Source organism: Homo sapiens, chromosome 4 (assembly GCF_000001405.40).
Source record: "Homo sapiens chromosome 4, GRCh38.p14 Primary Assembly".
Taxonomy (NCBI): domain Eukaryota; kingdom Metazoa; phylum Chordata; class Mammalia; order Primates; family Hominidae; genus Homo; species Homo sapiens.
Genome location: NC_000004.12, coordinates 132,472,805 through 132,544,893, shown reverse-complemented (window position 1 = coordinate 132,544,893; position 72,089 = coordinate 132,472,805). Strand labels below are relative to the sequence as shown.

Sequence of the window (72,089 nt, the reverse complement as noted above, 5' to 3'; positions counted from 1 at the left end):
GGCCAGTGATGATGAGCATTTCTTCATGTGTTTTTTGGCTGCATAAATGTCTTCTTTTGAGAAGTGTCTGTTCATATCCTTTGCTCACTTTTTGATGGGGTTGTTTGTTTTTTTCTTATAAATTTGTTTGAGTTCATTGTAGATTCTGGATATTAGCCCTTTGTCAGATAAGTAGGTTGCAAAAATTTTCTCCCATTCTGTAGGTTGCCTGTTCACTCTGATGGTGGTTTCTTTTGCTGTGCAGAGCTATTTAGTTTAATTAGATCCCATTTGTCAATTTTGGCTTTTGTTGCCATTGCTTTTGGTGTTTTAGACATGAAGTCCTTGCCCATGCCTATGTCCTGAATGGTATTGCCCAGGTTTTCTTCTAGGGTTTTTATGGTTTTAGGTCTAACATTTAAGTCTTTAATCCATCTTGAATACAACTTCTTTAAGGACTTGGGCCCAGCCATGAGTTGGTGCCATCAAATACTTTTATGAGTTGTGTAAATCCTCTCTTATTGAGGTCACAAGATATCTTAGGGCTCCTGGGCCTATCAGAAAGTGACATCCTTTATCTACCGCAGGACAGGAACCCTGTACATTGTGTAGACAAAGTATGAGTCCAGTTTTCCCAAAGGTTTCTTTATTGGCTCTTTAAATCAAATTTGATTCCTTAAAGAAAAACAAGCCATTTTAGTCAAAGCCTAAGTAAATAATCAGTTTCTCCAACTGTAATCTGTTGCAAAAGAAAACAGATTCTTATTGCACTTATGCAAATAAGTGCATTGACATAAGTTAAAAATACTCACAAATAGTTTCAAAATTCTGGAGAAATCAGGTACAGAGAAACAAATATGCTCCAAATTTTCTTTATAGGAGTATACTTTACTCAGTTGTTAAAAGCTGGAACTAGAAGGACTGTTTCAGTCCTTTATTAGTGCAGTTCATGCAGATAACTCCTGTTCTGCTTGATATTCATGAACATTTTAGCTCTCCATGAGAGTTCTGAAAGTTTTTCCTTTGTTCTAATGTCAGTCTCTGAAGTCATTGGAAACCTGCATTTAAGAGCAGCTGTTACAGTTCTATAGCTGAATTATAAAACCACCTTCTAAAGAGGATGAAAAAATGATGACAATTGTCTGTGGGTGTCAAAACTTCTCAGGGCAGCCACAGTCAAAGGCACATTTGCCATGCAAATTTGTTACCTCTGTGGCACACAATAATTTAACATAACAAATATAATTATTATTGATAATGTATACTAAGTTATATCAGAATTATAGGAATTTCACATAATGTTGGAAGATGTACCAATAACACATTTATAAAGAGCAGATTAATGCTTTAATAAAACTCTGTTGTGCTTTTATTCCAATGTTCAATTTCTGGAAAAACTGAATAATTAAAACCACTTTAGCTAATATGATCACACACAGAATTTTGTTTACAAGATTAATTTTTCACAAACCATCCCCAACTAGCTTCAACCTTTAGCTTTATCCTAACTAATGTAAAACAATATTTTGACCCTTTAAACTAGGAAAAATAATCTACATTTTCATGCTTTCTTATAATCTTTCACCAAAAGCACATTCTACTTTACACACCTTGTATGTAAACATCCCTCTTTTTAAACAACCAGTCATTGTACTTTAGGACAAGAATTTACCATATAAGATCCTTTGTCATATAAAATCTTTTTTCTTTATGACCTTCATTACCAAAAATACCTCTTTACCTCTATAATCTTTGAATTAGACAAGTCATTTTCTGTTAGGAAGTTAAGGTTTGTATTGCATGTTGCTGTGTGAGTCATGCAAGCGGGGAGCAGATATGGAGGTTATCTATATACTGTAGAAGTTATCTTCCCCTTAAGATATTGCTCAGTTAAAGTTTTGCTAGGGCTTATTTGAATAAGTGTGGGCTATTTCTAAACCTATGAGGTAGGGCTGTCCAGGTTGAACTTAAATTTATTGGTTAAAGATTTAGGTAGATTTCTCAGGGTAAAAAGGGCTATGAGAGGGAATGATGAATTTAGAGATTGGGTAAATACTAAGCAGCCACCCTTCTTGGAAAGTATATTTTTGCTCACAAATGTGTGAATCTTTTCTTTTGGAGGGAGGGTGTGCCATTTAGTCACATTGCCTGACAGAATTTGGAGGACAGTTGCTTAGAGGAGATTAGCACAGAGTAGGCAGTTCTTGAACCCAAAAGGGAAATTGATAATTTTTTTTTGCCACCTCCAGAGTTGCTCTTGGCTTTGGCCTGTTGATGATGATGTCTGATTTAGAAGCCAGCCAGAGAGCCCCTTCAGCTCAAGGTCATCAGGGGTTGGAATTCTGTCCCACTTATCCTTCAGCCATCAGGGAAAGTCCCATTTACAATGGCTGAGCTTGTAGCAAAGTGGGTAAGCTGTGTGAGGCTACCTCCTGTTTGTCCCCTTAGGGCAGTTTGCCTTCCAGTGGCCTGGCTTCCCACACCAATGGCAGTTATCTGGAGGAATGTCCTTAGGGCAACCTGGAGAAGGCTTGAGAGCTTGCAGAGCAGCCAGTACTTAAGCATGCCTCTGGCTCCAGCATTTCTCTTTCCTTAGCCTTGACCTCTTTGTCCTGATTTCAGTTACAAAAACTGAGGAAGCTAATTTCAGGATTTCCTGCATAAGGGCACTGAATTCTAAGACTGACTTTCATAATTTTCTCCCAATTTATTTTTAGGCCAAACAGTATTACAAAGGAAAACTAGTTTTTTGTTGTTTTAAGGTTTGGGAGAATTAAATTTTACCCAGTTTTGGGGATTGCATCTGAGGAGCATGTCCTCTGGTATGGAGACATGACTACCCATCTGTGAAGAGAGAACAGAGGGAGAAAAAATAAAGTGAAGCATTCCCTCTTATTTTCCTATTATCTTGAATTGGGTGTTCCCCCATTCATCCTTAGGGTTCCAGAATAAACTGGTCTTACCTTGTACCTTTAACCTTGGTCCCATCTCATCACAATTACCCACCGGAGAACAGAGGACGTATCCGAGTGTACAAGAGGCCCCTGTTTATCCTTGGGTTTCTGGGTTGAACTGGTCTTCTCGCATACCCTTAACCTTGCCTTTATCTCTGTTCTAATGGTAATCTATTAGTCTGGGACCACGCTTCATCACTTGCACCTGCATCCTTAGGCTGGGCTATATTTGTGTCTCCATAAGCTTATAGAAACTCCGAGTATTCTAGCAAGAAAATAATTATCTATTTTCTCAGATTCCCGTTTCCCATGATCTTTAAGTAGGCAAGAAACCTGTTTTTCAGTTAACTGCCGCAAGGTGGCTGGACTTTCCTCTTTTTAAATATAACCTTGAAGGTCTTGATGCATATTGAGAAGGGTATGGAAGTGGAGGAGGAAATGGAGGCTGCAGGAGGAAGTGAAAGAAGCAAGAGGAATACTCACAGGAAGCCTTCATATGCTAGTGGAAACAGCAGCCCTTGGACTGAAGAGGGCAACGTTTATTTGCCCTCTTGACATAAAGGAGGAACCTCTGGAGGACTCAGGGCTTGGGGTAAGAACTCAAACATGGCAAAAGAAGAATTTCCCCTCCTCCCAAAGAGGTGCTAACCCAAAAATAAACAGTAGGTGAGGTGCTCAAAGGACCACAGAGTGAGACCCTATGTAGGCATGTTAACTTTTTCAAAAGCCACTGGAAAACTTGGCCCTGGATCATAACAGGGATAAAAAATGTATGGTTAGTCACAAAGAGCTGGCAGAGCCGGGGTTCCAGTTAGTGTCTGTCCTAGCAATGGGCAAACAGGCATCTGCAAAGGAGTCTGTTTCTTTGCTGCTGAGAAAATGCAGCAAGAGCTGTGGGCACATGAAAAACGGGGGGTGTATGTTTAAGACAGACTTGCTCTGAAGGCAAAGGATCCCGCAGGTGCAAAAGGCCATTTCACAATATGCACAGAGTAAACAGGAGAACAGGTGATGTGAGTTTTTGGGAAAGAGCCAATTGTAGATGGAAAAGCAGAGGAAACCCAAGATATTAAATGATCTCAGGCTTTAGCCCTACTACTCTCACGAGCTTCCAGTCCAGGAAAGCTATGAGTGTCTCTGACCTACTCTGTGCAGATTACAGGGTCCTTGACACCCTGATAAGTGTGTCAGGGTAACCTGAGAGATCAGCCAGGGAGAAGCAGAGACACTGTGACCCAGAATAATCATTCTGGGGGCTGATTATTAAGCAGGAGAGTGAAAGGGGAGAAGAAAATATACATGAGGTTGAATGCCTCCAGCTGAAGAAGGCAAGATATAGAGATATCTTACAAGTAGAGAATGTAACTGAGTTAAGTGGCACCAATGTATGTTAACAGGAGCAAATTTGTACAGGTCAGCAGCAACCTCAGTTCTTGCCTCCTCAGAAGAATTCAACTGAGAGGCATAAGGCCTGACATTCCTGATGGTGCTTGGGGGTGGGGTGGGGCTCTCTTGCCCTGCTTGACTCTCCTGCCCTGCCTGTGTTTGACTGATCGCCTACTGTAACAGTAGTTGCTGCAGTTTCAGTTATTTAGAAAAGCTGGACATGTGTAGAAGATGACAAGCTGGGACCCAAGGAGGTGTTGTTGTGCCTGGAACCTTATTTGACTGACTTATATAAGACTTCAAAATCTGGCATAAGCTTTTATGACTAATGCTACTTAGAAAAATGCAAGAAAGGGGATTCTGTGAAATGTATTCTTCAGTTTAACCAAAGTGACACAGCACAGTTGAAACCTTGGCAACTTGACATTCATACATCTTTTTTAACTGTATTTTTTTAACTCATATGCAGCACTCTAACTATATTTGGTATTCATAGGCATCTCTTTTAGATACATTTAGCTTTGAAATAAAAAAATAGCAAAATAATTATTTCTCCTAACATGATACAACTATCCCTCATACCTCCCATCACATGCTCTGCCCTCAAAACAGGGTATGTCCATTTATCCATCACTAGGTGATGCCAATTTCTTTTCTATCTGAGTCACATCCTTATTTATTTATTTAGAGACTGGATCTTGTTCTTTCACCCAGGCTGGAGTGCAGTGGTGTGATCAGAGCTCATTGCAGCCTTGACCTCCTGGGCTCAAGTGATCCTCCCACCTCAGCCTCCCAAGTGACTACAGGTGCATACCACCAAACCAGGATAATTTTTGTAGTTTTCATAGATATGAGATTTCACTATGTTGCCCAGGCTGATCTCAAACTCCTGGACTCAAGTAATCCACTCGCTTCCCCTACCAAAGTGTTGGGATTACAGGCATGGGCCACCATTCCTAGCTCACACTCCTCTTTGTTACTACCTAAATTAAGTACTGAGAGGCAAATTTACCTACTACTTATTACTTTGTATCCATGGAAAATAATTAGTTTTTACTAGGAACCTAGAGCAATCCAGAAGCTTTATTCAAAAAGATGATACCTGCAGGAGACAGAGAGTTTTGCTCCAAATTCTGAAGGCCTTCACTGTGATTAATCTAAAACGGTGATTGTAAGAGCTTCTCTTGAAACTACTACGTTTTTTCTTGTTTTGTGTTTTTACAACATTAGAAAATGCATTAGAGCTTTTTGTAAAAATTGTGAGCCCAAATCTAATTAATATTTATTGAATCATGGGTCCCATCACTCAATCATATGCCTTGAATTTTATGCATTGAGAAATTTAAGTATGCTGTCCAATTCTTCACTGTTCAAAATTATTATTATTTTTGTTATAGATTCCTTATTTTATAATAATGTTTTACTATTATCTAGTACGACTGGTAGATTAAAATAATTGTGACCATGTATTAAATGCTTTACTATGGAAGTAAATACTAATAATATTTCCATTTTATACATAAGGGTACTAAGGCATTGAAAAAGTAATTTATTTGACATAAATTTGATAAATAAAAATAACATTATACATTAACATATTAACATTGGGCATGCAAAACATGGAGAAAAAAGTGACATTTTATATACATCATATTTCACTTGAGTTGTGAGTAGATACATTGGCATGATTAAAAGTAGGAAATTATTCAATTATTTGATTTAAAACTAAATAAATATGATCAAAATAAGCCAGGACAATCATTGCGTTACTCATACTTAACATTTCTTCATCTGTCAAGCTGCATCTTTCTGAGATGCTCTTTGCTTGCTTGTCAATGTGCATCGCCTTTGCCAAATCTTCCCTGTATGAGGATTATTTGGAACATATGCCAGATGACTACTTTGCTCACCATCTTTTGATTTTTCAGTTTCTCTCTTTCAACTTCCCATAATTAGTCTGGAGAAGCTGAGATAAAGTTTATTGCCAGAAAGTGACTAAGATCAAAATCCCAATTACTGGCACTTTATTCCTTTGATAGAAATCGAAGCTGCCTTATCATTTATTATGGGAAAATGTATATAAATACATCAGAAAGATGGTTTATACACCTTCTCTTTTGGTAAATTTCATTTTGGGGCTCTAGCAATTTGATATTAAATAAATTGAAGTCAGTTAATATTTTATCTTATTCCATATGATTTACAGAAATGTCTTTGAGTGTAACTATATGTAAGTAAATAAATAAAATTACCTTGAATTGATACTATACAACTGCGAACTAGAAGCTGAGATTAATTTCTGCTTTAAGTTGTGGACCTTTGCGAACATATTATTTAGACAAGAAAGCAGAAACCACTATGTATGCCCTTTGAATTTTCACATATCCTAATTTTCTTTGACACAATCTGAATACCATTAACATATCCTGTGTATATACACTGATATATAGCAGTAAATATTTGTTGTTGTCCCTTAGAGTCATTGAAAGGAGCAAGGGCAATTTGTAATTTTTGTATAAAATATAATAATATACAGGCATATTTGGATAATTCTTATACTTTTCTACTTGGTGTTTATTTAGCATTATTTGTCTATTAGGAAAATTTTATGCAGTAAAAGAAAAAAATAAACTTTTGTACTATTTGTTTTCAGTACATAAATAAATTTCTGCTGAACAGAGAAAGATAAATTTCTTTTCACAGTAAACAAAAATCACTAATATTTCCAATGCTTAATTATTATTATTTCTACTCCAAAGCTATTTCATTAATGCTTTTATAACCACAAATTTCTCTTTCATTTAATGATGATTCAGGTAAAGTTTACAGATTACAATTGTTGCAAAAGAAAGTTCTTATTCTATTTAGTTTTAAATAAACATTTTCAAAATTTTCCAAAGAGAAAATTCAATTTTCTTCTAGTAGCACTCAAATTCAGTACATAAATGCTGTGTTTATATAAAGGAATGTATTATTCCCATTGTGCTAAAATGTTTATTATTTCAACTGTAGAAAATGGCATATCATGGAATTAATTTTCCTTCAACATAATACAGTTAATACAACAGGACCTGAAAGTGACTAAGATGGTTGGGAGAAATAAAGTTTATTGCTTGTACTGTAACTGTACCTGTAATAAAACTCAAAAACTTATTTTCCACACCAAAAGTCTTCAATTGAAAGAGAGTTTTAGGTGTGACTATTAGTAAACTGAGAAAAGTAATGGAAAGAAAATTATTAAACAACAATTGCATTATTTAATAAATACTTCTATTAATATCTGTGTATAAGTGGCTCCAGTGGCTCTGTCTAGGAAAAAAAACCTAATTTTTTCAAGAAATATTTTCAGCCTGAGAAATAACATTTACTTTTGTTGAACTCTGTGGTATGCATTTAGGAGGAAATTCTTTAAAAAGAAGGTACTATATGATACATGTACAAGCTTTTTAGAAAATTATATTTGTGTAAGATTTATCTTGCCCCAGCACTCGAATAAAGACAGAGTATTGTAACAATTATAAGCCTTAACCCTCCAATCAATTCAGTTTAGTCTTAATTCTGAACGTAGGAAAGAAAATGCTAAAAGACCAAGGGCATTTTCGATGTATGTGCCAATTGAGTTATCATTTTTATTGATTTACTATTGTGAAAAGAATAAGTAGAAGAGAGGAGAAGGAGAGGAGGAGGAGGAACAGAAGAAAGAAGAGTAATAAGAAGAAGGGGAGAAAGAATAGGATTGTAATTAAAATGAATGCAGAATTAGAAGAAAAGCAAAATGAATATATTACTCTTACAGCTAAATAAATTTTATCTGAAGACTTGCACTAGGAAGAAGTATTTTTATAAAAAATATCAAGATTACTAGGGAGAAATTTTGAAAGAATTATATGGTAAACTTCAATGCGTATACTTGTGAAAATAGAGAAAATTCAAAATATTCAAAATTTAAAATTCCAAGTTGCTATTAAAAACATTTTTACCAGATTATCAAGATATCATGATAGTATTACAAAAATAAATATTGTTAAAGATTACTGTTAAGTAATTTGTGTAAATTAACAAAAACTCTAATGTAATAAGATGGCCGGAGTAGAACAGATTACCAAAATAAAGGAATATAGCCCCTTTTATGAGGAAACCAAATTTTTCTATGGCTTAGATATTCTCCAAAAAAAATTCTCATAGATAGTAAATCATATATCTCATAACATCTCTCTCATTATTTTGACAAAGTGTAGAACAAAGTAGATTGTGTTTAAGTGGATTTCCATGTTATTCATGTAAACCTATTTTTAATAGATTAAATGGTTATGATGGGAAAAATAATTTCATGAAGATATTGCCAATTTAAAAATATTCTAGTGATACAAGTAACCAATCTTTCAGACATAAGACCTTTTAATCTGTCCTAATACCAAAAGGTAATTTAAATCTGTAAATGACATAGATGAAGTATGTTTAAAATGTCTCAGAAACTGTCTTAATCTGCATGCCTGGTTTTACGTTTCTGTGTGGGAGGAATAAATCTAGATCAGGGAGGCAAATGGAGTGGAGGAGATGTTCTAGAACTCAAGATTTAAAAAGAATATTCACAAAGGAAGCAGAAATTATTGGAAAGATAGAAATAAACTAAATAAAAGAAACTACTGGAGAGATAGGCTTATAAAATGGCTCCCCAAAATACTACAGGCCCTGCACAGTTCTTGAAATTGCAATTATAATGGATTTTACTCCCATAATCCAGTCAGCCATGCAGTGCTGGATCACTGGTTCATAGAACTCTGAGCTAATAAATGTGTGTCGTGTTGAATTGTTAAGCCTGTGAAATGAATAAAATGAATATATTAGGTGAACACAGTAGAGTAGGAGTGAAGCATAATAACAGTAAAAAGTATACTGTTCCACAATTTTCACATTGCAAATCATTCATTTATTCAACAAATATGTTTTGTACATATATTAGTTGTTCATGGTGGAGGTATGACTATTCACTCATGGAAATTAAAGTCAGATACTTCTGAAATCATCCAGTGTGATTTGTAATTTTAATAAATATTTAAGAAATAGCCTATTTACACTACTACTAATTTCTGGGTTGGAGTACACATTCAGTGGATCCCACAATTCTGATATTCAATCAGATAAATACAGATATTTTATCAAATCTACAGAAATAAGAATAAGTGTGGACTGTGAAACAATAGATAGATATTACAAAATGGGTCTTGAGTTTTGGGGATGGCAGTTTACAGTCTTTACACAGATAATGCCCTTTATTCCAGTATATTGTCAAAATGTATGAATGGAAATTACTGATATTCCATTAAGTAATATCTGTTGCATAGATTTTTTAAATCAGAGAGACTTCTGAGAATTAGGTTTGCTTCTGATTAATTGTAAGAGCTTGTCAAGTTATTTAATGTCTCTAGGCATGTTTTTTTCTAACTTTTATATAAATACCTTAACTATATATAATATTAAAATAACGACTACATAAGTTAGTCATAAAGATTAAATATGCTGATACCTGTAAGACATTTAGAAAAGTAGCCATAATATTGAAAAGCACTCAATAAATATTAGGTATTAATATTACATTATTATTTGTTATGTACTAATGAATTTCATTAATATTAATTAAATATGCATAGCAAGTAAATGCATAAATGGACATGTGAATGAATAAATGCCTATGCCCTCTCGAGTACACTATTTTTAGTTTCCCCATTAGAGCTGCAATTGATTCTTATTCTATACATTATTTTAGTAGTAATAGCTACCTACATTCTCTCTGCATTCTTATTGAATATTTCTAAACTATAATTTTTGTGAAATACAAATTGATAAGCAGTAAAAGTTGCCTGCTTTAAATCACTTTTAATAAATGATTATGGTCAGGTTAATATCCGTAACAAGTCACTTGGTTTGAAATTAATGTTAATGCATTAGCTTTCTACCCAGCCATCAGCCATTTTAATTCATTTGGGAAATAGGCAGCAAAAATAATAATCACAAATAAAGAAAAGTGAAAATCTATTAGATTAGGTATTTCTCATTTGGACTTTCTTTCCACCTATTTGAGCCAGTCATCACTTCACCTAATTTCAAGCTCTTCTTTGCCTAGATGATTTATTCCACAATGTCTCAAAAATCATGTAATATTCAAAGTCATAGAAATAAAACAAACTGTCATTCTAGGTCATAGAATGCCATGATTTATTAATTAAAATTACTGATCTTTCTCTGAGTTATATCTGTTGCATAGAGCAGGATGACCAATATGCATTCAGGTCCTAACAATAAATCTGTAGTATTAGAGTATACAATTGACCAGTAATTAGTGGAAAGAGAAAATATAATCATATAGTAGAATTGCAAAAATGCCAACTTGGGTAATGTTCTATGTCTTAAGATGGTATCAACAGAAGTGGTAAAACAATACACAAGTTCGGAATAAATGCTAGAGTTGATATCACAATGCTTGAGCCCAAAATCTAGGCACCTCTGATAGAGATCAAAGTTATAAAAAGCTTGGGAAAGTAAGTGGAAAGAGAACCTATGGAGAGAATTCAAAGGCAGCAGCTCTTGCCCTGTGGTGAAGAGCCTTGACATTCAGCCTGGGGATGGAGGTTTCCATAGTATATTTCTGCATATATGTTTGTCTGTATTGGGGAGTTAATGGACTCTCCACTAACCAAATCCTAAAATCTTTGGCATAGCCATACTCTAAAATGGGGAGCATAGAAAGGGTGGTTTAATGATCTACTTTAAATAGTAATTAAAATTAGAATTTATTTGTTCCCCATTTTTTTTTTGGACCTCACCTCTGCTGTACCATAGGTGGTTCACTTACTAAGCATTTTGGCAAATGTTAGAAATGAGTGACAAGGAAGACCATGAAGTTTCCTCCCAAAATAGCTAGCCAGACCATTAAGGCTGTATTTGAACCTTAAAGAAGCCATGGTACCCTTTATTACATAAAAATGATTAAAGAAGTCATGATAGTTGCTGTTTGTTTGTTTGTTTTTCTTTTTCTGGGCAGAGGAAAGTATTCCACTGATTAACAAGAGAATGAGAGATAAACATAGATTGTATTTTGTTTATGTCCTCTCGGTCATGCTTTCACAATGCAGCCATTAAATCCATAAGAGGAATGACAATTCAGAAACATAGTTTGAATTTTGTAGATTAATAATGTTATTATAGTACGATCAGTTTGTGAGATAACCTCTCCGGTAATTAGAAAAATGCAAGAGAAATAATACATTTTTCTGGCTTTTGTTCTTTTTTGTTAGAAATAAGAATTGTGAGAAAGTATAAAATGCATTGTGCTAAAGTTGTTGCAAGTGATTATAGAAAAAAGATCTCCATTGCTTATGAGTATATGTGAGATACATTTATCCTTAATATAAGCTTAATAATATTTATGTTTATTCAAAAAACAGTCATAGAACTAATCTTACTATTTCAACTTATGGAAAAATAACTTTCTTTTAAGAGGGATTATAAAACTATTTTGCTAATAACGTAATTTTCCCATTGAGATTCATGTTTTTATAATGTGGCTTTGATAATTTAAGGAAAAGCAATGGGCTATTGAAAAATAACAGGCTAAATTCCTTCATTGGTGACAATATAATAAAAATTCAATTCTGTGTTTTGTCTTGTCATTAAATGTAAATTATTTTCTAATGGGAAAATGAAGTGTGTAATATAATAAAAAAAGAACTTTGATTTTAGGCAGAGTTCTGCACATATTCAAAATTGCTGCAAAAATATTTGAGTACAAAGTCAATGTAATTCTGTGGCCAAAATACGTGTAAGTCTGGGTCAAAATACATTCTTTCTACAGTCCTTCTATATTGTGATGAAAAAATACACAATGTCATACCACACTTGTTCTTAACAGGATCAGTTTCAAAATTGGCATAATGCTGAGTGACAAATTTCTCTCTAGAAAAGGTCAGAGTTACAGTTAATTAATTTCAACTAAACCCAAGTATATGAATCCATGTTTAATGAAACATGAATTTATAGTTACTTTTCAATTTAAGGCTTAGAAAAATATGCCTGATAATTCTCTTATAGTGCTGTGTGGAAATTTTTCTACTTTCGTATAAAAACATATTTTAAATGTATTAATCCATATATGTATAGTTGTAACCAATCTGTTAATTTACAGTGTTAAGGAAAACTTTTTTTTTTCTATGTCAGAAGACAGTGTGGATGCCATCTGCTACTGGAAATCCTTATTCTTAAAAATAGATGGGTACTCCAAGTATAGAATCCTGATTTCATTTCTGTTTTGTGTAAACACAACATCTGTTACATCAAAAAGGCAGGCTCCCACAGTGTTTTTTTTTAAGGAAGTTATCTATTAAATGAAGGCATGCATTGTTTAGCAACATAATTACATAAAATATTTTTTCTCTCAGTAATTATGCTCTGAAAATAAATATCTGTGCACATTTTATGTCATCCAAAGTGAGGTGTAAAATGTCATTATGTATAGGGTATATTTCATGCATTTATTTATCAAAGTCTGCACAATCAGATACTACAGTCACCCTAATCAGAAGTGTCTTTGCTAATAATGGAGTACATTGGTAAAATAGGTAAGTAAAATTTGTTAAACAGGACTTGGGGAATTAATCTCACAGCAGGATAACTTTAAAGAAAATGAGGTCAAACTAGGATGGTCTTTTAAAATAACTAATTAACAGTGTCTTTAATATGTGGTATGATGGTAAATTCTTTTTCACATGCTTACCTGCCAAAGCACTTAGTTTGAAAATGATGTTTTGCCAAGAGCAGGTGTTCAGCCAGTGCAAAATCACTTTACTGACTATATATTTAGTATCACATGAAGAGTGACATGATTTAAAGCATTCTTAGCACAGGACCTCATGATTGTCTGCATACGTTTCTGTGGGCCCATCTCACTGGCAGTTTTAATTTTCCAGTGTTGAGTTCTGTATCTTATTTGGTGTTTACAGCCTCCTGGTATCAGTATACCATATATTATGTCCCTCCTCACACTGGTCTTGGGGTGATGCTGCAAACATTGTTGGGATACTGTGTAAATTGTACAATCGTTAATTAAATGACTATATGTAATTTGTGCTACTTAGTGGATAGGTGCAAACAAGAATGTATGTTTCTAGTTTTACTTTATAGAGGGTTTTCCTTAGACTTCTCCTGGTAAACATTTTTGCAAATGACTGATACTGAAAACAGAAAGTGGCTTCCTAAATTTGTGAGTGGGAGGAATAGCAAATACTTTGAGTGACAAAGTCAGAATCCAAAGTAAAGAGATTAGTAATTGCCTAACCAATATCTATTTTCCAATTTATTTTTATAAAAGACTTTTGTTAGAATAACTTTAAGAGCAGAATACCACCTACCATTTAAACTGTATCTTGCAGCAAGGGCTGAATTTGTGATGAACATTTGGCCAATTCGATTTGGAAAATACTTCATCTCCTAGCAACCTATAAACAACTATTCATCTCCTTAGTGACTACTTCATCTCCTTGGAAACTATAAACAACTATTTTTTAGGGTGTTGATATCTGATATCTTAACTAACTATAAACAGTAGTTGTTTACAGTTACGAAGTATTTGTATAGGTTGTAACACAAATAGATAACTAGAAGAGGATCTTAAAAGCATTGATTATGTCTTACTCATGTATTTATGTGTTTTCTGTGATACTAGTCATTATATCTCACATGGAGTAGGTATCTAAAAATAACTGTAAAATTATAATAACAGCTATGAAAATATCAATAAGTATTTTAATCAAATATTTTCTTTAACATTATTATTTTCAAATGATGTACATATATGCATATATAATCACATATATAAAATATAAATGTTAATAGATATATGTAAATGTCAATATATTTTAATATATAAATATATTTAAATATGTAAATTTCAAGTGTTTATATAAAAATACTATTTTTAACCAACATTTAATTAGTAATGCCCAGAAAACATGAAGCAACAATTAAAAACCTACTAAATGACATAAAACTATTCCATTATGTAAAATAAGCTTTTAATTTTACACTAATTGCTATTCTTTGGTTATTTTTAAAGACTAGAGCATAAGTTCTATTATTAAAAATATAGCAAATCCTTAACATAATATATATTCCCTTATTTAGCACACAGACCATCCTGAAATGTCCCTACCTTTAAATCTTAAATTATAGTCAGGTAAAATGATAAAGTACTTCTATACTATGTAAAGATATTTAAACTTTTTTAGTTTTTCTTTCATTTTTTCTAGAAGTCCTGTGTTTCCTACATTATTTTCTGAATGCCTGATTTTAGAACAAGGCATCATGGCAAGGACAGATGAATAGGAAATAACATAGCTAGTGTTACAGGAAGCAAGATAAGGGACAAAATAATGCTTCCTTCTTGTTGGCATTATATACAACTGAGGACCTTGATAACTGATTCCATGTAAAGTATAAGAAAAAGCAGGTGTCAAGAATGAATTACTGAAATGAAAGTAAGGGCGTTAGTAACAATATTAGAAAAAACAAAATGTAAAATAATAGAATAATATTAAAAATTTGATGTCAGCAGATAGACGCCCTAGGTGAAATATTAGAAACACACAAGCTACCAAAGTTGTCATAAGGTAAAAGAGAATATCTAAACAGACCTATAACAAGAGAGATACTGACTATGTAATCAATAAGCTTGAAATGATGATAGCTTTGTCTAATATCTCAGTTTTCATAAATACTGTAGGTACAATTGCTAAACATAACAAAAGTCAACGTAAAAAGCATAAATATTTATAAATGAACATTACATGTTATTTGAGGTTTTAAAGTTATGTTATATTGAATTAAGCAATTCATTTTATTTACATTCATTAAATGTCTGGATCATATCCAAATGAGATAAAAACATGAACAAATCACTGAATATAATATGTTTGTTCTTGGTTTCTAAAATTTTATGGAAAGACTAACTGCATTTAGATCTCTTAATACTCATAAAAATTATGTTATGGGAAGCTGTGTTTTAAAAAATTATAAAAAGATTCTCATCTATACAATGCTAATATGTGATGGACCACTCAAAATTGGTTGATAGAAATTAATGTTATTTAGAGTTAAAATTCTAATTATTTTATTCCAATATACATAATTTTTAATAGAAATTATACCAAAAAAAGATGTATTTTAATAAGAAAGACTATTAAAAGGCATAAAAATGTGTCCTTATTAAGAAAAAAAATTTTAATTCAGAGTTTATTTAAAAGTTGTTTCAAAATATAAATTGAGGAAGAAAATAAAAGGAAGATAGAAAGAAAACAGTAAGTAGGAGAGATGTATATAAAGTAAGTTATATTTATAAAGATTTATTTTTGGTTAAAAAGCTTAAAAATTATTTTATATTAGAAAAATCATAATTTTTCTACAATAAAATGGGTGGTTGTTTAAGAAATAAGTATAGAACAAAGCCTGAAGTTTAAGCATATTATCAAAGGTCAGAGTAGGTCATGAAAGGTTTTGTAAATAATACATTTAAGAAAGAAATTTTATATGTGATCAATTTGGCTATAATTCGAAAAACAACTATTTATGTTCCTCTAAACATTGAGCTTTGATGTTAAAAATACACTGATGCAAAACTAAATGTTTAGTCACCTCAGTCAGAAGAAGATTTTCTTGAAGCACTGATTTGCTCCTAGTAAAATTGTAGGAGGGTTTGATTATTAATTCTAAAATATGTTTCTTTAACAGCCATCTTCTAAATTGCAGACAGTTTCCATTTATGCCACGTTTCTTCCTGAGATCGATTTAATTTCTCAAGTTTCCGGGTGGCAACATTCTCATCTTCATTTAGAGTGTTAGTTTTATCCCTTAAGGTAGAGTTTTTCTCTTAACGCTTCTAAAATTTGTATCTCTGAAGTTCAACTTTTGCTGTATCTTGCAGCACTTGATTTGCAGATCATGCATCATTGCCTTTAGCTCTTTCTCTCCTTGAAGAAAACCTGAGATCATAATTGTCTCCAACTTTTTATATCAGCTCCTGTAACTATTTTTCCCTCCAGGTGTCACTCTACTGTTATGACCTGACACTGAAGTGTTTATTTTGAAGGCCTAAAAAAATCAATGTTTCTCCCCAGAATTATTTTATTCTCTACTCTTCTTGGCTTTTCTTGGCATGTCTGAATTGCTTCATGCAACCAGAAACTTTCTCCTGATTTTACTTTTTCTAACAGTCATGTATTCCTCTGCTCAATATACTAGTTTTCTTGTTAACATTCCTATGTAATTTGGGTATAATACAGACAGGCATTCTTCTGTGTCTGAATTCAAGTATTTTTTTTTTCTCTCATTTAACTTTTTTAATGGGTCTCAAAATTCTGTGACAAATTTTTGGTCAAGTTGTTTCCATTAAAAAGTACTGATTTTAAAAACTAATAACTTAAAACTGCCACATGCAAATTAGGCTTAACTTCCAGGTTTTCTAAATGACTTCCCATAAGGAGAAGAAATTATACTGTAGGAAGTTCTCTTTAGCTTTTTGGCAACCGGCCAAAATAATAATAATTATAAAACAAGTAATTTGCATTTTATCAAGATAATTTCCTCTGTTGTCTACATTAGTTTTTTGATTACTTATAAAAAATAAACTTTGTAAGGGTTAAGAATTTTATATTCATGTAACTTTCTGTATTGCTTTTGAGGTCTTTTGATTATCACTCTAGTTAAATACATGACTATTATTTTACAATCACCTGTGATTCTGTTTTGTTCAAGTGTTTTAAACCTTCTGACATCTTTGGCAATATTCCCCAGGATCAAAATTCTAAATTAATTTCTTTGACCTAGAGTCAACTTTGTAATTTTCCAGTTGATCCCCTGGAGACCCTCAAAAAATGTATTTCTCATTTTAGAGATATTAAATGATTACACGTATCTAATCTAATTAGACTTACCTAATTCTTGCAAAATTTGGAAACAAGTTGTGAATATTCTTATGGTAATATGGTTTTTGCATAAGCCCAATAAAAATCTGTTATCTCTTTATAACAGAATACATCTGAAAACACTGATTATATAACCAAGACTGGCTGAAATGTCGTATTTCAGAATGTGCATGGAATGCCTGTCTTCAAGGGTTCCTAGCCTTGCAGAGAGTAGACAAAAATAGTCACTTTCTGGCAGACACAGGAAACTTAATACTGCAAGTAAAAGCTAACTTCTGTCCTCAGGATAGAAGTTTTATTTGGCTTTCCATCCTCAGGAAAATTTTAATCTGTTATTTTTATATAATCAATATATGGAGAAAGTTATACTCCTAAAGAAAGTTATAATATACCCATTATTAAATTGTAGCTCAGTGTATTGTTTTCATGTTCTTATTATCTACCTATAGACTGCACTAGATCTTGAATTCTTCCCCATTCCTCCAATACAACTTTATTTTGTATTTTTTTGGAATTATTAAAAGTGGGAACTGTTCTGTTTCTGAAGCCCTATAAGCTGAAACTAAATAAATTTTAAGGAACAAGTTTTGTGTCTGATGTATGGGCCACACAGAAAGTTTACAAAACCACCCAATGCCATAACCAGAGACACTCAAACTGCAAACCAGGACAAGAAGTTGATGTTTTTGTGCTGTAAACAGCTTCTCCCGAGATGTCAGAACAAGTCTCAATATCATAATGAAATTTTTACCTGTCTTTATGTCTACCTTTCTCACTTGGCAGGATAATGGTGTAATTGAACTTTCACAGTCAGTAGCTCATGCTGGTGACTTGGCAGAACTTAACCTAAGAGATAGTTTAGCATCTATTGGTTAAATAAGGAAATGTCTGTACTATTGCTAATACTACATGATGTACTTGGAAAAATTGCTGTGGGATAGATGAGACCCATATATTCAAAATAAGGAAACAAGTCCCATGGTTACAACAGTTCTCATCTACTTCCCTATGGTCATATGATTTATTCAATTGATTGCCTTTTAAGCAACTGGGATTGTCATATTACTATTTATTTTACTTTGTATATTTTTCAAACTTTGTTATCTGTTACTTGTTAAATTTTTTCAGAAGTACACTTCTTCACAAAATAATGTGAATGTAGCACTTTTACATGATGGCAAAAGATGACAGAATGGAAAATATTGAATTTAATTAAGGACTCCAGCTAGACTTAGCCGAGAGTCACTTTTTTCATAACTCTCTTGTAGCTTGAATGTGGCTTAAAGAGTTTTGACAGTTACTCCTACCTGCTGTTCACTCCCTCCAATGTGGCACTAGACCTGGAATAGTAAACTGGGATTGGTCTTCCCGGCACCAAGGAACAATCAAAGACTAACTACAGGATAAATAGATTATGCTTTTGGAAAAAAAACTCTGATAAACAGAACCAGGAAAGGCCATGAAGAAAAGGGTTCTCATGGCTGATAACAAAAATTACACAAATAGCTCTGCAAAAACTGCAACTTTGCAAAAAGGCCATCACAACTTTACACAAAAATTAATTCTGTGGGAACATCTGCCCAGCAATTGCCTCTATAACCTCAGAGTGATTTTACCTGTTATTTATCCTTGTGGCTAAGGATAATACTCTCAAAACAATTATGTAATCCTTATCACACTTTCTTTAAAATATCTGTCTTTCTTTACCTCTGTGAATTCATACATAATTTACTATGGCATATGCATTCCCATTGCAGTCCCCTATTCCTGAATAAGTATTTTCTTTTAGAGAGCCTCTGCCTCTGTTTGTCACTTGTGCTGACAAGCCTTGTGGGTTAGAGTTGAGTGTCCAGCAATAAACTCATATATCCAAGGCCAACTGATGTTCAACAAGGGTGCCAAGATTATTCAGTGAGAAAAACACAGTCTCTTCAACAAATAGTAATGAAACAAGTGTTTACTGAATGCAAAAGATTAAGCTGAACTGTTACAACACAGTGTATAAAATAATTAAATTAAAATGAATCAATAGCAAATCTAAGAACTAAAACTATAAAACTCTCAGAGGAATGCGTAGAATGAATTAGCATAACTTTGTATTTGGCAATGGATTCTTAGACACCAAAAGTACAAGCAATAACAGCAACAAACAAAATAAATTAATAAACTTCCTCAATGAAAAATTTTTGTCCCTCAAATGACATTATCAAGAAAGTAAATGACAAAACACAGGATGAAAAAAATGCAAATGATGTATACAAAAAAGGTCTAATATCCAGAATAAATATACTGTAACAACTCAACAACAAAATGATAAACATCTAAATTCACAAATTGGCACAAGACTTGAATTAACATTTCTCTAAATATACACAAGTGGACAAAAATCACATGAAAAGATGTTAAACATTATTAGTCAATAGTGACATGTAAATTGTAACCACAAAATACAAGTTCATATTCACTAGGATTGGTATAATTTTTTAAAAGAAAATAACAAGTATTAGAGAGAATATGGAGAAACTGGAACCATTGAACATTGCTGTTGGAATGTAAAATGATGTAGTCACTGTGGAAAAACAAATTTCAGTTTTTAAGAAATTAAACATAGAACTACCCTATGTGTTAACAATTCCAGCCTTAGTTACATATCTAAAGAATAAAAAAAACACAAGTATTTAAACAAATGTGTATACATAAAAGATGATAGCATCTCTCTTCACAATATTCAAAAGATGCTATCTGCAAATGTGTATAACGTTACACTGGTAAAACTAATCAGATGATTATAAAATGAATAAAGGATTATTCTTATTTTAATTTTCTGTAATAGTAACTGCAGGTAAGTTATTGACCATCTGGACACTGCTTAAAAAGATTTAAAAACTTGTTAAAGAGATTTCACATATTCCATACTGAAATTCAATTCTTTGGGGAGGCTTCATTCTGATTTTTTCGCTTGTTTTTAATAATATCACAGAAAGCTAGATCAAATGTTAGTGTAATTTTGTATATTTTTCTTTAATGCCTATGAATCAAAATTTAATAACTAAATTTCACAGTATCAATATGTTAAATTTAATTAAAGTCACTGCTATTATTATCCTTGGCACTCTCTGGATTTATGCCAGTTTCTCAGATGAAAGAAAAAACAGTAATTTTGTAAGCCAATGTTGCAGTTGTCTCTATGTAATTGAATAGTAATATGTCCTATTTATACCAAATTTGAACAAGTATGCTTTTAATACAGATATTAATTACATATGTTAAGAACAAGACAATGTAATCCAAAAACACATTAAAGTGTAACTGAAAGCTACAAAAGCTTGAAAATATCCAAAACAGCTGTTAAATGTTTGCAAATTAATTTTTCTTGTTATCCAAAGAGTGTTATAAAAGTAGAGAGAAGTGTACAAATGTTGGGAGAAAAAAATCAGTAAAAATTCATAATAGGTAGGATTTATTTTCTTAATGCAAAATAGATTGATTTATGGAGGAACAGAGTGAAGGAGGAGAACATACGCTCATTATTGACATAAATAAGTCTATTTTGAAATATTAACTTTCATAAGAGGAATAATTTGTTACACACAATAGAAATAATTCCTAAAATAACTTTTTAAATCATTGACTTACACGAAGATGATTTCTAATGTAAAAATTCCATTACTTGTAATCACAAAAACAAATTTGACCGTAACAAAAAATTTAAGTAATTTTAAAGAGTAGAAAAGTAATTTCATTACAAATTAGCACATTTTAAGATTATTGAATTTTAATAGTTTAAAATTTCTTAACCTAGGGTATAGATAAACCAGTCTATTTGAAAATCGCTCTATAAGCCAAATGAAGCAGATAAATTAGTTTTAAGCCTTATGAAAGTGGTTACTGTAGGCTTCAACTAAAATAAGCAAAACTCTCTGGCAAAGAGACAAAAACGTCAGTTATCCAGTTTCATGAATTAGAAGAATGACAGACAAACCATATAAAAGCAATAGAATTCCACTTAATTTGCTTTCACTAGTACCTGATATTGCTCTACTCTCCAGCATTGTGCAACAATTTGCCTGTAAGATTAAATAATTTTGAAAATAATATCCTGTATTCTAAGACTTAGGAGAGAAAAATGTATTAATTCGTAGATAAGAATAATTTAAAGTAAGGTCTTAGAATACACGAAAACATTAATCTGTAAATCAAGATTTGCTCTTTGGAGAACACAGAACCCTATACAACTGGTGTGGATAAAGCCTGGGTAGAATGACGAGAAGAGTTAGCAAGATGAAAGTTATACCAGAAAAGCGTAGCCACATTAAAAAATAGTGCCAACCGAAAAATGAATATAATAGTCACATGTAACCATGAACATACTGATAGAACCAAAGGAGGCCGTGTAAGCAGTGAGAAAATGTAGTTTATGGATTCAGATTGTAAAGGGAACTGCAAACAAGGTAGTTTGAGATAAAGAAGTAAAGAGGTTAGTCCTGTAAATCTCACTATATTTTACTTATACTTTTAACCCAATAAAATAAAATATAAACAAAATCACATTATTTTCAGTAGCAGTACTTTGTCAAAAATTCAAAATATGGAATATAAGCATTGAATTCGAATATTTGAAATATTTGAGGTTCTCAATTGCTAAAATATGCTACTGATTTTATATAATACACACAAATATACTTACTAATATTTACACTTAAATACACTTATTTAAACATTTTGAATTTTTTCCCTGAGGCTCTTGCAATTATGCCGTCAATATTTTTTTCGTTGGTATTTGTGGTGGTCTATTTGGTGTGTAAACTTGGCTTGGCTACAGTCCTCAGTTATTCAATCAAACACTAATCTAGGTGTTGCTGCTAAGGTATTTTTTAGATGTGATTAAAGTCCATAATCAGTAGATTCTAAGGAAGTCAACTTGAATTAAGAAAGATATTCCAGCCGGGCGCAGTGGCTCACACCTGTAATCCCAGCACTTTGGGAGGCCAAGGAGGGCGGATAACGAGGCCAGGAGATCAAGACCATCCTGGCTAACACGATGAAACCCCGTCTCTACTAAAAATACAAAAAAAATAGCTGGGCATGGTGGCAGGCACCTGTAGTCCCAGAAACTCGGGAGGCTGAGGCAGGAGAATGGCGTGAACCCGGGAGGCGAAGCTTGAAGTGAGCCGAGATCACGCCACTGCACTCCAGTCTGGGTGACAGAGCAAGACTCCATCTCAAAAAAAAAAAAAAAAAAAAAAAGGAAAGAAAGAAAGAAAGATAGATATTTCTAGACATTCTGATAGTGTTCCCATCACCCGTTGGCTATTTCCAGTGGTAAAGAGGAAACTTGTAGTCCATGGAAACTTATGACAATAGAAATGCACAAAATACTGGTATTAGATAATTCTAACGAAATACCTATAGACAGCAAGGGTGAGGGTTACCACGTATTTTTTCCTCTAGAGTATTTTATCAAAATGAGTGTTAGCTGGCTGTTACTACACTGAGAATGTATGGAAAAAGAATGGGCTTAGGGTTTCAAATTTTACAGTCAGGGTCCACATAAATTATCTGAAATCATTGATACCTGGTCCTGAAATAAACCTTTTTTCTCCTCTAGCTGCAGGTCAAGGTCTCTGAAAAGCAAATCCAAATCTCATTTTTTAAGTATTAAATTACAAACACAAATTTCTACTTATGTGAGGGCATGATTGAGAGGGAATGGGACCTGTCCCTACCACTAGTCTTTGATTTTGGAACTGTATACTAGACTCATGTCCCCGCATGCCCCACAGGTTTGAGTCACAAAGTACAGTTTTTGATAAGGTATGCTACAGACCAAATGAACTGCATGACTTTTTCAATTTATACAGAAATCTGATAATACATGTGGGTATAAACTGTATGGGGATGGAATCATGGAATCATTTTTAATATGATATAAAGTTGAATCAGGATGAATTTTCTGGTATGAGCCCCATAAGCAGATATTCTGCATTCAGTGTTGCAACTTAAGGTGCTAAAAATGGCTCTGGCAGTTTGTTTTCTTGGTTTGCTGAAACATGAACTCAAATGTAGCCTTCAGCAAAAGAAGCTGAAGTGCCAAAATTGCCTTTATTTGTTGTAGGGGTGGTTATACAAAGGCTTATGGGTATTGAAATATATTGCATTATTACATAAGACTTGAATATCCACTTTGAGAAGGTCTAGAAAACACATCTTTTACCATGATTGTTAGAAATAAATGTGTGAAGTGAGTTTCATCATACTTGAAGAATGGTGTAGTTATTCTCTCGATTGGCCAGAAATTACAGTAGAAACTGCTACCACTGAAATGAGAAGCTAAATGCTGTGGGGACAATAAAAGTGGCATGGGCTAAGTGAAGACACGCAAGAAAGTGGAGTGGACCTCTACAAGCTATGAATCAAATCAGCTGGCACCTTGATCTGGGAGTTCCCAGACTCCATAAGCATGACAGATAAATTTGTATTGTTTATGCCACCCAGCCTGTGGTATTTCATTAAAGCAGACAGAGAAGACTAATACATCAATGACTGAAAGATCTGCTAGTTTTAAATAAAGTCCAGCAAAAGAAAAGGCTCTACAATAGGTACAGGCTGCTCTGCAAACTACTTTGCTACTAGGGCCATATGATCTAGCAGATTTGTTAGTGCTTAAAGTGTTAGTGGCCGACAGAAATGTCATTTAGTGCCTTCGGTTAGCTTGTATAGGTAAGATAACACAGATCCTTAGAATTTTGGATCAAAGCTATGCCATAGTCTGCATATGACTGCACACATTTTTAGAAAACCAGTGTTTGGCTTGCTATGAGGCCCTTATAAAGACTAAGCACGTAACCATAGGCAATCAAGTTACCATTGGAACTGAGCTGCCCATCAAAACATCATAAACTGGGTGTTGTCTGACCGCAAGTTTGGGCATGCACCTATATGACATTGGGCTATATGCAGAAGAGGCCTACATGACACTGGGCGTCAGCAGACTCTGAAGACAAAGTACATTGCGTAAGAAAGTGCCCAAATACACATAGCCCCTACTCCTTCTATACTACCAGGCCTACATCTATGGCTTCATGAGAAGTTCCCTACAACCAACTGACTAAGAATGAGAAAACACAGACCTCATTTAAAGATGACACTGCACAATATGCCTCTCCACCAAAAAGTGAACAGTGACAGCATGATAGCTGTTTTCTGGGACATTCCTGAAGAATAGTGGTGAAGGGAATCCTGCCAATGAACGGAACTTTGAGCAGTACACCTGATTGTTCCTGTTACCTCAGAGCTGAAATCGCCAGATGTAAGAGTCTGTATTTATTCACAGATAGTGGCCAATGGTTTGGTGGATGCTCAAAGAAGTAGAATGAACACAACTGTGAAATTGATGATAAGCAAGTCTAGGGAAGAGGTATGTGGAAAGACTTTTCTAAATGGGCAAATTATATTTGTATCCCAAATGATGACTTTAGCAGATGATTTTTAATAATCTAGGATAGTATGACTCAGTCTATGGATATCAGTCAACCTCTTTCCCCATCCACTCCTGTCATTGTTCTTTGGGTTTATGAAAAAGGTAATCATGATGGCATGAATGGAGGTTTTGCATAGGTTCAACAACCTGGACCTCAAGTTACCAAACCTGAACTGTCTATAGCTCTGCTGATTGCCCAATCTGCCAGCAGTGGAGAACGACAATGGATGCCTGATATGGCTCCATTTCCTGAGGTGATCAGCCAGCGACCTAGTTGCAAGTTGATTAGATAGAGCTCTTTCTCTCAGGGAAAAAGCAACACTTTGTTTACTGGAATAGATACTTCAAATATGGACTTATGCCAAAAGTATCATCCATGGGCTTAGTGAATGCTTTATCTACCATCATAGTATTCTACATATTATTGTTTCTAATCAAGTAATTTGGTTCACATCATATGATATGTGGCTTTGGGCCCATTAACATGGAATTCACTGGTCTGACCATGTTCTCTCCTCCTGATGTATCTATCTGTATTAAGGGTGAACTGGCATTTTGAAGTCTCACTTATAGCACTTGGTGGTAACAATACCTTGCACAACTGAAACACTGTCCTGCAGGTTACTCTATATCATCATCCACTATATGGTACTATTTCTTCTACAAAATAATTAGTTCAGGAATCAAAGTGGGGAGATAGGAGTGGCTCCCCTCACTGTTTTCCCTAGTAATGTAATATAAACATTTTTTGCTTCCTGTCCTTTTGACCTTAGACTCTGTTGGCCTAGAGGTCTTACTTCAAAAGAAAAGAAAACTTCCATCAAGAATTAGGTATCACCATGAATCACCACAATGAGTCCATTGAACTGGAAGTTGAAACTCTCATCTGGCCACTTTGAGCTTCCCATGCATCTGAATTGAGAGAAAAAAGAAAATGCGGTTAGTGTACAGGCCAAGGTAATTGATTCTGATTAACAATATAAAATTTGATTTCGACTACACAGTGAAGGTAAGAAAAAGTATGTTTGGAATATAGCAGATCCCATACAGTATCTCTTAGTAGTCCTACCATGTACTGTGATAAAAGTCAATGGAAAATATAAAAACTGATTTCAGAAAGGACTGCTGTTACTCCAGATCGTTTAAGAATTAAGATTTGGGTCGCTCCACTTGGACAAGTACCACAACTAGCTTAAGTACTTGCTCAGGGCAAAAGGAATACAGACAAGTGATGGGAGAAGGTATTATGACCATGTTACCAGCTGCAGATATGAGCACTGAAGATCTGTAATAGTTACAGGTATTTCTTGTTTGTTAGGAGTTTGTGTGTGAGACACACACACACTAAATTTTTGCTCTCTTCCTTCTCTTATACCCTTACCATCTAACATAAGGTTAATAATAAATTTATATAGCAGTATTTGATTTACAGAATATTAAATAAGAGTGAACATCACCCAAGGACCTTGTATCCTCTTCTGGGAAAAGGGTTAGAATATTTGCCATTGTGTGTACAGTTGTCCATTGAACAACAAGGGTTTGAACTGTGTGGGTTCACTTACTATATGCAGACTTTTTTCAATAAATACAGTGCGCCCTTCATTATAAGTTTCTCATCTGTAACCAAATGCAGATTAAAAATGCAGTTATTTATGGTATGCAAAACTTTTCCTATCCCTGAGTTCTGCAGGGCCAACTATGGGACTTGATTATGGGTGGGTTTTGATATCTGCAGGGGTTCCTGGAACTAATGTCCCATGTACATGAAGGAGTGACTATAGTTATATCATGTTAGATGGAAGTCTGACTTTGTTACTGTCTTTAGTTGGAGATTAGGTATGGTTTAAGAAGATATATTTGGAGGCCATATTTTATATGTTCATTCATATTTCTAAAAGACATATTTCTGGGTGAAACAAAAGTTTTAAAACTATATAACTATTAGCTTATATTATAAAATTATTAAGTTTATAATCAAATATAGCCACAGTAACATAATAAAATTTACTCTCACAGTCTCAAAATGTCTAGGTTTTAAATATGGCAAATTAGTGTTAAATTTACAATAACAACTAATATTAAACATGTCCTTAATTTGCACCTCTTCACAAAAGAGAGTTTCTCTATGTACAGCACTGTACAATACTGGTGGTAGTTAGTTCCTTCAGCCCACTGAAGCTATCATTTCACTGGTTTCCATTCTTTTGGTTGTTTAGCTAACTTCCTTGCCTTTGAAGCTAATTTGTCTTTTTTGCTGTTGTTCATGACTACTTTGCAAAACTTCTCTTATTTTTGGTATGTTTCTTTTTTCAAAACGATAAACTCATCTTTAACCACCTGTTGTGTTATGTTAAATATTGTACTAACATAGTATATATATATATGTGAACTCTCTCTAATCCACATTTTGTAAATGAAGAATTTGAGTTTTAATGATGTGGTTGCTTGTCCAAGGACACAAAGCTAGTAAGTTGCAGCCTGGATTCAAACCTAGATGGCCCTATTTCCAGAATCACTGATTTTAAATCACGACTTGACATTGCTTAATTTTTTTGTTGTTGTTGCCTTTTAAGTTATCCACTATCTTTCACTGCCTGTGGTAAACACATTCAGAAACACTTTCATCACTTTTGAAAAATTCTGTCATCTTCAAATATTACTGCAAACCAAATTTTGCTTTCCTTTCCTTCTAGAAATATGGTTAAATGTATTTTAGAATTTCTTATTTTGTCTTACATGTTAACATCTTGTTTTATGTTTTCCATCTTTCTTCCTCTCAGCACTGCTTTTTGAATAACCTTTTCTGTCATATTCACTTCATTAATCCTTTCTCCAGCTGTGTCTAATCTGTTGTTAAACTCCTTTATTGAATTGTAAGTTACATTTGTTCTATTCTGCTCTTATAGATTACTTTTTTTTAATTCCACTGAGTAACTTCTTTGGTTTTATGATCATTGCAGATATTTTCAAGCTAGTCTTTAGTTTCTTCAAACCTATTAAACAGCTTCAGAATGTCTGGAATTTAAATATAACTAATTAGTAACAGCATTCACTATTCTAGATATGTATAAATGACTCATAACTGGGATTTTTTTATTGCCTAAAATATTTGAAGGTTTATATCTAATGGTTAACACCTTAGAACCTAATCCCTTTGCATGCTTATGTTTGATTCTTTCATGTTCAATGCCCTTGAAAATATTCTTACAGGAATTTTTTAAATTTTATAAGGAATAATCTTTTCTCCACTGAAGGTTTGATTTGCTTCTGCCAGGAACATGAAAACACTAATATGCTGTGATCACTTTATACTAGAATTGTAGCTTGAAGGCTTTTGCCCAGCACCAGTCAACTATTTTTGTCATCTTCTAGATTTTGGATTTGCAGTAGGACAGTTCATTTTGACTTCCCTCTTTCCCTAATGGTATATTTCTTCCTAGCCCAAAATGTGCACTCTCTGTGTGTGTGTGTGTGTGTGTGTGTGTGCGTGTGTGTGTGTGTGTGTGTGAGTAGGCTTTCAGCTATAGGAAATCCTTGAAATCTGTGCTGTTTCTCTCATAAAGTTGGAGCAAATTCTCTCTTAGAGAAGATTCAATAGTAAGCTTAAATTGTATATGCTTTTAAAAAATAATTGCCTGGTATTTTCTTATTGTTTTGCAATTAATGTAGTTAAGCTTTAAAATTTATTTTGTTAAACATTTTCATAGATTTCTTTAGAAACATCATAGTAATAAATTATAAATGGCAAATTTTTACAGCCAAATAAACAGAATAGACAAACCAGTCATTTTGGACAATTTGACAGTCAAAATGACTTGTATTTCTTAAATCAGAAAATGCAGATATATGGTGTCATTTACTATACTTCAACAATAAATTATTGTTATTTTTGTGTGAAAGTTTTATATTCAGAGTAGATTGTATGGCCAGGTGAGAAAATGCAAATTAAGCAAAGAAAATAATTGGTTAATATAGGGAATTAATTTTACTCAGTAATAAGGAGAAGTTTGGAAGAATGGATGAGGAGGAAAATTTCTGGATTGTTTATATTAACTGATTTTGTCACTACATATTTGTTTGGTGTTTCACCTTAATCTATCTAGATCAATATCATTTGACACTGTGAAAAATTGATTTTAAGAAATCCTGGTCATATGCAGTTGCTCCCACATGTAACCCCAGAACTTTGGGAGGCCAAGGAGGTGGATTTCTTGAGCTTAGGAGTTCGAGACCAGCCTGGGCAACATGGTGAAACCCGTCTCTATGAAAATACAAAAGATTAGCTGAGCGTGCTGGCATGCTCCTGTAGTCTAAGCTACTTGAGGGGCGGAGGCTGGAATTTTGCTCAAGCCTAGGAGGTCCAGACTTCAGTTTGCTGAGATCACACCACTGCACTCCAACCAGGGTGACAAAGTGAGACCCTGTCTCAAAAAATAAATAAATAAAAGAAAAGAAAAGAAAAAAGAAAAAAAAAGAAATCCTATCTATTATTTAAAAGTTTACATGGTTAATCAGCCTCTTATACAATTGCACCATCATTTTGTCTTAAAGCAAACCTAAAAATGTGATACATTCTAAAGAACAGCCATCAAATATGTACATTAATTAGTTAATAGTGCATACCTTACCATTATCTAATAAAAATTATATACAGTTGTTCTATATGTGGAATTGACTTGCTAGGTAACATCCAATAAAATCATTATTTATTTTCAAAGGTGATGTTTACATGTGTATGTATAGATATATATAATATAGATATGTATATTTCCAGAATAAGTTTTTCTGCTTAATGTATTTATCTAGTCAATCTAGTATATGACAACTTCACTATAAACATATCTAATTTTTGATGACCAATAGTCACGTTGTTTTGCCAATTTAAAACTAGTTTATTATTTTATACTTATCAATGAATACTTGTTTCTGATTCATATCAAGTAAGCTCATGCTTAAAAAATGTATATGAAGTTGAAAACAACTTAGGCAAGTAAAATACCCTAAAAAAATCCGTTTAAAGTGTTTATCCTAATTAGTAAAAAGAGAGAGGTGGCTTTTAAAATTAAAATTAAAGTTTTATTTGTTGCCTCAGTTCTTGAGAAATGTCATATGTGATATAGCCCATTGGGTTGTATATTGTGTATTATCTTGTGCTAAGTCACAACAGATGATTAAGCTCTTTAAAAATTAGTATAAGAAGATAAATTAATTAAGACATAAACTTATTCTAAAGTTTTCTAATTAGCAACTTATTGGTTGTTACAGTACATATAGATAAAATATATTTTATCTGGAATTCTTAAAAGAATGGATGGTATATTGCTTTGCTTTAAAAATATTAGAAAAATCTTAATAGGCTTTGCCTGCAAGCAGTGAAATTGTATTACAGACTTCTCAAGTATCGGCAGTTTTTATGTTTGTTGCTGTTTTTTGTTTGTTTTGGTTTGGTTTTTTTTGAGAAAGTGTCTCCATAGGTCACCCATCGCCCAGACTGGAGTGCAGGATGTGATCATAGCTCAGTGTAGCCTCAAATTCCTGGACTTAAGTGATCCTCCCACCTCAGCTTCCCAAGCAGCTGGGACCACAGGTGTGCACCACTGCACCTGGCTAAATTTTAAAATTTTTTGTAGAGTTGGGATCTCACCATGTTTCCCAGGCTGGTCTCAATTTCTTGGGTTAAAGCAATTCTCCCACCTTTGCCTCCCAAAGTGCTGGGATTACAGGAGTGAGTCACCAGACTCGGCCATAGCAGTTCTTTTTAAGAAGGTATGTGACAATTGGTAAAGTGGGCAACTTGCAAGAAGTCGATAATAGGAAATATAATACAGTTAGCCATGGAAACTGGTACTGCTTTTTATACTACAGAAACAATATTTATGTATGCATGTCTGTGTGTGTATGTACATGTGTATATATATATACACACATACTAATTTTTATCATTAATATGAGTCAGTTCCTTACTAGGTCAGTTGCTTCTCTTTGTAGAATATATCTTTTTAAAAAATTTAACCAATTAGCTGCTTCTTTTAGAAGTTACCCACTGGAATTCATAAAAGAGATGAAAGAGAGCGAGAGAGAGAGAGAAAGAGAGAGAGATGACTATTAGCCAAGTACTTGAAATTACTAGGACAAAGGCATGGATAAAATAGAGCTCCTGCTTTCATGGAGCTTTACAATCAGCTAGTATATAAATTATATAGGGTATGTAGAAATTATATAAATTATGTCAGTGATAAACATCTGAAAAATGAAGAAAGATAAGTGTTTACAGCACAATGGTGTGGAGGTGATTGTGCTGGTATGCTGGTATTCTGGGTAATCACAGATGGTTTTTCTTAAGATACCTAAGTAGAAATTTGAAAGGAGTGAGGGAGTAAGGCAAGCATGTATCTGGCAGCTAGTCGTTCAGGTGAAAAAGAGACCAAATTCCAAGGCTGTGAGCTAGCTTGATGTGGTTGAGAATTACAAGGAGTTTAGTGCTGTCAGCAGTAAAACATATTGAGGCTACAGAAGATGAGGTAGGAAAGGCATTTAGAGCCAGGTTTTGTGGAAATTTTAGGGCCATGTAAAGACGTTGGATTTAACCTAGGTAAGTAGACAGGGTATTTAAAGATTTCAGCTGAGAATCTCTGGCTGATTTGCAGAGAAGATAGAAAATACCAGGAGGTCTTTCCTAGATAGTGAGTTGAAATTAAGTAATAGGTATGCAGGTGAGAAAAAAAGTAGTGAGTTTCCAAATAATTTATACAGCTTACTGATTACTTGAATCTGATGTTCAGAAGAAAACTTTCTCTTGCTCTTTCTACCCCTTTTAACCTCCTCTCTATCATCCTGCTTCCTTTCTTTCCTTTCTTCTTTCCTTCCTGACACCATTTCCATAATGTCAACTTTTTCATTCCTAGCAACTCATCAAAGACTCTTAAACTAGCCAAGGTTCAAAGTGTAAAAGATAATGCTACCTATACTATATGAAAAGAACAAAAGGAAATGGTATTATCAGCAAGTTGTTTTGTAAATTCCTTTCTCTACATTATCCTATTCCATTTGATGCTGATGAATATCTTCGTTATGTACATGTGTACATGAGTGAAATTATTCACTTAATCTAGCAGTACATAGTATGCAGAACACTTAGAGGAGAGGTAAATTTATGAAGAAAACATTCTGATACTTCAAAGACTGAACTATTATAATAGATTCAGTGACAGTCTCAACTTCTATCAATCCCCATACAATATCATAATAGCTATGTTGAAAATAATGTATCATTTAAATGAACAAAAACCTAGAATGATTCAAAAACAACTAAGTCAAGATACCTATCACTCTCAAACTTTGACTCTGAGATAGATGACTTAGCATCTATCTTAGAGCGAAAGTTTAAAACATAAGCACAAATGTTTTATGACTCACATTACAATAAACAAACACATGTGCAAGCCAAACATACCTTCTTCTTGGGTTCACAATTTCATTTATAATGGGGTCTGGAGTTTGGCAGCCAAGTTCCTACTTTTTCAGTAGTTGATATTTACTATAGTGATTTCACATTGGGCTTAGAGCCAAAGGTTGCTTTGACAGATTTACATAAGGGAGTATTGCTGTGGTTCTCCTGTTGTTTTTTGTTTTATCACCTGCTTATTGACGACAACTTAGAATCACTAAATTTGGCAGTACAACATGTGAGTGATAAAATTATTAATAATCGAAAGACATTATGAAACATATGCATTCTCTGAATACTTCTAACAATAACAGTTATTCTATCCTTAAGTATTACAACAATGTTTGAAGATCTTTTAAATGTACTTGTACAAGTTTTAAATGAAAAAATGTCTTTGAAATTGCCTCTTAACCCCTAAAATCTTTCTGAAATCTCCACACTTGTCTCCATCTCTATTGCGATGCACCTCACCTGACTCACTTGAGCCTGCACCATTGCCATAAACTAACAGCTAGCTGTGCTTTCTGGTTTCTTTTTTTTTTTTTTTTTTTTGAGACGGAGTCTTGCTCTGTCACCCAGGCTGGAGTGCAGCAGCGTGATCTCAGCTCACTGCAACCTCCGTCTCCTGGGTTCAAGCGATTCTCCTGCCTCAGCCTCCTGAGTAGCTGGGATTACAAGCACGCATCAGCCCGCCCAGCTAAGTTTTGTATTTTTAGTAGAGACGGGGGTTTCACCATGTTGGTCAGACTAGTCTCAAACTCCTGGCCTTGTGATCTGCCCACCTTGGACTCCCAAAGTGCTGGGATTACAGGCTTGAGCCACCTAGCCTGGTTTGTTTGTTTCAACCCCCACAGCGACACCTGACACCTCACTCCCACTCCCTTACTCCCCTGCTCCGGTTTCTGTTTTTTCTTCAGAAGACACAGTAATCTTTTAATCCTATTAGGGCACTACTAGCTTCATATTCTAAATGAATACCTAGGGTTCAAATCCAATTTTCTTAATCTGGTGTGTACAATATTATTTGAGAGCCCCTCTCTTTCCCTCTCCAACTTATTTCTTTTTCTTTTTGCTTATTGTAGTTCCAACTAGCTATCTATAGATGTTTTTTGTTGCCCGGATGCCAAACTGTTTGTTCCTTCTTTCAAGTCAATGCACCTGGTGCTACCTCAGTCTAAATGCTTATCATCCAGATATTCCCACCTGTTTTTCTAATTGTAAAGTGTCAGCTTCCACCTCCTCAGGGAAAACTTTCTTGATTATCCAATCATAAATTATAACCCCTACCCAGTCATGTCATATCAAAGCAACTTTTTCACGGTTACCTGCTATGCTCACGTTGATTTATTAATTTTACTATCTATAACCAGAACAAAACTTTATGAAAGTAATACATTTGCTAGATTTCAAATTTCCTTTTGCTTTTCTTTCTCCATTACTAAACCTGCAGTTTTAAGAATGCTATCTGGTATTTAATGGGTGAAGAGTACAGGCCAGTTATGTTGTGCTTCTTTGATCATTTCATAAGGTTAGATTTGGGATATGCACATTTGGTAGGAATAACACAGAAGTGATATTTCGCTCTTTTAAATGTATACTCAGGTGGTCACATGAGATTAATTTGTTTTTTTATTAATGATATGAACTTTGATCACCTTATTAATGTGGAATCTACAAGATTTCTCCATTGTAAAGCTACCACATTTCCCTATGTATTTAAAAAGTTTCTTACAGGAGTATACTTTGAGATTATCTCCATATCCTATTACTCCTTAACTTTTTTACCCCAACATTTTAGCATCCATTTATCGTTTCTATTTTTATGATTATAAAATTGTTATCTAGCTAAATTATCCCACTAAATTTATTCATTTTGTTAAGGTAGGATCAGCCATTTTTCCTAATCATATTTTTTCTTTTGTCATCCAGTATCTTTCATTTATCATCCAATATCTTCTGGAGAAATAGTTCTTATGATTCTTCAAGTATTTACGTACCAGTGTAGCATCCATCCATAAGTTTGATAGTTGCAAAATGATGGTTCCTAATTTAATAACTTCTTTTAAATGTATTTGGTGAAATTCTAATGTAAATTTGTCCTTCTTTTCTATTTATTTAATTATTTATTTATAACAATGCAGGCTTTTGGATTCTTTCTAAAGAGATGCTTTGTCTTTTAATGTTGTTATTTATTTTGTTGCTCACATTGTTTCAGATTTCGATGGTAGATCTCCTTCAAGCTGGCCTTTTTGCTCTACTGACATTTTTCATTCATTGCTTGAGTACTTCCTTATTTTCAGGTTTCTGCCAGAAAAGTGAGAGCTTTATTTGGGTCCCATCTGTGCTCCTTCCTGTTTGGGTGCCATTCCCTTTAGGAACTTTCCAGTGAACAAGCCAGGGAGTTGATGTATATATTTGTATATGTGCATGTATATAGATGTGTATACACATATCCTTCTGCATGTGTACAGATATACACATATTTATATACACAAATGCATATTATATATGTGTTTATCTCTCCATATCTTAAAATCATAAGGTGAATTCAAGCAGAGTTTTTAAATTCCATTTAAATACGACAGTTTCTTTTTTCTCCTTCCATATTTTTGTCAGCATAAAAAATGAATATGAATCTCTAAGTAAAAATGTTTTCTTTGGGAATAATATACAAGAAATAGGATTGTTATTTGGGATATACATACAGAGCAAGTGGCCTCCAATGTGTCTGGAGAATAAAAGAAAAAGTTAGGTTTTACTAGGGAAAGAAGAGTGGATTTGAAAGAAAGTTGCCAAAAAAGTTTATTGGCACTGGCTGCATCTTACAAGATTGGACGAGCTCTGATTGGTGCCTGTCAGTAGGTAGAACTTGTTCTAGGTAGAATTTGTAATCTTGGAATTAGGATTAGGCCCTTGCAGTTTTGGACTGGGTTTGAAAGACAATATGTCAGGCAAGTGTTCTTGTATAAGTAGCTGGCTGTCCTGCTGCTACTAGCTGTCCTTGTGTGACTCATGTAGTAAGCTGTGATTTGAAAAAAAAAAAATTATTTTGATAGTTTTTGTTACCAGGCAAATCATATATTAGAGCACTCTCTTTATAGCCTTTCCAGGCTCCATTTTACCATGTTATCTGGATGACTTTCACATTTGTAATCCATTTTCTGACAGTGGAAACTTTACATCTATCATCCACAACATATTTATTAATGTGCTAAGGTCTAAAATGCACAAAAATTAGTTCAGAATTGTCGATCTATGCCTTGGCAAAAAAGAAGACTTCTAACTATGGCTCAATATTTGTGTAAAGATTATTTATTCTCTATCCTTGATCCATAGCTTCCAAAAACTGTGTTCATGAGTTAACTGATACAGTTCTTTCTGTTCCTCTTCAGTGTGGTTATGTTTTTACATTGAAATATTGTAATTCATTTGTTTTATTTTGTAGTCCATTTTAGTTCCCCTGTCACTTGTGGATTTTATTTAGTTTTATTAGTCATTCTGTTGTAGTTTCCCTAGTTATCCACTTGTTTGAAGGAGGTTCTTCTCATAGTAGATATTAATGAATGGTTCATAGATGTAAAATATCCTAAACTCTTGGTATTTAAAACCATATCTATAGTCTCAATGAAGGAAGAACAGTTTTACTGGCTATAATACCTAGGTTAAAATGTTCTTGCCAGCCAGGCGCAGTGGCTCATGACTTTTAATCCCAGCACTTTGGGAGGCCAAGGCAGGTGGATCACAAGGTCAGGAGTTCAAGACCAGCCTGGCCAATATGGTGAAACCCTGTCTCTACTAAAAATACAAAAATTAGTCGAGCGTGGTGGCGTGCACCTGTAGTCCCAGCTACCCGGGAGGCTGATGCAGGAAAATCACTTGAACCTGGGAGGCAGAGGTTGCAGTGAGCCAAGATTGCACCATTGCACCCTAGCCTAGGTGACAGAGTGAGATTCATCTCAAAAAAAAAAAAAAAAAAAGTTCTTGCTGTAGCTCTGTTTTATTTTCTTTATGTGTTGTTTTTGAGAATCCTGATGCCAACCTAATTCTAATACATGTGTAAATCATTTAATCTTTCTTCCTGGAGGCACTGTGTATTTATTCCTTCTTAATAATTAATTGTTTTCTTAGAATATATCATGGGGTTGATCATTGTAAGTCAATTTTTACTAGTTCCCTTTTGAACAAATATGTATACATTTGAATCTGTAGGAATACATATAGGTAGATTCAAATATTATCGTATGTTCAGAAAGTGCTATGGTTTTATTTTATGCTTCAGAAAGTGCAATGATATGTAAATAACTTTGTCTTTCATTTCAATCAATTACTCTCTAACTCTTTTTATTGCTGTATTATATTCTCATTATATCTTGGTTGTTTTCCTCATTTCCTTCCATTTCTCTCATTATATTTTTAATAACATCTATTATTCCTCTAGCAGATTTTCCTTTAGTCTTTATGACTGTTATTAGTTTTGTTAATATTTCCTTTTGTTTCTTTTTCCTTCTTTTTCATTTATTTTTTTAATTTCTAATTTTTTCTCTAATTTTATTTATCCATTTTTGTCCATTCTGGTTTTACGTTTTAAATATTTAATTTAGACTTTTTGAGTTTTTTTTTTTAAATCTCAAATACTTGTTACAGGTAATTTAAGTTTGAAGAGTTATTACAACTTACTTTTCCGTTAGCATTTTTTTCTCAGGGTAGGTAAGGATTCAAGGAAGTTTTATCAGCTGTACTAGGTGGTTATCATTTTCACTCTTCTTTTTATAATCATTTTGTACTTACGCCAACTACATTTCTGAGAACATGGCTGGTGATTGGATGTTAAATACAAGATTTCAAATTCAAAAATACTCTCTTTTTCAGTGAAGAAAGTATGATTCATTTACTGAATATCTTTTTGGGGAAAGGCGTCAATTCTTTGATATATTTTGTCATAAAGGATTTAAAATCTCCCCTCTGCCTCTTTTGTTTTCATCATACAGTTTCCAATGTTTGCTTTTTCTTTCCCCTTAATCTTCTCTTCCACTGGAAGCATTACCTTTCCAAAGCTACCACCTTGTGTCCGGTTCCATTGTTAACTGTTTTCCTTGTAGTTCATTCGCTGATGTACCAGTATACCTTCTCAGTAGGTTTGCATTTTGCATGAGTGTTGCTAGCTGTGGTCTTCAATTAATTTTAGGATTTCAGCTAATTCCCTTTTTCTCCTTCATGCATAATATTTTTTGTTTGTTTTTATTTTGTTTTACAAAATGCATTCCCTGCTTGAGAAGTTTTAGGGTAGGGGAATGAAGTAGAATATTCTTCATTGAAATTTGGTACTCCTTTTTCTACTTCCAAGTAATTATAACTCTGAATGTTTTCTTTTTTGTTTTGCTCAGAGCATGAATTTATTTATTCATTTATTTACCTACTTATTTATTTTTATTTTATAGTTTTTCTTGGTCTTTGCTGTATGTTTTTAAAATATAGTATGTTATATGATATATATACAATATAATATATGACTCTATCACTAATATTTTAGATCAATGTTGTATAACACATGTATATTTGTATGTATAAATGTATATGTACTCATATATGCAAGATGTGTATTTATCTAGGCTTCTTATTAAGTGTGCTATTTTAATAAAAGTCTTTGAATTATTATATACTTAAACACACTATAATTTTTCATAGAGATCATTCTTCATTATAATTATTTTTCAAAAAGTTCTTAGGATTTTCCAGGTTATTATCAGGATAAATTTAGAATCATTTTACCAGTTCAATGTTTTTTTTTTTACCAGTTCAATTTTTATAAAATTAAAACAAAAATTAATTTTTAAAATAAAATGTATATCATTTTGATATTGAATGTTTTATTTGTAGGATATTTTTAGTCCTTATTTAAAATTGCTTACATATGCAAGATTCTATGTAAATAGCCAACTAGTTTTCTCTGATTGCATAATTACGTAGATCATTTCTAACTGTTATATTTGTTTCCAAATGTTTGTTGCTTGTATAATTTTTGTTTCTTGCTCATGTCTTCCAGAACCTTTCACTTCATAGTACATAGTATATGTAGTAAATAGTTTATATTCCGTTACTGTTATATCTAATGTCTGAATTCAATGCTGATCTGATTCTGATATCCGCTTTCTTCTGGAGAATCTCTATAATCATTTATTGTTCTGAAATCATATAAAAGATTATAAATCTTTATAATCATTTAATCTGAGCCAATGCTCATGATATTTTTCTATAGTAATTATTTAAGGCCTAAATAGAAGCTATGCTCCTCAGAGAGGATTTGCATTTGCTTTTTCAAATCACTGGAGGAATTATTTATATCAGACTACTACAGTTTAATGCCACGCTTTAAACCACACTGGTCATGTGAATATTCTATTTAATTTTACATGATGCTTAAACTGTGCTTTTGAATATTCAAGGTATGTGTGTGTGCGCATGTGTATGTGTATATGTGTGTGTTTACATTAGCCACAAATTAAAGACAGATAAATTTTCTTGCTGACCACTTCTGTGCAATAGGATTATATTTTGCTGTTCACCTTTTCCCTGAGGGTGTTCTCATTTAAAGTCAGCTTAATGGAATAAGTGTTTAACTGGATTTCTCATCATTGGAGAAGAACCTTAAACTTTAACTCCCATGTCTACACCTATCTAGTCATCTAAAAAATGGTTCAAGTTAACCAGTTTTTCCTGGTTGCCTTAAGTGTAAAGATGTTTAGGGTACTTGCTTACTTAAAAGAATTCCTACTTTCACTTGATTTGGGCTCTGGGATTCTATATTCCTATGTGAATGATTAACTTAAGTAATTTTATTACTTATTTCCAATTTTTAGCTTATTTTTTCCTCAATGAAAAAATGTAAATCAGTCAACAATGATGCTAGATATGGGAATCCCAGCATCCCTTTAAGTGATTTTGTGAATCTGGTAATTAGTAATTTTAATAAGTAATATTTTTTGCTGGACTGCATATAGATTTTCATTTTATTTATTTTTTGATATGTCTTAGACTTCTATATAGAAACAGTGCTTGCAAATGGACAAAGTGTATGGCTATTCTTAATTTTGGATAATACTTACACTCTCAAAATCTAGTAAGCATTTAGCTGTAGTTTATTGGGTTTAGGAATTTATTTTTCCACTTGTTTGTTTACTACTTAATGTAAGATAAAACACGTTCATCCTATATGCATTGATACCTTTATTTTACAATGGAAATAGAATATACAGGAATTTTAAGAGTTTGATGGGTTTTTATTATGAATAAATCCATCTATGTAGCAATTAGATATTTGTACAATCTGGCTTCTTTTCTCTCTGGGAGGAGAGGTAGTCAATGGGAGCCTACATAAAAACGAATACCATGTTGAACAATTAGTTCAGGATTTGTTTCATTTTAGATAGCCAAATATGTTGCTGTTGTTGTTTGTTTTAAAGTTGGCTCTATATTTATTATTACAAATAGGTTTATATTATAAATAATTTTTGTGTTTTACAATGAGTTTTCCTGTTTTTGTTTTCTTCATTGGAACTTCAGTGGAAAAGTGTTAAAGACTAAATCATATACCCATTGCTAAGTTATATTAGAGGTTGCAATTATATATTTCAGTAGTTGGCAAAGTTATCACTCTTCTGTTTGTTTCTCCATTGAATATGATATGTTTTACAATAGAAATTATTACAAAAGAGCCCAGGAAAGAACTTAGAAATCTTTCCAGTTTTCTTTTCTTTAATCTTACACTGTCTTGCTTAGTTCCCTAGCTTTTCTCTTTCAATTTTTTTCTGCCCTAAGTTTCAAAACATTTATTGTATTCTAATATTTGAAGCTTGGGGAGTATTTTTTTAAATATCATCAAAATAAGCACACTTTGTCATTTAGATATTTCCAAGGATGAGGGATGAGAATAAACTCAGAAGACACTTATCTGAATAAGTGTTGTATTAAAGCAAGTTTGAATGTTCTGTTGCCCTTCCACAGAAGGTGCATTAGTCACAGACCTCTGATGAATCAGAGTCCCATTTGATCTGCAAGATATTAGCAAAGGCACAGGGTAAGAGTGCATTTGAACAAACATGTAATTGTCAAGTGTCCATTCTGGTGGTTACAACAGATTGACATGAGGTTCGTTGAGATTCTGCTCTGCTTGCCTTTTGTAAATGTAAAATACTTCGGGTTGTAGCAAATGTCTATTGCATAAATAAACTGATAGATGAGGGCAGAAGGTTATTGACAGATGAGTATAGTTATTCTGTGGCCTCTTAGAAGTAACTATTGTGTTATAAAGATGATGCTTGGAGTAGTCTAGTCATGTTTATTTCAAAGGTGATATATATATGGTCAAAACTACTTTAACTGAGATCATGGAAAGAATAATAATCGAAATTACTTAAGCATCATAATAAATTAAAGTATCGTTATTGGAGCTATTGCTATCTGTATACTTGGAATCTTCTAACATAATTAGATGATCCTTGTACTCAAATATGAAATTATCCTATAGATGGGAAAATGTTATAAGATATATTTACCTTGCCCAAAATTTCTTATTGGAAATTATCTTCTATTTTTTCTTCCTTCTCCTTTGTCTTTATCTTAAACCACTATAAACAATCAAAACTAAACAAAAAAGTCAAAACTCACCGTCCAGCAATGCATTATCTATATACTGGTTTTATGGGTGTAGTTGTTATTGTTTTTATCATTAGCTTCCGTAGGCCCCATGCAACTCAAATCCACGAGATACAGGAACTTTACTCCAAACCACTTTCCCTTTCTTTTCTCATGGCACCATATTTTATTCTTATTACCTCAATTCATTTGGCATACTCACTACCACATATATGTATTTTTTGATGAAAGAGTAGAACTTTATTCATTATTTATTCTAAGAAACATTTATGAAATACCTAGTATGTTTCAGGTGTTTAATTTAATCTAATACAAGTTAGATGTAGAGTTAGATATAGGAAAGCTAAAATGCATCCACTTATAAAACACTGAACAATGAACACTTTCCCTAGAAGAGAGAAGCAAATTGTCTCTTCCATCTGGCTCAACTGGACTCAGTTGAATAAGTCCATTTTATATTTCTTCCATGTTGCTATTTGTACTATCAAATCCAGACATTGGTTTCTTACCCAAACCCTCTTTAGAGGCCAATTACCCATATTCCCTGACGAAGGAGTTGACCAAGTAGTACTGGATTTTTGTAGATTATCTTATTACCCTAACCACAAATGATTGTTCCATTGCTAAGATATACCACCAAGGAAGGACCAAATATGAAACACATTATTTCTTCTGTAAATTTGGTGTGAATGTGGAAACTAAGTCCATTCAATTACACTGGGGATTTGAGCTTTAATATTAGCGAGGCTGTGTTGGCTTGTATTAGTTCATATGCAATCCAAAATGACAGACTTCAAGAGATAGAAAAGAAATATTGAAAGATTAATCACATGAATCATAAGAAAAATGGAGATGGAAACTGATTATATGAACATATTCTAGTTTTTCTGAAATCTAATTCCTTATCTTTTTATATGAGAAATTTTAGCACATTTCTATTTCAAGCAGTTCAAAATTCACTCAGTAAACCTTGTCATGGCTATACTTACTAGCACTTCATCTTGTATTTTCTGTTTACATTCTTTACCACTTAAAAAGATAATTATTATTATTTTTATTTTCTTTGCACAGTTGTTTCAGTGGTGTTGCTTTAAATGAAATGTGTTCACTTTTTTCCCTGTAAATGTGAGTTTCACAAGAACAAGATTATCTCATTTACTATTTACTTTTTAATTATATCACTATAGAATAGCATTCTTTACACACATGTGCATGCACACACGTGCACACATACACACGTATAATAAAGGATTGGCCAAACATGAGTGTTTTAAAGAGGAAATGAAAAAGCTTTCCTTTAGGGCTGCTGCTTGCAAATATGTTGCCATATCTAAGGATTTGTTTGAAAGCACTATTTTAAATTTAATCTGTTACCGTGCTAAGAAGGGAGTATTTTTACTCTTAACCATATGCCTGAAACACATCAAAAGATGCAGCCTCATAGAAACGAAACACCTATTTTCACCCAAAGGTATTAAAAATATGTTAAGCCATATGTGAAGAGCACAGTTTGTGGTTAACTATGTATTTTTCTTGCTGATGATAGTATGCATCCTCCTAGGACATGACTCCTTTTGCAAAAGACACTTAAATTGAGATTACAGAATCACAAATGTGCAGGTAGCACTTAGTGAGAGAAAAACTGACTCATACTTTTCATATTTCTCTCTAAGGAGGCATCCCCACAATGGAACAGGACAAGCATATAATAGAATAGCACATCAGGTGAGTCACTAGCTTGAATGCTATTTTGCATTCTGAAATCTCATTTTGACTTGACTGTCCTTACAATTTGTTAGATGAACTATAATAAAGCCCCAAAATGGCATATGTCACCTTTGATGCATGCTGCATTTTACATAATGTAGAAATAACTTATGATCCTACAGGGTAATAGATAGCTCAGCAGAAGAAATTATGATATGCATGAAGCTCCTGAAATGAAGTTGTCTATCTTCCTGTTAGGAAGTGTTGAGTCAGACATCCACTTCTCAAATAGTACTCAGGGAAATGTCAAACGGCACAATGTTAAATTAACAGTTTTGTATTAACTAAAACTAACTGAGAAACCAAAGTGAAAATAACAAATTTTGGCTTCAAGTAATTTTGTGAAAGAATGAAAATAATCACCTTTGTGTGGTGCAGTTTTGTATTTTAGTATCCAAAAGAGAAAGATGTATGATTTTCAATATTTCATTATTGAAAAAAGTAAACAGCTAAATGTAAACTAGAATTTTAAAGAAAATATGTATAGACCTTAAAAATAAATGGTAAGATATTAAGATGACTTGCCATGATGTAAAATTTGAAAAGTATATATTTTATTTTTTCTGTAGTTTTTTTTCAAAAACATCAACATTTTAAAACATGGATTTTTCAGTACAAAGATAAATATATATTTACCCCAAACTCATGATTGAGAACAAAATGACTGTGATAATAATCTGTAAATTAGAATCACAGAAACATGATCCTTTATTCCTTTTAATAACTATCAAGTTTCCACAGTTTTTAAGATAATTATCCTCAAAATTTAATTTCTGAAAATGTTAGTAAGACGAATACTTGGTATAAATGCAAATATCTGCACTCCTATTCCAGAGGTCAGTGTATTTTTTCCTAGAGGGTTCATGTAAAATCCATTTACCTTTTTTATTTCTAGATTTCATAGTGAATTTCTATAATTTTATGTTTACTCAGCATCTGCCTTGAATGTAAGTTAGACTTTCTCATGGCAGAAGCAAGGCTTGCCTCCTCTCTTTGTATCACCTGAATAACACGCCTAAGATATTTTCTGGTCAAGGAACCTCTAGAGAATAACTGTCTTGGTAAGAATAAACTACACAGTTCACACAGGGCCTGCCATTATAAACAACTTTTCTGTGAGAGGCACACCTGGTTAGGGGTCGGGATGAGACACTTAGGCATTAGATTGTCCACCACATCCGTGACCAAATTCCTGAAGTCCAGTCAGGGGCGGGATATAATATATAGTTACTCTTATGAGAGAGACCTCAACTCTAAAAGAAATAATAATAATATTAATAACCTTTTATATTACTGCAAAAGTATAGTAGCCTCAGGATATCTCATCTGCAAAAGTCAGAGATGAGATTCACCAGCTCTAAAGCACGAGCTTTAGAACCTCAAGGATATCTTAGAATTTTCTAGAAACCACTCAGCTCTGGAAATGAATTTAGAAATAATTTTGCTGCAGTACTTACCATATAATATAACAAATGAACAGTGACAATTCTCATGTTTTAATTGTCAAACAGAAGAATTAATTTTAGAACTTGATAGGCCTTTTGAAATAACTCAGAAAAAAAAGAAAAGAATGAAATCCTGTGTGATATATGGGACTCCATAAAGTGACCCAGAGAGAGAAGAAATTGGCATAGATATAGAAAACCTATTTAGCACCATAATAGCTAAAACATGTCCAAGTCCTGCAAAAGATATAGACATCCAGATACAGGAAGCTCTAAGATCACCAAAATAGTACAACTCAAAATGTCTTCTCCAAGGCACATCATAGTCAAACTGCCAAAAGTCAAAAATCACAGATAATTCAGTTTAAGAATGGGAAAAAAATTGGAATAGACGTTTCTCAAAAAAAAAAAAGAAAGAAAGACATACAAATTACAAACAGGTATCTTAAAAAATGCTCAACATGCCTAATCACCAGGGAAATGAAAATCAAAACCGCAATGTAATATCCTCTTAACCAGTTAGTGTGGTTATTACCAAAAAGACAAAAGACAGCAAATGCTGGCAAGGATGTACAGAAAAAGGAAATCTTATATACTGCTGGTGGGAATATAAATTTAGTACAACCATTAAGAAAAACTATATGAAGGTTTCTCAAAAAACTAAAAACTATCATACAATTCAGCAATTCCTCTAGAGGTAATTTATTCAAAGGAAAGTAGATCAATATATTAAAGAAATACCTGTACCACCATGTTTGTTGAAGTGCTATTCATTCACAACAGACAAAATGTGCAATTAACCTATTTCTCAATCACTAGATGTATGGATAAGAAAATGTATGTGTGTGTATATATGTATGTATATGTGTATATATGTATGTGTATATGTGTATATGTATGTATATGTGTATATATGTGTACATATATATACACACACACACATACATTTTCTTATCCATACATCTAGTGATTGAGAAATAGGTTAATTCCACATTTTGGCTATTGTGAATGAATAGCACTTCAATAAACATGTATATATATATATGTATATATATACACACACACACATACACACACACAATATATATATATAATGCTTTCCAGCCATAAAAACACTAAATTCCTATCATTTGCAACATGAATGGCACTGAAGGTCATTATGTTAATTGAAATAAGCAAGGCACAGAAAGACAGGTATTATATGTGGGAGTTAACAACATTGATATGATGGAGGTAGAAAAGAGAGGGATATTAACAGTTACCAGACAGTGGGAAGAGTCAGCAGAGGCAGGGGTGAAGGGAGGTTGATCATTGAGTACAAATATCCAGTTAAATATGAGGAATAAATTCTAGTATCCAACAGCCCAGTAGAGTAACTACAGTTAACGACAATATGTTTTATATTTCATAATAGCTAGAAGAGAAGTTTTGGTATGTTTCCAATGCCAAGATGTCAAAGATTATTTGATCATTACACATTGTATATATGTAATCAAATATCATAAGATCCCCATAAATATGTACAATTATTATGTATCAATGGAAAGCTTTCAAAGGGAGATTTGTTGAGGTGTGTTTATTCTCAAATCCAATATAAAAGAAACTCCACTTCCAGAATTATTCTAGACATAAAAGGAATAATTGAGAAGGCTATAACATATTCTGGTATTAAAGAAGCAAGGTAAAGAGGAAGTCAGATCCCAGGCATGAGGTTGAAGCACTGGATGCACCATTGTTGATTTTGAAGACAGAGGAGCCATGTGTCAAGAAATGTTTGAGCATTTAGAGCTGAGAGAAGGCCCTGGTCACAAACAAAGAAATGAATTTTTCAGTCAGTGATCCCAAGGAATTGAATCTGACCAACAACCTCAATGAACTTGAAAAGAGATTCTTTTTCAGCTCCTTGGATAAGGCCCGAGGCACTGACACTTTGATTCAGGCCTTGTGTGATCCTAAGGGGAGAATCCAATAACTCCTCTCAGACTTCTGACCTATAGAACTGAAAGCTAATAAATAAATATTGTTTTAAACCTCAAAGTCAGTGGTAATTTTTTTACTGTAACTTAAAATTTAATATACTTTTATGACTACTCTTGGGCCGACTGAAGGCTATTGTCTCTATCACTGGACATCTGAAAACTAAACAACTTCTATTGTGAGGTAGTTATGAAAAACATCTTTTTTTTTTCCTTGATCTTTGAATACAATAAATGTTAAAATGCGGTCAGGATCTGGACTGCCATCTTAAAACTGCAACTAGAAAAATGAACACAGAATGATTACAATGTCCAGGATTTGGAGGATGTATTTAAAGAAGCAGAATATCTCCTTGTTAAGCTCATCTGATAGTGCCTGCAGCAGCAATCACTAAAGGAACCACCCACAATGGCACTAACAGTTTTACCTACTAGCTCTCAGTTTCACTCAACCCAAAGTAAAGGATTTTACTTGCCAGATTGAAAGAAGTAAAAGGTTTGAATGCAGAATACTACATTCAAAACTTTCACTTCTTCCCTATTTATAAATACCATAAATGTTTTATTTCTTCCTTGGTAGTAACAATCCAAATTAAAAGACTAGCAACCCACCTTCCCCGTTCTCCAAAAAGGGGAATAAAGAAGCATTGAAATGTTTTATAATTCTATTTATATTTTGTATATCAAATGAATGTATATTGCATAATAAATTATAATAATTTTATTACAACTTTCATTTAATTTTTAGGCTCTATATGAACCAAATGGATATAGCTGTTTATTTGACAATACAGAATGTAAAATAATAAACCATAAATGGTTAAAAGTCACAACAAAAACAACTAGCTTGACTTCCTCTATTAATCAGACAACAACAGCTAAACCAAAAAGATGTGCCCTTTCCAATTTAGGCAAGATGTTCTCTAGACAGTGAGAGTGACTTTGAAGCATAAAAAGTAGTTAACCTTCCTGGCATGATGCTGTAAAAGGTGTCTGCTTATATCTATCTGCTTCCAGAATCATTTGGATCAAAGAAAGGTGGCACTGGTCTGGTTTTCTCTTGTGATTCAGACTTCCATTTCAAGAGAAGTAGCAATGTGTTGCTTATTTTCAATCAATTAATCGTTTTTCCTGTTACCATAGAGTTGTGATCTTATTGTACTGTGAGGAAAGAAGCTTGAACAGTAGTTTCGGGACGATGCATCTTTTTAGGTCAAAGCAGCTACAGTCACATCTCTTCACTTTAGTAACACTTCCAGATTCTTCTTATTTTCTTTCATCACTAAAATGACAGCACTTCAAACATATTAGATAATGTTTGTTGTAGAAAATGTTTGTGTATGTTAAATGTGGAACTAATAGGACAGAGAAGGACCTATTGGTTGATTATCCGACCAAGGGCAAAAATAAAATTTAAGTAAGCACATTTGAGAACAATAGATAAAATACATAACTACATTTTTTTACTGATAATTTAGTACAGTATTAATATTAAATAGAATGGTGTGACGTCTGCAACAGACTGTATTCTCAGTAATAATATATATTAAAGAAACAGATACTTAACAATTGGCATGGCTCAGATAAGGGAGACACTAATTGCAAAAACTTGAAAATGTAGCTAAAATATTGTCTTAAATCGACTTCTTATTGATTGTCAAATGAGGTCCCTTCACCATGTTTGTCTCAGAGTGGAATAATTTGTTATATTCTTGCTTATGAGAACATTTTTAAAAAGTAGTAGCGGGAGAAAGCACTCTTGACATAAATGTTAGAGAGCAGTATGGAGAGAACAGAACACCAAAGAGAGGATATATGCTCTTATCAGCTGAAGTTTATGTGAACAGTGTTTGATTTGATATTTTATTTAAATCTAGCATGAGCTTTTAGCCACATTAGCAGTGACATGCTATAAAGATACAGAATTGTATACAGTAGTGAGATGGTGATCAAGGCAGACCCAAGGACTAGGTTGCAGAGGTGGAACATATGTCTGTTACAGTTCATAGCTAGCCAGCCATGAGCAGGGCAGGAAAGGGCCCCTCACCACCAGGAATGTCAGACAACCATCAGGTGATGGCCAGGTAGTTGTTAACTGTCCCTTTAAAATAACGATTGACCGCAGCCAATGCCAGGGAAAGGCAGTCTCCCTATAGATGGAAAAAAACTGAAACTGGTGATCAACAGCTTCCTGATAAGATCTCAGCAGTTGGGCAAGTGGGCTCATACATGCACACTAAGAGGCAAAAGGGTGGAGTTTAATTGTTATATGACCTTCTGGGGACATTCTACCAGTAAAGGGAAGAACGCCTCAAGTGAGCCTGTGTAGAACTCAAGTAAACACACTGCACATGCTCCTGTCCCAAGCTCCAGGAGGCCATTGTGCATGCGGACAGCCCACCCAAAGGAAGACTAAGGGGAGAAGGGATACAAGACCCTGGAAGTATACCAATGTATAAAACCCCAAAAGGTCAAACCGTGCCCTTGTCCTCCAAGATGTCCACCTGGCGCTTTTCCAAGTGTACTTTCCTTTCCTTTCATTCCTACTCTAAAGCTTTTTAATAAAATGTCACTCCTGCTCTAAAACTTGCCTTGGTCTCTTTTTCTGCTTTATGCGCATCAGCCAAATTCTTTCTTCTGAGGAGGCAAGAATTAAGGTTGCTGCAGATACATGTGGATTTGGGGCAGGTAACTCAGATACCTGCCGCAGCTAACATGGCAACAGAGCAGACAGTGAGGTTGAATGCAGTGGCTCACACCTGTAATCCCAGCACTTTGGGAGGCTGAGGCAGGTGGGTCACCTGAGGTCAGGAGTTTGAGACCATCCCAGCCAACATGGTGAAACCCCGTCTCTACTAAAAATACAAAAAATTACCCAGGTGTGGTGGGAGGAGCCTGTAATCTCAGCTACTGGGGAGGCTGAGGCAATAGAATTGTTTGAACCTGGGAGGTGGAGGTTGCAGTGAGCTGAAATCACACCACTGCACTCCAGCCTGGGCAAAAAGAGCTAAACTCCTCAAAAAAAAAAAACCCAGACATTGAGACAAAACAAGGTAATTAAGAGGAAACACAGACAATTAAAGAGATATGTTAATGGACTGTAGATCTAGGTACTCAGGACTTGTTTAGGAAAAGGCAGGTACCTACTTTCATGCGCGTCTGTGTGAAGAGACCACCAAACAGGCTTTGTGTGAGCAATAAAGCTTTTAATTACCTCGGTGCAGGTGGGCTGAGTCTGAAAAGAGAGTCAGCGAAGGGAGATAGGGGTGGGGCCGTTTTATAGGATTTGGGTAGGTAAAGGAAAAAGGGGGGTTGTTCTCTGGTAGGCAGGAGTCGGGGTCACAAGGTAACCAGTGGGGGAGCTTTTGAGCCAGGGGGAGCCAGGAAAAGGAATTTCACAAGACAATGTCATCAGTTAAGGCGGGGCAGGGCATATTCACTTCTTTTGTGATTCTTCAGTTACTTCAGGCCATCTGGGCGATATACCTGCAAGTCACAGGGGATGCGATGGCTTGGCTTGGGCTCAGAGGCCTGACACCTACTTCTAAGGCAAATAGCAAAGCTATACACAAGGCACTGTTTGTGACTTCCCTGATTTGTGAAAATCAAAATGTGTTGTAAAAATAATGTTGTAGTGCTGATAAGCTGACACTTTAATATACGATTGGTGAAAATATAAACTTTAAGTCACTATGGATAGTAATTTAAATGTTTATCAAAGTATAATATACACACAGTTTTACATAGCAATATAGGTTCTAGGTAATTTTCCTATAGATGTACTTACATATATGCAGAAAACAAAAGTGCAAGTGTAATTATTAATTTGTTTATAATAGCTAAATATTTGATGCAATATAAATGTCAAACAATATATGGCACATCAAATGATGCTCACATATCACAGTATGATTTGCAGTAATTTTAGAGTGAGACAATTCTATGAGGACTTATAGAAAACTCCAAGATATATGATGAATTAAAAAAATAAACTGCAAAAAAGCTTTGAAAACTATGGTATAGTTTGCAAATCTTTGGCCCCTTCTAATTTTTCTTGTCTGTAATCGGTAGACAGTGAGAACAGTAGGCATATTCTAAATGAAGCCAAACAGACAGAAAAAAAGTAACTGGCTTCCTGATGAAACCATTAAACCTCTGTACTTGTTCCAAAATTCTTATTGGGTAGAAAATATAATTGTATTTGTATTTACACTTCCACCAACCAAAAATTTTTCTTTAATTGCTACTGGTGCATATATTTATTACATTTTTAATTGTTAGTAAGTCATTACATGTTCACCTCTTTGGAAAGTATACATTAACATACTGTTAGTATTTTATTATGCTTCCTTTAAGGAATATAATAGGAGTAATAATAATATATGCATATATTTCCTTGAGGATTATAATAGAAATCTATGTATAATAATAAATAAATACATAAATAATATTATTAGGCATAAATTTTCATTATATTCCTTAAAGAAAAAATATTTATATACCTTTAAAGGAACAAAATAGCTTGTTAACATTAGGGAAAAAAAGACAGAAAACTGCTTTATGAGTTGGCTTAAAATATTTTAAGTTTATAACATTTTATGTAATAGATTAAAGAGTTTATAAGATTTATAAATTGTTTAGGGACTGTGGTGACTACATACTCATTAAGATCAATATTCATGTCAATGGTTGATTGTAAAAGCAAAAATTGGCTTATATTTGACATTTTTATTTTAACAATGACATATAATACTAGTATAAACATTCTTGGTACATGACAATGAGAATTAGAAAAACTTATAATTATATAAATTTTTATGTTAGTAGTTTTGAAGGTTTTATTGGTGTTTCTAAATTGGTGATTAAAAACAATTTTGCTGAAAGTAGTCTGCTTGATTATCACATATAGTATGGAGCTCACAATTTGCTGGAAGAAAATAACTACTATGTCCTTAAAATCATGTTTTGGCTAAAATTTTTGTGAAAATCCTATATTTTACTTAGAAGTTTAACTATGGTATTTTTGTTTTAACAGTTAAGATATGCATATATTTAACTTCTGGTAGAACTATATGTCCCTATTGTATCTTCTTTATAGAATTAAATATAGAGCTGACACAAGGAGGTGCTATAGGGATTATGATACTACAAAAACATATATTTCAATTTTCCACATGTATTTTACTAATATAATGTTTGAGATTATGAAAGACAAATTTTACCACAGTAAGGCTCTAAGAAAATAAATCTTGACAATTGGTGCAGCTGCAGCATAATTTCCTTCTTAGCAGGAGGTTTGCTTGTCAGACAGGTAATCCCCTGGGTAATCAGAATTGCAAAAGGCATTGATGATCATTTAGATAAAATAGTATAATACCTGAAATAAACCTGGGTGAGAAGTCCAGCTTATTCAACAAAAAAGTCCTGGACTTGAATCAGAAAGAGATTTATTTAAAATCCTCCCACAAAGAAGAACTATTTCATCAATAGCCTGAGTGTAAAACATATTTAATCTACCTTTTGATATAATTCTGGTCTTGAAACATTAAAAACACATCAAAAGTAAAATGATCAAAGATTAAATCAATATAGTAATTATTCCTTAATAAATACATTTTAATATTAAGATGTAAACATCCGTTTTGAAGGCACGTCAAGATAATTTGGTTTAAATGTTTTAATTTGTATTATTCTCTTGCATATGTAGGTGGATATATTCAATACAAAAATATAACAAAAGTATGTGACTCAGTAAAGCAGTTTAAATAGTAATACTCGCTGGGTGCAGTGGCTCACCCCTGTAATCCCAGCACTTTGGGAGGCTAAGGCGGGTGGATCACGACGTCAGGAGATCGAGACCATCCTGGCTAATATGGTGAAATCCCATCTCTACTAAAAATAGAAAAAAATTAGCTGGGCATGGTGGTAGGCGCCTGTAATCCCAGCTACTCCGGAGGCTGAGGCAGGGGATTTGCTTGAACCCGGGAGGCAGAGGTTGCAGTAAGCCAAGATTGCACCATTGCCCTCCAGCCTGGGTGACAGAGCAAGACTCCATCTCAAAAAAAAAAAAAAAAAAAAAAGTAATACTAATACAATAATGACAATCATTAATTGTTACTATGTGCCAGTATGTGCCAGGTAGCTATTCTTACTGTTATATGTAACTCATCTGATCTTTCACAGCACTTTTAATATATCGGCATTATATTACCTACATTTTCAGGAACTTAGTCTTGTATAGATGATATACATTTTTAAAAAATCATACAGGTAGTAGGTAGCAGAGCTAAAATTCTAATCTAGGAGATTTGGCTTTAGAACCAGTGCTGTTAATCCCTAAGTTGTCAATCAATAAGTAAAATATATATGCCATTTTTCATTCGCGTCCGTGTGAAGAAACCACCAAACAGGCTTTGTGTGAGCAATAAAGCTTTTAATCACCTAGGTGCAGGTGGGCTGAGTCCGAAAAGAGAGTCAAGGGAAGGGAGACAGGGGTGGGGCCGTTTTATAGGATTTGGGAAGGTAATGGAAAATTACAGTCAAAGGGGGTTGTTCTCTGGTGGGCAGGGGCGGGGGTCACAAGGTGCTCAGTGGGGGAGCTTCTGAGCCAGGAGAAGGAAATTCACAGGGTTAATCCCTCAGTTAAGGTGGGGCAGGAACAAATCACAATGGTGGAATGTCATCAGTTAAGGCCGGGCAGGGCCTTTTCACTTCTTTTGTGATTCTTCAGTTACTTCAGGCCATCTGGTCGTATACATGCAAGTCACAGGGGATGCGATGGCTTGGCTTGGGCTCAGAGGCCTGACACCATTTATATTAATATAATAAATTACATTGTAAATTCCCAAACAGCTTCTGTTGCTTCAAGCAGCTTTAAGACAAGTATGAATTATATCTGTTTAGTAGAATCTAGACCCAAATATTTTCTTCCAGTGCTATAGTTTTCAAGAAAAATCAGTTTGATTTAAAAATAAAAAGAATAAAAATATCTTTTCACTTAAATTATTACAAAGTTCTTTGGATCATGGTTTCTTGTAACCATGAGTAAAATAATCTCATCTCCATTTCTTGAGCTACTAATTACATGCAGCACATTAAATCAAGTCTACTTAGGGAAAGACTACATAATAAATTAATTTAATTAACAGTAAGACAGAGGAGAACATATGGTTATCATATGATAATCACTCCTTTGGGATATCTCTCTGGCACAAAGTTTTCCATATTTGAGTGGTAAAAAATAGCCACTTTTTATTAGCTTTATTAAGATGCACCTAGATCAAATCCTAAACACAAAGCATGAGATAATGTATTTGCACTTAGAATCAAATAAATTTTTATAGACCTAAAAAAACCTCTAAGTTTTAATTATTTTTGTATTTGTAAGTAAGGATTCATGATAAATACGGTTTATTTTCTGTCCTGGTGATTTGCTTCCAGGAAACATTTGTATAAGGTTGAATATGCATCTTATAACTACTCAAGTTCCAGCTTGAAGTTAATATTACCTGGAATGGATATTAGGGTCTGGAACAAAATACTGAGGTTTCATTTCTGTAAAGTTGCTACAAATCCAACTAAATAAGGTATTACTTGGACAATGGATGCCATAATACCTGACCTGCTTTAATTAGAGATTGGGTGGTATACTAGGGGTATATATCTGTTGGAACATATACAGAGCTAAATTAATTAATTTTTACTGTGGCAAAGTATACATTTCATAACGTTTACCATACTAACCCTGTTTAACTGTATAGTTCTGTGTACAGTTCTTAAGTGTACTCAGTGTCTTGAAAACATTGGCACTACCCATCTGTAGAACTTTTTCATATTTCCAAATTAAAATTTTGTATCCATGAAATAAAAATTTTCTCTTTCTACCCCTTGTCTCTGACAACCAACATTTGACTTTCTGTCTCTATGAATTTAACTACCCAAGATGTCTCACATAAATGGAATTATACAGCATTCGTCCTTGTGTGACTAGTTTATTTGACTTTGCATAATGTCTTCAGTTTCATTCATGTTGTAGCACATGTCAAAACTTCCTTCCTTTTTAAGGTAAATAACATTCCATTGTATGATTATTTCATGTTTTGTTCATCCATCCGTCTGTTCATAGACACTGAGGTTGCTTCCCTATTTTGACTATCGTGAATAATGCTAACATGCATATGGGTGTACAAATATGTGTTTCTCTGCTTTGAATGCTTTTAATTGCACCTCATGAATTGGAACTGTTGGATTATATGGTAATTCTGTTTTAATTTTCTTCATAGAACAGTCATACTGTTTTCCACAGCAGCTATACTATTTTACATTTCTACCAGCAATGCACAAGGGTTTCAGTTAATCTATATTCTCCTCTACCCCTCATATATTCTTTTTTGATTTTTAGTAACAGCCATCCTAACAGGTGTGAAGTGGCATCGCATCATGGTTTTGATTTGAATTTCCCTAATAATTGGTGAAACTGAACATCTTTTTATGTGCTTATTGGCCATTTGTGTATCTTTTTGGAAAAATGTATATTCAAGTTATTTGCTAATTTTAAAATTAAGTCATTTGTTTTTCTTATTTTGTTGTAAGACTTGGTTACATAATCTGGAAATTAGCTCCTTGTCAGATATATAATTTGCAAATATTTTCTCTTATTCTATGGATTGTCTTTTTATTTTATTCATAATGTCCTTTGATACACAAGATTTTTAATTTTGGTATAGCTAAATTTATCTATTTTTTTGTTACCTGTGCTTTGCTGTCATATCTAAAAAATTACTGCTACACTCAATGTCATGAAGCTTCTCCATTTTTCTTAGTCTCATGGTTTTAGCTCTTACAATTTGGTCTTTGATTTATTTTTACTCTAAGGTGTACTGTGAAGATCCAACTTTTATTTAAGGAGGGGGGGGATGTTGTAGACATTTCGTTTCCCTGCACCATTTGTTGAAAAGAGTGTTCTTATCTCATTAAATCAGCCTGGCACCCTTAAAAAAACATTTGAGCTGGGCACAGTAGCTCACACCTGTAATCCCAGTACTTTGGGAGGCCGAGGTGGGTGGATCACCTGAGGTCAGGGGTTTGAAACCAACCTGACCAACATGGTGACACCCCCTCTCTACTAAAAATACAAAAATTAGCTGGGCATGGTTGTTGGTGCCTGTAAACCCAGCTACTTGAAAGGCTGTGGCATGAGAATCACTTGAACCCATAAGGTGGAGGTTGCAGTGAGCCAAGATCGCACCACTGCACTCCACCTTGGGCAACAGAGTGAGACTCCATCTCAAGAAAAAAAAAAAAAAAGTCATTTGACCATATATACAAGTGTTTATTTCTGGAATCTCTGCTCTATTTCAGTGGTCTACATGTGTGTCTTCATACCAGTACCACATTGTTTTGATAATTGTAGCTTTGAGGTAAGTTTTGAAATCAGGTAGGATGAGAACTTGGAATTTATTCTCTTTCCTCAAGATTGCTCTGGCTGTTTTGGGTTTCTTGAGATTCCATATGAATCTTAGAATGGATTTTTGTCTTTCTGCAAAAAACATCATTGGGATTTTGATCAAGATTGCACTGAATTTGTAGCTCACTTTGTGCAGTATTGACTTTTTAACAGATTATTTTGTTTTATTTTACTTTTATTTAATTTTTGTATGTGTTCTATTATTGACATCTTAACAACATTAATTCCTCCAACTCATAAACACAGCATATCTTTTTCTTTATTCATGTCTTTAAAATGTTTCAGCAACATTTTATAGTTTTTTAGTATAAGATTTGCCTCCTTGGCTAAACTTATTTCTAAGGTTGTTTTTTTAGATGCTGTTGTGAATGGGATTTTTTCTTTAATTTTCTTCTCAGATTGTTCATTGTTAGTATAGAGAAATGCAACTTCAACTTTTTTTTGAGAGTTGATTTTATATCTTGCAACTTTCCTGAATATTTTTATTAGTCCTAACAGGCTGTCTGTGTGTGTTTACGTGAGTGTGTGTGTCTACTCTTTTGCATATTCTACACGTAAGACCATACCATTTGTGAAAAAGCCTTCTTTCTTTTCACTTTCAATGCATATTATTTCTTTTTCTTGCCTTATTGCTCTGGCTAGCATTTCCAGTCCTATGTTAAATAGAAATGAGAGATGTGGAAATCTTTGTCTTGCTCTTGATCCCAGAGCAAAAGCTTTCAGTCTTTTCCCATCGAGTTTGATGTTAGCTGTGTGTTTTTCATATATAGCCTTTATTATGTTGAAGTTGTTTCCTTCTATTTGTAGTTTGTAAAGTAATTTTTAATCATGAAAGGGTATTAAGGTTTGTCAAATTCTTTTTCTGGATCAATTGAGGTGACTATGTTTTCTTTTTCTTCACTCTGTTGATAATTGCATAATAAAACAGGCAAGTTTTATATATTGAAAGTATTATTAAAGGGGCATTTTATTTGATTTTGCCAAATTAAAAAAATAAGATAAGTTGCATTTAACTGAATAATATGTTAATGACTAAAGTAAATCTAAAATCCTCATTTGCCTGTTCTTTTTTTTTTTAAAAAGAAAGAAATACCCTTTCTGACTTTCTGAGATTATTACTATCCAGTTTAAGTAATTTGACTGATAATTATTGACAATAATCCACAATTAGCTACAAAATAAAGCCAAGTTTTCTTTGAATAGAACTCAAATAGCTTATCGAAACCTTTATCAATGTTAACATCTTTTTTATTTGAATACACATTCCAATCTTCCCACTTGTCAAAGTCTTCCAATTTATCCTTCAAAATATCGTTTCAATATTACATCTTCTAAGTTGCATCAATATATTTTACATCACTGTATCATTAAATATTGCTCTTTAATATAACTTTTTTCTCTTTCATAACAAACTGACAATTTTAAGAGCATTTTTGCATCTGAGAAAACTGGAATAAATGAGTTCTCAATATCTGTTTGCTGATGTAAGTGAGTAATAACTAATGAATTATTATTTCTAAACCTTAATATTCCCATTTTATTAAATTTAAATTTCCATTTGGGCTCTTTCTTTTATCTTATATATCATGTTCCTATTATTGTCCTCTATATTGAAAGCATCCTATGTATGAAAGTAGGGTCTTAACTTTATATCTACATCATCTAACACCCACATTTACTGAATTATAGATATTTATAATTTTCAGTTTATTCTTTAGTTATAAACCGTTTATTCGTCTAACCATAGTTAATTAAGACAATTAAAGCATAAGATGTTTTAAAATACATTTTGAATATAAATTAATTTAATAAGCATTATTTATTTATTTATTTATTTATTGCGACACAGTCTCACTCTGTCACTCAGGCTGAGCACAGTGGTGCAATTGCAGCTCACTGAAACCTCTCTCTCCTGTGTTAAAAGGATTCTCCCTCTTCAGCCTCCTGAATAGCTGTGACTATAGGCACATGCCATTATGCCCAACTAATTTCGATTTTTCATAGAGATGGGGATCTCACTATGCTTCCCAGGCTGGTCTTAAACTCCTGGACTCAAGCAATCCTCCTGCCTCAGTTTCCCAAAGTGTTGAGATTTACAGACATGAGCCACCCTGCCCAGCCATTATTTAAACTTTTTGAAACAATAGCAGGTATAAAAGACCTGGCTTTTTAGTCAAAAGTGGCTTTAGTATTCAGCAATAGAATACAATGGAGATTACTAGAAAGAACACAATGTATCTGAAGCTGTATATTGAAACTCAGATAACTTACTACTGAGTTTTGTGTGAAGATTCAATTTGATAATATTATTGGAACACTTTGAATTTAGGTTCAAACAGTTTCATTTGCAGTGTAACTGAAGTCTTCTCAATATGCATTTATACATAATAATAGATTTATTTATCCTCATGTATGTTTTACTGTGAAAGGACTTTAAATATGTATATTATAATCTAATCTAATTCAATAGTTCAAATCAATAAATAATTTATAATTGACATGTTAGTTTTTAGGGCAACAGTGAATTATCTGCAAGTTTTAATATTTAAATTTTCTGTTGATTTCTCTTCATAATTCCATAAATTCTGCTAGTATTCTTTACTTTGAAGAGTTACTTGATTAACCTAAATAGTATCACTTCAATTTAAGTGTATCCATCTGAAATTACAATTCAGAAACCAAATGTAATTTCTTATAATATTGTTAAAATGTATTTGTAGCCTGTGCTATGACCATAGCAGAAACTCAATCAAAATCTATTAAATGAATGATGGACTAAATGAATGAACCTGAAATGAAACTGCAATGATTTGAATATGCCCTTTCCAGAATTCTGGCATTGCCAATGTGACAGTATTAAGAGGTAGGACCTTTAAGAGATAATTAGTCCACCAGGGCCCCTGCGTTGTGAGTGGGATTAAGACCGTGCATAAAGAGGGTCTTAGGCTGGCTTGCCCTTCCACTTTCTATCACGTGAGAATGAAGCAAGAAGCTCCTCCTCAGGTACTCAATGCTGGTGAATTTGTTACCAGTGGAAGGTCTTGACTATGAGTTGTCCTGGTCCCTGGCGTTTTGAACAAATAATTAAACAAAATGTATAAAGTAGCAGAGGAATAAAATGCAGAGATGAAGCAGCGAAAGTAGAAATTTATTAAAGTGAGAAAGCACTCAGCAGAGTGGGAGTGGGCTGAGAAAGCAGCTCAAGGGCCTGGTTACAAAGTTTTCTGGGTTTTAAGAACTCTGTTTGAGGTTCTTTTTTTTTTTTTATACTTTAAGTTTTAGGGTACATGTGCACATTGTGCAGGTTAGTTACATATGTATACATGTGCCATGCTGGTGCGCTGCACCCACTAACTCATCATCTAGCATTAGGTATATCTCCCGATGCTATCCCTCCCCCCTCCCCCCACCCCACAACAGTCCCCAGAGTGTGATAGTCCCCTTCCTATGTCCATGTGTTCTCATTGTTCAGTTCCCAGCTATGAGTGAGAATATGTGGTGTTTGGTTTTTTGTTCTTGTGATAGTTTACTGAGAATGATGATTTCCAATTTCATCCATGTCCCTACAAAGGACATGAACTCATCATTTCTTATGGCTGCATAGTATTCCATGGTGTATATGTGCCACATTTTCTTAATCCAGTCTATCATTGATGGACATTTGGGTTGGTTCCAAGTCTTTGCTATTGTGAATAATGCTGCAATAAACATACGTGTGCATGTGTCTTTATAGCAGCATGATTTAGAGTCCTTTGGGTATATACCCAGTAATGGGATGGCTGGGTCAAATGGTATTTCTAGTTCTAGATCCCTGAGGAATCGCCACACTGACTTCCACAATGGTTGAACCAGTTTACAGTCCCACCAACAGTGTAAAAGTGTTCCTATTTCTCCACATCCTCTCCAGCACCTGTTGTTTCCTGACTTTTTAATGATTGCCATTCTAACTGGTGTGAGATAGTATCTCATTGTGGTTTTGATTTGCATTTCTCTGATGGCCAGTGATGATGAGCATTTTTTCATGTGTTTTCTGGCTGCATAAATGTCTTCTTTTGAGAAGCGTCTGTTCATGTCCTTCGCCCACTTTTTGATGGGGTTGTTTGTTTTTTTCTTGTAAATTTGTTTGAGTTCATTGTAGATTCTGGATATTAGCCCTTTGTCAGATGAGTAGGTTGGGAAAATTTTCTCCCATTTTGTAGGTTGCCTGTTCACTCTGATGGTAGTTTCTTCTGCTGTGCAGAAGCTCTTTAGTTTAATTAGATCCCATTTGTCAATTTTATCTTTTGTTGCCATTGCTTTTGGTGTTTTAGACATGAAGTCCTTGCCCATGCCTATGTCCTGAATGGTAATGCCTAGGTTTTCTTCTAGGGTTTTTATGGTTTTAGGTCTAACGTTTAAGTCTTTAATCCATCTTGAATTGATTTTTGTATAAGGTGTAAGGAAGGGATCCAGTTTCAGCTTTCTACATATGGCTAGCCAGTTTTCCCAGCACCATTTATTAAATAGGGAATCCTTTCCCCATTTCTTGTTTTTGTCAGGTTTGTCAAAGATCAGATAGTTGTAGATATGTGGCGTTATTTCTGAGGGCTCTGTTCTGTTCCATTGATCTATATCTCTGTTTTGGTACCAGTACCATGCTGTTTTGGTTACTGTAGCCTTGTAGTATAGTTTGAAGTCAGGTAGTGTGATGCCTCTAGCTTTGTTCTTTTGGCTTAGGATTGACTTGGCGATGTGGGCTCTTTTTTGGTTCCATATGAACTTTAAAGTAGTTTTATCCAATTCTGTGAAGAAAGTCATTGGTAGCTTGATGGGGATGGCATTGAATCTGTAAATTACCTTGGGCAGTATGGCCATTTTCACGATATTGATTCTTCCTACCCATGAGCATGGAATGTTCTTCCATTTGTTTGTATCCTCTTTTATTTTGTTGAGCAGTGGTTTGTAGTTGTCCTTGAAGAGGTCCTTCACATCCCTTGTAAGTTGGATTCCTAGGTATTTTATTCTCTTTGAAGCAATTGTGAATGGGAGTTCACTCATGATTTGGCTCTCTGTTTGTCTGTTGTTGGTGTATAAGAATGCTTGTGATTTTTGTACATTGATTTTGTATCCTGAGACTTTGCTGAAGTTGCTTATCAGCTTAAGGAGATTAGGTATTGATGGGACGTATTTCAAAATAATAAGAGCTATCTATGACAAACCACAGCCAATATCATACTGAATGGGCAAAAATTGGAAGCATTCCCTTTGAAAACTGGCACAAGACAGGGATGCCCTCTCTCACCACTCCTATTCAACATAGTGTTGGAAGTTCTGGCCAGGGCAATTAGGCAGGAGAAGGAAATAAAGGGTATTCAATTAGGAAAAGGGAAGTCAAATTGTCCCTGTTTGCAGACGACATGATTGTATATCTAGAAAACCCCATTGTCTCAGCTGTTTGAGGTTCTTATCTGGATAAAGGATTTGGTCTGTGGCTAATTAAAGGCTGGGTTTGGCTCTCTAAACGGACGGTCCCTGCTTGGCCCCTGGCAAATCCAAGGCACTCTCCCTTTCCATCTGAGACACGGTAGACACGAGAGGGTTATAGGGAAAGTGGCCTTTGATCCATTGTTACTTGGCATGGGGAGATGGGGTTTTTCCTTTTGTTTTAGCTTTAGGAAGTTTGCTTTAATTGGCCTTAGGTTCTCTGCCCTCAGCCCCATGTGTTTTCCTTTTGAACCAGCTTTGGGAAGTCAGCATGAATTGGCCTGCCCCCAGATTCCCTGCCCCCAGAACTTCGTGTTTTCCCTTGATTCAGAACAAATGGGCCTTATGTTCCCTGCCTGCAGACCCTACTTTTCTGCCTCAAATTGATCTTGAATTTCCCAGCCCCTCAGTTTGGAATAAATACATTTCTGTTCTTTATTAATTACCCAGTTTGTAGTATTTTTTTATAGCAGCATAAAATGGACTAAAACAGGAACATGGCTACATTTTAGGAGTATTCATTATACTTACTTGGTAAACAAAAACAATAGAATCCGTAGTTAGATCTGTGATATTTAAACAAGTCACATCTAATTTTCCCTTTTTTTCATATCAGGAATTGACGCCTGGAGACATGAAGTGATGTGCCCTGATCATAGTGAGGCCATGAAATCAGATATTAAAGCCAGGGTTTATTGAATGTGAATCCAAGGATTAAATGCTCTTTTCTGTCCACCTGCAGCTCCATGTTAGGGAAACTCTATTCCTGTTAAGTACTCTAGGTTAGAGTTATCAAGAAAACCAGGGTTTCTTCTCCCCTCCGCTTCCAGTCTAAAACTTCAGTTGCATCCCAATAGGGGCACATTACAATTTTCTCATCCCCCACAAGGCCTGTGCTTGAGAAGCTCTGTTTCATTCAGGTGCAGCTAAAATGACACAGGCTCCCATTCCTAACCCCAAATTACACCTATAGTAGAAGTTCTGCCCCAGGTGCAGCAGGTAAACATACTGGGAAATGATTGTCCCAGTCCACTCATGTAGCAGAGGTTCCACACTGAAAGGGCCAAACGTAGAAGCTACCACCTATCCTGAAGCTTGGTGGAAGACCCTGGATGTCACTCTTTGAGAAGCCATCTGCTCTCTCCAACCACAGTTGCTGGGAAGTGGCCTAGATATTCTACCAAATAAGAGAGGCAGGTCATAAGGAAAAGGAGCTCCTTAGCTCTACCTGAGGAGATTGACTTTATTTGGAGCACAGTTTGAAAAATTGCATGCCTGAGAACATTGTTGAAACAAACAAAGGTGTTGGTGGATAGCAATTAAGAAGGTTCTAGTGTTTTCAAGATATTTATAGCAACAAGAAAAACAATGGATAATCTAGAAGTTTAATAGAGACAACCTAAAAAAAGTGACTATTAAGGAGAACTCTCCTGGATTATGGTCAATCTTGGCTTTGGAATGCTGTGTATGCACTAAGCTGTGTTCCCTCAGAAGCAATTAGAGCAGGACATGGGAAAGACTTGAAAACATTTCCCAACCAGCTCACATATCCATCAAGAAAGGGCAGACACTTCATTAGCATGACGGACTTAAACAACACTTCTGACCAAATACTGGCTAGAAGTAAGCCAGATTGATCCAGGGGCAACTCCTAGGCAAACATTTAAAAATAAAATTAAATGCTTTCCTGACATGTGTCCCTAGCTCTATGCATGCCCAAGGCTGTATTCTGTCAGAAGCAGAGAAATTCTAAGCTACAAATCCTGGCTGAATGTGATCAAAAACATAAATGTTTGGAATTATGATAACAATCCCAGAGTCACAAACATACATCCAAATAAGGAAAGAAGCATGCAATGGATTCTGTGAAGACAATGATTCTACTTCAGACCCTTTTTCCAATAAGCCATTGATTACATTCTCTTCTCTTTCTATAAAAACTTTCAAAATACCTATAATGATGTGAAGCTCACCTATATGCTTCCTAACTTGAAAATTCAAAGTCTGTCTAGTTGGTATAGGCAACTCCAGGTGCAACACCCCTGGGTAGCATGCCATCCTTTTCAACATGGCAGAATAATGTTATTTACAGCAAGGAATTATTCATGCAATTTGATACTATTAAATGTAATACCTGCTCTGAAAAGCAAATATTTCAAATAAAAAGAGAAATTTAAAAATCACGTTAAAATTATTTGATAGTTACCAGATTCTTTTATTTCTAATTAATCTTGTAATAAATGAGATTTACATAACTTACATGTGATTAACTTGTCAAATTTTATTTCAAATAATTAAATTCCTCCATGATTTGATGAGCAGTATAGTGTAGTAGTTAAAATGGAGTGCGTTGTAATTCTATTACTTCAGTTCATACCTTAGCTCTTTCAGCTCTATCAATGTATACATGAGCAGGCTATGTAAATTCTGTCATGCCCTCTTCACCAGTAAAACTCAAATTATTCTGCCATATTTGGCTTTTGTACGAAATGACATGACATATATTAAAAAAAAACACTTAAAATACTACTTGGCATATACTAAAATCTCAATATTTATTAGCTTTTGTTAAAAGTAAAAATGTATTGATACTTCACTAAGTTGAGTGATGACAATGAAATAATAGTTATATTATACTGTATATAACCTGTCACCTAAATCTGGGCTTAGAATTACCAGGAGAAGTCTGACATATTTCTATAAGATTTACTGAATTCAAGGTTTCAATATAAGGTTTTATTTATTGTAGTGCTGAAAGTTTGATAGCTTAATATTTGAAAGGTGCTTACTGAAATAAAAGGAAATAAAGGTTAATATACACGTTCATATTCCATGACTCACAGTCACAAGCATATACCTATTTTTCTCAAATGCTCTTTAAGTTGTGTTTGATTATTTTTTATCATGAATATCTGCACTTCAAAACAAATGCAAGGATCTATAAAAGAATCAACCATTATGTAGACCAACAATTCAGATTGTCTAGTGTTATTTCAATATTCATTTCAGTTCCCTTGATACGATTTCACTTTCTTAACAAATGAATATAAATTCATTCTGTAAAATTAACACATAAAAAGTCTCTATTAATCACATTGAAAAGTTAAGGAAAATGTAAAGTTAGGGAGAATGAAATATAATGCCTATTTCACAGCAGCTGATGAAGTATACTCTTAAAACAAAACAAAACAAAAACAATACTCTTAGATTGATATAAACCCTGAATCCAGTTAGTCCATTGGAACAAACCTGTATGCAACTGCAATTTTCAACATCAGAGCATTTCCACATGTCAAGGAAGTGTTTCTTAAGTTATATAGTCTAAGTAAGATAAATAACATAATTCTTTCATTTACTTCATGCCTTTGCTTTTTATTCCCCCACCTTTTTTTTCTTCTTCTTTTTTTGAGCATATCAGAATGCAGTGATGTGCTGGCAAATGTTAATAGCTCTCTGTGAAAAATATACTCAGTTTATAAAATTTGCCATTTTCATGATGTAATTTCTCCCATGGTGGCTCCCTATCAAGGTGATGCCACTAAATACACAGCAGAGATATGCCAAACACCTCTGGTAAGCAGGGGACTGGAGCCAGCTCCAGCATATCACTGGTTTTCAGAGAATGCCTTTCTGGAAGTAGCAAAATGCAGGGAAGGAAGTAGCAAGGTGATTATTTTACTGATTCTGTCTGTGCTGCACATAAGATATATGTGGCTTATTGTATGTCATCTTTAATCGTCTCTGCTTTTATTGTAATCACAGCATTTTATTACATGTTCATATGACACTTCACATTTTTAAGAGAACATTTTTGACTCTTTTAGAAAGATGACCTATTCTAAGAAAGGAAGTATAGCTAATACAGTGGTTATTGCGCTAGCCTCCATGTACCGGGGTTCTATTGAGGTACTTCCAAGTAGCAAATAACTCCTACCTGTTTTATGTTTTGGTTTCCTTTCAAGATTTTTTTGGGCTAAAATAAAAGACTAGCACAATTAATAGAGCACAGAATTTGAAATCAGATGAATAATATTTTAAATTCCTGCTGTATAAAATATTGTGACCTCAACTGGTAAATCTGACCTTTCTGGATGATAGATATGAAGACTACAGAAATTGTTGGGAAAGTACCCACCACAGTGTAACAGGTTTTAGTTATACATTTTTGCTAGATGCTATGACTTTCAAGTGATTACTGAAGTATCAGGAGTTTCACTATCATGTTAATGTATAACAGTTGCTAAATGATTCAAATTTGATTTCCTTAACTCCAGAGCAATAGTTAAGACTTCCTATATGTGTATTTAATTGTCTGGAACTATTATAATAGTACCGAATTTCTCCTAGTCCTCCTCTACGAGGAAACTGCTTTATCTTTTACATTCTTAAATACAAGCTAAATTTTACATCCTTATACAAGCTGAAACAAAAGTCTTCTTATCCTATTATTTCTTTAAATTAGATGTCCTTTCTTATCACTGAGTTTCAAGAACTTTCTTGCTTTCTGATCTATTCTGTTCATCTTCTTTGACCTTAAAATTTCCATTTTCTCTTGCCAAATAATTTTGCTCTCCATCTATTTCATAAGCTGACAATTGGCTTACTTTGCCAAACTCAAACTCCATGTCAATACTTGTTTTTTTTTATTTCATTAACTCAACAACAAAATTGTAGGTTTTTATGAGTGTTACACGAGTTCAAATATGTGAAACAGAATATTGCCTGACCTAGAAAAGGCTTAATAAATTTTAGTTACTACCAATACATACTTACTGAGTTTCTACTATATTCTGTGCTCTGTGAAACGTGCTGGTGATAAAACAGTTAAGAAGATAGTTGTCTATTGCTCTTATAAATGCTGGTATTCTAAACTGAAATACAGAGAAGTATACAGAAAGTTGCTTAAAAGATACATGATAATGGCACAGAAAAAAGGGCTTTGAAGATAAAGGTAAGATTTCTTGGAAAAAGGGGAATCTAAGCTGGTATTATTAGTAAAAAATCAAGATTTTCATCAAGTCACATTACTCCTAAAATATGTCCTATGAAGACATTTACAGATTTAAAAATATAATATTACTTAGTTTTGTTTAAGATGGATGCAAACTAAAGTAACACCCAGTTCAACATTTTGTTGTACTGATAAGAAGAATTAGACTCAAAGAGACTAAATAGTGTGTCCATGGTTTCAGCTAAAATTTGAAATACTTTATTTTTGAAACACAACTGTACTTCAACCATTGAAAAAGAGAGTAAATCAACAAAAGAATTTTTTGGCCAAAAAAACCCCCAATATTCTTATGGTACGGCTATCCTATGAAAGAAAATAGCCAATGAATAAAATGAAAATCTTGGTCCATTCATGCAACAAATATTTTTTGAGTGCAAAAAATATGTGTAGTAGTTCAGGTAGTAAAAAGAAAATACAATGTACTTTGTTTCTGGCTGCTTCCATTCATATAGAAGAGAAAAATAAGCATATAACATTGAGAATAAATAGTAAGCCAGAGAGTGAGAAGTGCTCTGGAGAAAAGTAAGGTAGATAGGGGAGTCAGAGAATGCTTGAGTGGGGTTATTTATTTTTAATAATTTATTTTAATAATAATATTTTGACAATATATTTTTAATAATGTGATCACAGAAGGCCTCACTTTTACAGGTGACATATGATCAGATATCTGCAGTGGATGGGTGAACAAACTACTTGTATAACTGGGGAAAGAGGTTTCCGGGTAGAATGAAGATCAAGATCAAGATTGTTTGTAAGAGTCTTTGGTTTATTTGAATAACTGCGATTGTCCCATGATTGCTGTAATAAAGGGAAAAAAGAGGTAACTAGAGGAGATTATGGCAACTGGTAGAGGATTTAGTAATAAATGCTAATTACTGCCAATATAGACTTATTAATTTTCTACTATATCCTATGCTCTGGGAAAGGTTCTGATGATAAAAGTTAACAGGATAGATGTCTGTTGCTCCCAAAAATGCTGATATTTTAAACTGAGATAAAGAGAAGTTAATAGAAAATGTTTGGAGGATACATGATAATGGCAAAGAAAAAAAGGCTTTGAAGATAAAGGAAAGATTTCTTGGAAGAAGGGGAATCTAAACTAGTACAATTGATGAATATCAAGATTTTCATCAAGTCATATTACTCCCAAAATATGGTGAATGTGTAAATATTGAAATGAGCTCTCAGTAAAACTGAATGTCATTGTCAGGTTATGACCAAAATTTCAACACCATTTAACTTACCTTGACAAACAGTAATTGTGGCTGCTTGGGGGTGAATAGTCTATAAAAGCCCATGATGAAAAAAAAGTGGGGGGTAGAGGCTATGCCAATAATCAAAGTAAAAATTAAAGGTTGTAGCAATGGAGATGACAAGAAGTGAATAGAATCTGGATATAATTTGCTCCTAGATTCCATATAAGATAATGTAGTCAAATATGACTAAATAGAAGTTAGCTTGAAAGAATGAATAATGGAATCATAATTTACTGAGATTTGGAACACTGATAGTGATAAAGGTTTTGAAAAAGTAATTAGAGGTTTCACCTTGAACGTATTATGATTGGTATACCAATTGTATTTTTAAGAGAAAATTAATGTTGAAGTTAGAAAAAAAGTTGAGATATATTTTGGAGTTTTCACCATAAAAAGAAATTTAAAGCATAAGACTAGATGAGATCACCTAAAGAATGAGGAAGATAGAAAAGAGAGGTGATGATGGAGCCTTGGGTTTCTGTGATGTGTCCATTTGACTGGGTTAAGGATGCCCAGATAGATGCTAAGACATTTTTTTCTGGGTATATCCATGAGAGTATCCATGAGAGTACAAGACAGTATAAGAGAAGACAAATTTTAGACATTGACTATATATAATTATATATAAAAATATTAGCATTTGATTTCAGGTAGACTGATTAAAGAAGATCCACACTCACAAATGTGGGCAGACGTCATCATCTGCTGAGGGCTTGACACAACCAAAAAGTAGAGGAAGGGTGAGTTTACTATCTCTTCTTGAGTCAGGTCATTCATCTTTTCCTGCCCTCAGATATTTTAGATCCTAGTTATTGAGCCTTCAGACTCTGGGACTTATACCAGTGGCTATTCTGGTTCTCAATTCTTCAGACTCAGACTGAATTACACCACTGGCTTTCTTGGCTCTTCAGACTGGAGATGGCATGTCATAGGACTTTTCCCCCTCCATATCATCATGAGCCAATTCTCATAATAAATCCCTTCTTATATGTCCATATACATCTTAGTTCTGTTTCTCTGAAGAACACTGACTAATACGGCTCTCCTATTTTCATAAGTTAGGGAGGTAAGAAGCAGCTTTAAAAACTGAGTAGTAGAAACTAGAGGAATAATAGACATAGAAGAAGAATACAGAGAAAATATTTTAAAGAGAGAGTGATCAACTAAGATGTTTCTAGGTCAAATAAAACAATAACTGATAAATATTATATTAATCATGGGATTTAGCAAATGTGAAAATGGCATCAATATCTGACTGGAGTGAGTACGAGACAGTATAAGAGCAGACAAATTTTAGACATTGACTATATATAATTCTTTCTGATGAGTTATATGAAAGATAAAAAATGAAGTATATGCTAAGGGGAAATATATATATATAAAAAGGGATTTTGGGGGTTCAAGACATGAGTAATACACATAATTAACAGAAATTGCTGGGAAAGAACTGGGACAAAGCATAAATTGATAATCCTAATGCAATAGAGTGATGAGGAAAGCTGTTTGAGAAATATCTTCCTGGTTGTCCTTGGGTTGGGATCTGGCGAGGTTATTATCATTAATAAAGAGCTGAAGAAGAGTTTCAGAATAAGTACAAGGAAATGATATTTGATGGACCCTGGAATATGAACTGGAAAAGAAGAGAAGCAAGAGAGCCAGGCATGGTGGCTCATGCCTGTAATCTTAACTTTGGGAGGTTGAGGCAGGAGGATCCCTTGAGATCAGGAGTTGGAGACCAGCCTGAACAACATAGGGAGACTCTGTCTCTAATTAAAAAGAGAGAGAGAGAAGTGAGAGAAGTGAGTATCTGAGAGATTATTTTAGATTATTAGATTTTGAAATACACTAAATTTATCAGAGCAAGACATTTAAATATGAAGTACAGTGACAATATAGACATACACATGATGACTCTCAGTTCATAAATTAACTATTATATATTGTAATAAGTAGAGATTCTAGAAGAAAAGTATCAAAAAACTCTTCTACTAAATAAATAATATCTAGTTAAAGGGATGATCATTTCTGAACTAATAATATTTTAAACCAGATGTTCCCACTAGAGTTTGCATTTATAAGGTTAAAGCCCCATTATGTCAAAATTATTATGTTCTACAGATAAATTCCCATATAATAGAATATTAGAATAATGAAACTTGGTTTTTCAACTATTAAAACCTCAAATAATTTAGGCAAATTAAAAAAAATTGAGTTATTGAAAGTTTGAAATTAAAACCTTCAATCGTGATTGAACAGAGATAGGAAAACATTACCCATTAAATAAATAGGGAATTATACTGAGTTAATATATTGAATTAATTAGAACAAAAATATTTTCTAGCCTAGTGGATTGATTTTCAAGTATTAGTATTGAATGTTGCTGTTGAATTATTCCAATATGTTTTTATTTTAATGTTAAGGAATAGCAAAAGTCATCTTTTCAGGAGCTTTAAAATGTTTTGTGTTAAGTCCCATCTGTTTAGCTAGGTTTAATATGTGAGCATTTGATGATTAGTTTTATATTACTGGATGCCTGGGAGGAAATTAAAACAGATTATTTCACTTCCTTTGGCATATTTTATTTGAAAATAAATATTCTTTAATGATTGAATAAATTTGCATTTAAAATTATCAGAGAATTTTATTTTTTTCTATGTGTAGTATGATTTTGTTTAAGCTAATAAAAGAAACTGTCATTAATTAACATTTTAATCACTGTAGGTATTTCTGGTAATTGCATGTTTCAATGCTGTCATATTCACTTCCAAAAAGATTCTGATTCATAAATATTCAATCGCTTGGGTTCATTTTCATTATAAAAGCATCAATGCCAATGTTATTTATAGGAAAAGTAATATAATTACAGCTACTGCTTTAAAACATAAATGCCTTCAATTGCTGTTATTAGTGCATAAACGTATGACTAGATAGTTAACATAGAAAGAAGATACAAAGAGAACAAGTAAATATAAAAATGAAGTATAGATCATTTTATCAGGTTCATAGGAAATTTCCACTTAAATTGTGTACTGCTGCACAAATTTTTAAATGAGAAGCTTAACAATTGATGTATGAAAGTAATCATTACATAGTCAATAAAACATGCTATTCTTTACAAAATCTCTATTTCAAAGACACTTCTGTGCTATGATAGTAGCTGCAGAATTAGTGGAGTATTTAGGTTAATAATTTGGCAACTCTAGAAAAGTGGTTCTCATCCTAGGTACAAAAATTTGCCCTCAGTTATTCTGAATCAGCTGATAAGCATTGAATTTAGAAATGCTTCTTTTAAATGACTACTCTAGGTGATTTCAATTCAGAAATCTGTGACCATTCTTTGAAAACCTATGTTGTAGAAGAATTACTGGATTTGTTGTTTTGTTTTTATTTTGTTTGGTGTAAAATTGCTTTTAACTCCTAGATTTATTTTCAAGATTCTTTCATATTTTGCTCCAGTGGAGCAAGTTCCCCTGTCTGGATACACACACACACACACTTACACACACACACGCCCCAAACAGACAAGCCCTGTGGTGCTTCTTTGCTTTTTCAGATTGTCTGTAGATTTGGTTTATCTATTCCAGGTATAAATAGAGGCCTACATGAATGTAATATAATTAGGTAAATTGTATTGCTATAGTTTTAGTTGGAAACATGGAAGCTCATAGTTTCCAAATAGAATTTTGATTTGTTAATCCTTTCAAGTTTTATTTAACATGCAATAATTTTTGCAAATTTTTTTTATTTCTTAATTCTTTTTACAAGGTATCAGGTTATTTTTCATGATCATAAAAAAAGCTTTATAAATTTCTAAATATTTTAACTGTCCTGCAGGTTCCAATATCAAAACATGAGTTTTTATGACTTACTTCAAATAATTATTGTTTGATTGTTTAACCCAAACCAAACTAAGTCGATTCAACAAATACTATGCCAGTCACTGTGGTATGGTTTGAATGTTTGTCCCCTCTAAAACTCATGTTAAAATGTAATTGCCATTGTTAAGAGGTGCCAGTATTAAGAAGGGAAACATTTAAGAAGTGATTAATGTGGTTACAAGAGAGTAAGTTTAGCTCCCTTTTTTCTCTTTGTCCTTCTGCCATGAGAGGACATGGCTTTCCTTCTCTCCAGAGAGTACAATATTCAAGGTGTCACCTTGGAATCAGATTTACCATAGCTGCAGGTGCCCTGATATCATATTTCCCAGTCTCCAGGACCACAAGTGAATACATTTTCATTTTTTTATACATTATCCAGTCTCAGGTATTCTGTCATAGCAGCAGAAAATGGATAAGACACTGTGTATAAAGCAAAGACTATCAAGAAGCCTAACATATTCTGTCATTGAGGTTTTCAAATTTATCCTTGCACATCCACCCCTGTCCCCAGTAAAAGATTATTTCATGCTTGGTACTTAATTCATATAATGATAAATCCAAATGAAATAACATTGGCTCTCCTGGTTAGTATACAATATTTTCCCTTTTCCCTACTGTACTGTCTGGAAATTAGTCACTATGAATAGGGTACATTAAAAGAGTGGGACATTATGTTCTCACTCATTGAGGGTGAAGTCTACATAATTAATTTGAAATTCTTCTGCATACAACATTTGTCTCTTCTCTACCGCTCATCGTTTTATTTAATCATTTATTTATGTCAGCATGTATTAAATGATACTTACTTTATAGGTTAGGTTATAATCCAATACTCTTTATTCATTTTCTTGTTCTAATTGTTTCAGCTTTGGACATTGGGGGTTCTTTCAGTTGGTTCCTCTGACACTTTGACATAATCCCATGTCAATGTGTTTAATGTTTAGTTGCTTTTGCATTC

At 33.7% G+C, this 72,089-nt stretch overlaps 3 annotated features.

The window, feature by feature from the left end:
- Nucleotides 24,827-26,026: an enhancer, noted in NCBI's record as "CDK7 strongly-dependent group 2 enhancer chr4:133440023-133441222 (GRCh37/hg19 assembly coordinates)". NCBI's record gives its function as "activates an origin of replication core promoter dependent on BRD2, BRD4, P300/CBP, MED14 and CDK7 cofactors, with strong dependence on CDK7, by STARR-seq in HCT116 cells {active_cell/tissue: HCT116}" and the evidence as "EXISTENCE:reporter gene assay evidence [ECO:0000049][PMID:35650434]".
- Nucleotides 48,798-49,317: an enhancer, noted in NCBI's record as "OCT4-NANOG-H3K27ac-H3K4me1 hESC enhancer chr4:133416732-133417251 (GRCh37/hg19 assembly coordinates)". NCBI's record gives its function as "activates a minimal SCP1, AML or CMV promoter by ChIP-STARR-seq in naive and primed H9 embryonic stem cells {active_cell/tissue: H9 hESC(naive and primed)}" and the evidence as "EXISTENCE:reporter gene assay evidence [ECO:0000049][PMID:30033119]".
- Nucleotides 49,318-49,838: an enhancer, noted in NCBI's record as "OCT4-NANOG-H3K27ac hESC enhancer chr4:133416211-133416731 (GRCh37/hg19 assembly coordinates)". NCBI's record gives its function as "activates a minimal SCP1, AML or CMV promoter by ChIP-STARR-seq in primed H9 embryonic stem cells {active_cell/tissue: H9 hESC(primed)}" and the evidence as "EXISTENCE:reporter gene assay evidence [ECO:0000049][PMID:30033119]".